The following is a 72089-nucleotide window of genomic DNA, read 5'->3' as shown; positions in this document are numbered from 1 at the left end:
GCTTCCTCCTCCTCATCAACGACGCCCTCACCGACACCCCCTATCGCTGGAAGTATGTGGACGACTGCACCGTGGGCGTCCCAGTTTCCAACAAGAACCCGGACTACTCGCCACTGCAAGCAATTCTGGAGCGACTGCAGACGTGGACAGAGGAGAGCAGGATGACCATCAACCACAGCAAAACTGTGGTGATGCATTTCTGTACCTCCTCTGTACCAGTGCCCCCTCCCCGGCTCACAGTGGGCCCTCACCCCCTCCAGGTGGTCCAATGTGCCAAGCTTCTCGGAGTCACGGTGGACGACCAGCTGACCTGGAAGCAGCATGTCGCCAGCACCGTGAGATCAGCTACCTACAGGCTGTACATGCTGCGCAGACTCAGGTCGCTGGGGACACCGACAGATGAGTTAAGGGGGGTGTACCTCACCTTCATCCTCCCCAAACTCATGTACGCCTCCCCAGCGTGGTCCTCCTCCCTCACACACACTCAACAGCTACAGCTAGAGAGTGTGCAGAAAAGGGCGTGCAGGGTCATCCTTGGCCCTGCATACACCACCTATGAAGAAGCCCTGACCACCCTGAGTCTGTCCAGAATATCCACCAGGCACCGAGAGGCTCTGGAGAAGTTTGGGAAGGGACTACTGCATCATCCGCGTCTCAGAGACATGCTGCCGCCCGACGCGCCTCGCCCTGTCCGTGCCACCAGACACCACAACAAAATAACGCCCCTGAAGGCGCCGCGCACGGACCGGTACAGACTCAGTGCGATTCCCACCATGGTGCGAGCCATCAATCAATAGTATTTCCCTCCTAGATTAGTCTTACCGTTAGGATTAATGTTAAGTTTTTCCCCATCCCCTATGTACATTTTCAGTTTGTCAACTGCCTAAATAATAAACCGTTTATTATTATTATTATTATTATTATTATTATTACACACACACACACACACACACACACACACACACACACACACACACACACACACACACACACACACACACACACACATACACACACAGATACACACATACATACACACTTTGTTAAACATATCTTTTTTTCCTCGAATTTAATTTCTAGTCTTTCTGTGTCGTATTTTTCTTCCACAAGATGACACAGCGCGCATCTTGCAACACTCGACAGTCTCTTTTCACACTGCTAATATTGCGTGTCCCTCACGACCTTTTCCCAGACATTTCTGCGCTTTTTTTTTTTTTCGATCATTTTAATCAGACCGTAGTAAGCTACTGGTGTATTCAAGTGTGTGCATGATTCTGGTGATAATTCAAGAAACATTCTACGCAATCAATATATAAAAGAAAATATCCATGAAAACACAATCTTTGTGGAAGTAATTGGTGTTTTCAAGCGTGTATATGTACATGATTCTAGTAATAAAGAAGGCAACATTCTACACCATCAATAGGTAAAAGAAAACATCCGTAGCAAGAAATCATCTCCGTGGCCTTTGAAAACAGACCTAAAGGCTATAACAGACCAAGCCTAAATCTCACGTTCTTTCCTGCTGAGGTGACGCACGGACAGTCGGTAGCTGAGGCGCACCTGGTGTGAAGGTATGTGTGGCGATTAGCTCTTCCTTTGTGCCTATCGACGAGTGGCCAGAACAAAAGAGGGAACTCGAAATACGATGGCCCACTTTTTTCATCGCGGCGTAACTGTTCCTCCACGATGAATCGCTCTCCCTCCGTGCTGCCGATGGCGTCAATTGTCTTTTATAATTGACCTTGCCATTTTTCATGCTTATCTCTCTTTGGAATGAAGACCACTTTAAATTCACGTAGAAAAGTTATTGCTGCGACACTGGTTCACCTTCAGTGGAGTAGGACTGTTGCTACACGCGGTGAGTCTGCAGCGGCCTGGGATTAGGTCAAGTGACGCGGATGGTGGTTACAGTAATACAGGCAATTTTTGTGTATGTGTTGGTGATAGTTGTGTGATGTCTCGGTTTTAATTATAATGCTTAACTTATTCAGTGTTATTCAACACACTTTCTTAATTCGCTGACCACTGTGAAACATTTTTTTCTACAGCTTCCTCTGAAGACTACACTAGCTAGAGATAGGAATATCTACTCTTTTAATCGCCTTCTTTTCATGTGAGTGTTTTTAAGTGTTTTGTAAAGCGATTCGGATGTGAGCTGTTGCATATCACAGTGAAATGGTTAATGAATGTTTGTGTTACTGATTCAATTAAATCTATCCGAGGTTCGAATGATCGTATCACTAATGATCATAGCTTGGAATATTTGTATCATTAAACTCAATATATCTCGTGCTGTTTGTATCGTGAGAGCATCATAAGTAACAAAAAAAAATGATAAACAAGGGGTTGATCAAACAAGGGGTTTATCAAGACGGTGCAGCGCTGCGAAGTCTTGGAGGCAGTGGCGGCTTTCCTGTCTCGTGGTCTGAGAGTTCATCGCATCGCCATTTTTTTTTTTTCAGGCTCATAACGCGAAGGACACGACTGAACAAAAACATATTTAGCTTCTTATCTCACACACAGGGCCTCATGTCAGTGAAAGGCTCCTAGAAGAATACAATTATACAAGCATTCATTATACATGCTGCTCTTGGTTCCTCCTTTGCGTTCCTCTGCGGGGTCATGCAGGCGATGGTGGTGGGTGATGGACCGTGTCAATCTTACTGAAAGGCTTGCGTGGGCCGCCCGGCGCCTCCCATCTGCCTCACTTGTATGTACCTCACCGTGTACAGCGCTCACTATTTTGTGTTAGAGTCCGGTATGATTACCTGGGGCACATGTTCACCACTTTGCCTTATCAAGTTAGTATTGCCCACAATGGCCGGGCCTGGGTCTGTCACTGCGGCTTTGTTACGCGTCCCTCTGCCTCAGTGCACGTTCTCGCCGTGGTGTTAGTACAGCAGATGTCACCATGTATATAATAATCGTGCAAATTTATAGCACTAGAAATTTCTTATTGTATGTGTTGGAGTCTTCGTCAAACTCTTTGTCAGACATTATCTTGTATTATGTGGTAGATTTAAAGTATGCTTATAATTGCTTATGTATACAAGTTAATAGCTCTAACTTTCTTGGCAAAATATTTGCTTTGGCTAACATTTTTCCAATATCATCTGATAGATCTTAAGGCATTTTCCCCTTTAATGCGTCCTCTTTGAACACCGAATAATTGCTCGAGAAATGTCTCTGCTAAAGAAAAAAAACATTGTGGTCTGTGTTAAACATTTTTCTTATATCATCATTAAAATTTAAAGGAGGGTTGCCGGTGAACTCAGAGCGTAAGGGAGGGAACGTTCAGATCCCGTTACTCAGCGGCAGTGACCGCCGCCTCACACCCCACGTTGTGATTACTTTCCTCCACGCCTGCAAGGAAAGGGAATACTCATTTTTGCCGTGTTTACTTAATACGCGATGAAAATTACTCTTTACCCACACAGGGGAAGGAAATCTTTATCTGTACACATACGTATATACACACTACAAGCCTCGTGACCCCCATGATCTCGCAGAGGAACACAAATGAAGAACAAAGAGAAACATGTCTATTGAATGCTTGTATATATTGTAGCAGGAACATTTCAGTGAAATTTGAGGCACCGAGTATGACAGGATGATAATTTACGTTTGTTTTTTTTTCTGCTTTGTTCCTCGCATTATGAACTTAAAAAAAGAAAATCGCAGTATGATAAACTCTCAGACAAGAATTACGCCGCGTGGCCCTGGGTGTATTCTGTCTGGCGCTCTGCAGCCAACACAAAGGTGGCGTCAGTATTTTTGCGAGATAAAGAGGTGAAGAAGTGCACAGAGGCGATAAGGCGGTGGCTTGCTGAGTGCACTCACGTCTTGCTCTGAAACACCTGAAGCTGTGTCGAGCGAAGAGTGGCCTGCCTCAGTGTGGAGATCCCCTTGCTCACACCTCTTCCACCACTCCACCACCACCACCACCACCACTCCATACCACACCACACCATCTCCCTACCACTACGTCACCACCACTACCACCACACCACTCTATCACTACTACTTCACCTGCACCTCCACCGCGATGCCTTAAAGGGCATGCAAGAAGGACGAGAGAAACAAGGGAAGGATACGTACATGTATATGCATTCTGGATTATGATGCATGACTTCGTGTTGACAAGAAATGAGGTCACTTTCTTCACACCGCAAGCTAACGAACGCTCGTGGCCTGAGGGCTGCCCTCATGCATAAATATTGTATACCCAAAAATACGTAAGAATTGAAGCAGTGGATTTTAAGCTTAACCCTTTCACTCCTATGGTTTTCCTTTGTCAACTTTCCAAACATTAAATGAAAAAAAAATTGTGGGTTAATTTTACGTTTTCTAAGCCACGGAATCATTTAAGAGACTCGCCCATAAGTAAGTCTCTAACAAGTCGTAGGTATATACTCGTATATGGAAATATTTGTCCAAAAGTGAAAGAATTCAGATCGAACTCTATCATGACCTTGCGTATTTTGAAAGGTTTAAAGAGTGGTAAATAAATTAACAAATGAGTAAATAAACGAATGAATAGAAAAAAAAATATTAGTAAATATTCTTTCACTAAAGCTATATATTAGTATGGAAATGAGATCAAACTGGCAACAAGTTTATGGGAAGGAGGTGCACATCAGGTAATGTGAAAAGTGTGACACTGTAGTAGTCAGACAGACAAGCGCCACCAGTGACCGAGACAAGCTGGCAGCAGGAACTAAAGCTGACAACTGACAGGAAAAATTAAATTTGTCGCGTGATATATGTTTATCTATTTTTTTTTTATTTCATTATGTTATTTTTGTTTATTTTCTTGTTTATTTTTTAATTTGTTCATCTATTGTTTTGATTTTCAAGGAAAGATAGAGAGATAGAAGATTGGTAGACAGATAGGTAGAAGATAGTTAAACATAGATAGGTAAACAGAGATAAAGATTAAAATATAGATGGGTGGATAGGTATACTGTGTATATATATATATATATATATATATATATATATATATATATATATATATATATATATATATATATATATATATATATATATATATATATACAGACAAGCAGACAGACGGACAGACAGACAGACAGACAGACAGACAGACAGACAGACAGACAAACAAAGACAAATAAAGTAAAATTTCCCTAACTGTACAAAAGACAGTCATATTCCACATTAAAAAAACCTCTACCAACTTACAACTTTTTTAAGCAGCCCGAGTACTCGTGGTCGTGTATCGGTGGGATCCAGAAACAGCAAGTGTACCGATCAGTGACCCCCGGTGCTGCCAGACCCCGCGACACTACTGTAATGATTCCCACGCTTTGTTTTCCCTGTGCCGCGAAATACAAAGCAACTTTTACTAACAAGGAAACTCTCCAGGTAAGAATCCAGTAGCGACAACCGCGGCGTGAATGATTCTTCTTTGCGTTTTTTTTTTTTTTTTTCGTTCAGTCATGTTGGGATGAGATGATTAGGGGGTATTTATATAGAGTGTTGATAGTTGGTATAGGTATATGTGTTTTTTTTATACAGGGACTTGTGTAAACGTACTGGTTCTTAAATTCTTCTCCCTCGCTTTGTTTACGTTCAGTCATGTCGCAAGTAGACGATTAGTGGTATCTGAGGGCAGGGTGTGTAGGTGAGCATAGGCATTAGGCAAGTGTGTTTTTATAGAGGGACTGTCACGTGTAGGTCTACTGATTCTTGTAACTTCACTTTTGACCTTACTAGGTGGTATGTTCCTCTGCAACTTTACGTGACTGCCATTAATTAAAATAAAGATAACTTTTCCCCGCAGTGACAATACGCCACGTTTCCTCTCCCTCCCTCTTCCTTGCTTTTTCCTTTTCCCGCCCTCTGTTTCACCCTTTTCCATCCCCCAGTCCTTTCCCCCCAAGGCACCGTCCCACCAAAAGTTTAATTCATCACACAAAGCTTGGAAGAGAACAGATTTTTCCCTTTTTCGTCCCTTTTTTCCCTCCCTCTCGCTCACTCCCTTTACGCCGTGTGAAACAATTTGCTGGTCTGTTGCCGGAGAGAGGAAGCGGGCTGGGGAGGTGCAGAGCGAGGTGAGGTGGGGCGTGGTGTGGTGGGGCGCCTCTTCGTCTGCTCTCAGCGGGAGGCCAAGCTGAGTGATGGCATGACTCGCGGGTCGCATCACCAGGCTTACGATGAGTAGTGGTAATTATTCTGGCCAGTTTGATGCTGTTCTTTTTCTCTCGATGTGTGTCTTTCTTGGGGCATTTGTACTCTTCATGTTTTGCTCTTGTTTACGAGTCTGTTTTTCGTGTGTGTATGTTTGCGTGTCTGTGTAAATGGATGGATGGATAATTATTAATGGGAAGTTCGTATGTTTTCCGTGTGGGATTCGTGCTCTTGATGTTTTGCTGTTGTTTGCGTATTTATTTCTCGTGTGTATATGTTTGCAGGCGTGTATAGATGGATGGATGGATGGATGGACTGATAATTAAATAGAAAGGTAGACTGATAGATGGATAAGTTGACAGACGGAAGAATAGATGGAGGGAATATATTGATGCATGGATAGATGGATAAATTGATAGATGGGTGGGCAGATGGATTCATGGATAGACAAATGAGAGAGAGAGAGAGAGAGAGAGAGAGAGAGAGAGAGAGAGAGAGAGAGAGAGAGAGAGAGAGAGAGAGAGAGAGAGAATAAATAAATATGCAAACCATCGATGAAGGAATCCATGAATACAGATTCGTATCCTGTATTATAAAACAATGCGCCGCTCATCACACTAATTAGAGATGTATCGATACTTCAGCTGTAGCTCCCCGACACTCTTTGCTGCCGGATGGGACCCCGAGGAAAAGGCAATGCCAATATTGTTAACCATTGCTGATTACGATTTCATCAAACGTAAAGTCATTCCAACTGTCTTTTGCTCCCAACAGTCGAATCTATCTTCAGTTTTGACTGTTGTTAAGCTGCCTTGCTAAATTGATCATTAACATATTCACTACTAGACAATATCATTAATCACTATGACTTTAAAGACAGTTTTGCTATGATTAGGATGCCGTCAAACACAGCATCTTCCCAACACTCTCTGCTACCAACACTGATTAATCTTTTTTTTTTTTTTATGTAGGAGGGATATTGGCCAAGGGCAACAAAAATCCAATAAAAAAAAAATGCCCACTGAGATGCCAGTCCCAGAAAAGGGTCCAAAGCGGTAGTCAAAAATTGAAGGATGAGTGTCTTAAACCTCCCTCTTGAAAGAATTCATGTCATAGGAAGGTGGAAGTACAGAAGCAGGTAGGGTGTTTCAAAGTTTACCAGAGAAAGGGATGAATGATTGAGAATACTAGTTAACTCTTGCATTAGAGAGGTGGACAGAAAAAGGGTGAGAGAAAGAAGAAAGTCTTGTGCAGCGAGGCCGAGGGAGGAAGGGAGGCATGCAGTTAGCAAGATCAGAAGAGCAGTTAGCATGACAATAGCGGTAGAAGACAGCTAGAGATGCAACATTGCGGCGATGAGAGAGAGGTTGAAGACAGTCAGTTAGAGGAGAGGAGTTGATGAGACGAAAAGCTTTTCATTCCATTCCTGTCTAGAAGAGCAGTATGAGTGGAAACCCTTTAGACTTGTGAAGCGTACTCCATACATGGACGGATAAGGCCCTTGTACAGAGTTAGCAGCTGGGGGGGGTGAGAAAAAGTGGCAGAGACGTCTCAGAACACTTAACTTCATAGAAGCTGTTTTAGCTAGAGATGAGATGTGAAGTTTCCATTTCAGATTATAAGTAAAGGACAGACCGAGGATGTTCAGTGTAGAAGAGGGGGACAGTTGAGTGTCATTGAAGAAGAGAGGATAGTTGTCTAGAAGGTCGTGTCGAATTGATAGATGGAGGAATTGAGTTTTTGAGGCATTGGGGCAGAGCAAACCAAGTTTGCTCTGCCCCAATCAGAAATTTTAGAAAGATCAGAAGTCAGGCGTTCTGTGGCTTCCCTGCGTGAAATGTTTTCTTCCTGAAGGGTTGGACTTCTATGAAAAGACGTGGAAGAGTGCAGGGTGGTATCATCAGCGTAGGAGTAGATAGGATAAGAAGTTTGGTTTAGAAGGTCATTCATGAATGATAAAAAGAGAGTGGGTGACAGGACATAAACCTGAGGAACACCACTGTTAATAGATCTAGGAAAAGAACAGTGACCGTCTACCACAGCAGCAATAGAACGGTCAGAAAGGAAACTTGAGATGAAGTTACAGAGAGAAGGAGAGAAGCCGTAGGAGGGTAGTTTGGAAATGAAAGCTTTGTGCCAGACTCTATCAAAAGCTTTTGATATGTGCAAGGCAACATCAAAAGTTTCACCAAAATCTCTAAAAGAGGATGACCAAGACTCAGTAAGGAAAGCCAGAAGATCACCAGTAGAGCGGCCTTGACGGAACCCATACTGGCGATCAGATAGAAGGTTGTGAAGTGATAGATGTTTAAGAATCTTCCTGTTGAGGATAGATTAAAAATCTTTAGATAGGCAGGAAATTAAAGCAATAGGACGGTAGTTTGAGGGATTGGAACTGTCACCCTTTTTAGGAACAGGTTGAATGTAGGCAAACTTCCAGCAAGAAGGAAAGGTAGATGTTGACAGACAGAGCTGAAAGAGTTTGACTAAGCAAGGTGCAAGCACGGAAACACAGTTTCGAAGAACAATAGGGACCCCATCAGGTCCATAAGCCTTCCGAGGGTTTAGGCCAGCGAGGGCATGGAAAACATCATTGCGAAGTAATTTAACAGGTAGCCTGAAGTTGTCAGAGGGTGGAGGAGAGAGAGGAACAAGCCCTGAATCGTCCAAAGTAGAGTTATTAGCAAAGGTTTGAGCGAAGAGTTCAGCTTTAGAAATAGATGTGATAGCAGTGGTGCCATCTGCTTGAAATAAAGGAAGAAAAGAAGAAGAAGCAAAATTATTGGAGATATTTTTGGCTAGATGCCAGAAGTCACGAGGGGAGTTAGATCTTGAAAGGTTTTGACACTTTCTGTTAATGAAGGTGTTTTTGGCTAGTTGGTGAACAGACTTGGCATGGTTCCGGGCAGAAATATAAAGTGCATGAGATTCTGGTGATGGAAGGCTTAAGTACCTTTTGTGGGCCACCTCTCTATCATGTATAGCACGAGAACAAGCTTTGTTAAACAAAGGTTTGGAAGGTTTAGTTCGAGAAAAAGAGTGAGGAATGTACGCCTCCATGCCAGACACTATCACCTCTGTTATGCGCTCAGCACACAAAGACGGGTCTCTGACACGGAAGCAGTAGTCATTCCAAGGAAAATCAGCAAAATACCTCCTCAGGTCCCCCCAACTAGCAGAGGCAAAACGCCAGAGGCACCTTCGTTTAGGGGGATCCTGAGGAGGGATTGGAGCGATAGAACAAAATAAAGATATGAGATTGTGATCGGAGGAGCCCAACAGAGAAGAAAGGGTGACAGCATAAGCAGAAGGATTAGAGGTCAGGAAAAGGTCAAGAATGTTGGGTGTATCTCCAAGACGGTCAGGAATACGAGTAGGGTGTTGCACCAATTGCTCTAGGTCGTGGAGGATAGCAAAGTTGAAGGCTAGTTCACCAGGATGGTCAGTGAAGGGAGAGGAAAGCCAAAGCTGGTGGTGAACATTGAAGTCTCCAAGAATGGAGATCTCTGCAAAAGTGAAGAGGGTCAGAATGTGCTCCACTTTGGAAGTTAGGTAGTCAAAGAATTTCTTATAGTCAGAGGAGTTAGGTGAGAGGTATACAGCACAGATAAATTTAGTTTGAGAATGACTCTGTAGTCGTAGCCAGATGGTGGAAAATTCGGAAGATTCAAGAGCGTGGGCACGAGAGCAGGTTAAGTCATTGCGCACATAAACGCAGCATCCAGCTTTGGATCGAAAATGAGGATAGAGAAAGTAGGAAGGAACAGAAAAGGGGCTACTGTCAGTTGCCTCAGACACCTGAGTTTCAGTGAGGAGAAGAAGATGAGGTTCAGAAGAGGAGAGGTGGTGTTCTACAGATTGAAAATTAGATCTTAGACCGCGAATGTTGCAGAAGGTAATGAAGAAAAAGTTGAGGGTGGTGTCAATGGTTGTTGACTATTGTTGGGTTGTCTTGTTAACTCGATCAGTAACCTCTTAATTTCTAGATAATAATAATAATAATAATAATAATAATAATAATAATAATGATAATAATAATAATAATAATAATAATAACAACAACCTTTTAGACACTTATGGTTTTTATCGGTTTTTACGTCCGAGTTCCTTAATAATTTACGGACTTCAGTCTCATGCATAGTTCATAACCTATAAAAGATGTTGACCTCCTACTCTCACAGGGATTTGAACGTCAGCACGAGCAGCACGGACACCACCATCACCACCATATACACATCGAACATTGTAGCAGTCTTCGTGTTCTTAAACGTCTTTGCGCTACACTTCAGTACTTTTTCGCTGGCTATAGTGAAGGTTATTGAGATTTTCAGTAGTGTTTGTATGAATCTGCATCATTTATTGGAAAACATCATAAGAACCCGATCGCTTATCTACGTAGCCTTTGATAATAGTTCCAAGCAGAGACCCAGGATTCGTGATCAGAGAGAGAGAGAGAGAGAGAGAGAGAGAGAGAGAGAGAGAGAGAGAGAGAGAGAGAGAGAGAGAGAGAGAGAGAAGGGAGGAAGACGCCTCCAAGTTGTGTGTGTCCATGATACTGGAATAATGATATATAAATAAAGAAAAAAAAATGACCCAAGAAAATCTGTAAAAGAGTAGGCCTATACCAGAGAGAGAAAGAGAGAGAGAGAGAGAGAGAGAGAGAGAGAGAGAGAGAGAGAGAGAGAGAGAGAGAGAGAGAGAGAGAGAGAGAGAGAGAGAGAAATCTTAAGCACGCACGCACGCACGCACGTACGTACGTACACACACACACACACACACACACAAACACACACACACACACACACACACACACACACACACACACACACACACACACACACACACACACACACACACACATATACATACACACACACACGGCCAGGCATCACCATCCGGTCTGTACATGCACCACCACGGCCATCAAGACGCGTCATTAATCTCTGTCTCGCTGGCTTGGGAGTCCCGCGCATCAGACAACCCTCCACGCCCGTGACTCGGGGATTCAGGCCGCGTTATGAAATTTCGATGAAAGAAAAAACAAAAAACTCAGTGTGGTTGGCTTGGAGGAAAAAATGTTGTTTAAAAGATCCAAAAAAATCAGATATAATTTTTATTGTTCCCACACCACACGCCTTGAGCAGCAATCGAGGCGGCGGGTTTCACAATGATTCATAATGGCAACATTAGCGAGCCTCGCAGGATTGGGCAAAGAACGTGATTGAGATGTTTAGCTTTGTTACTTCGCAGCTAATGAGGATAAGAAGTGCTGGGATGCTGTTACCTCATAGGTAATGAGAACACGTATTTTGAAAGACTTTCTTATCTCGTCATGGTTATTTTTAAAACTATAGAAGTGGATATCTTATTTTCCACTAAAGATGCATAATACTTGTCAAACTATCTCTAGAGACCATTAAAACTCCCTAAGAACATCCACTAGAGGCTGTTAAAAGTAGTCAAGAGAAACTTTTGAGAATAAGGTTTATGAATATCAAAATTCTGAATACTTTAATTTTAGAAGCTGTGTCTTTGCTGTTGTTTTCATGGCAGAGGCAGAACGTTTGATGCACATGGACATTAGCTGAAAGATGCTGCACACTCTTCGTCTATTATATTTCCTCGTTTGTGATAGAGTTTTTTTTTTTTTTAAGTGAAGATCACTAAACCCACGCATCAGGGTAACATTATTGCAAAGAACATAATACTCTATAAGCGCAACGCCTTTCAGTGCGGTTTCAGAGTTTTATAACAAAGGATCTGAAGATGTTATGTAAAAGAACGTACGATTCCATATAAGCCTTCCTGTTGTAGAGGCAAACTGCTATAGAGGCATGTACATGTTAACAAAGATAATAATATTCATTGGCTACACTATAATGTAACACTGACCAACCGTGACGAGGCAACGTAATACAAACATTTTACAGAAGGCAATGACAATTACGGTAATAATATTGAACACACTAAAATATCACATATATCACTGAGGAAAAAAGTATCCAAAATAAATGATAAAATAAAGAAAAGAGCATTGCCTGATATGGTTGCTAATTAGATATTTTTTATTTCGGCACGTCTAGAACATGATAACACAAGGCAAGATACAAGAAGCCAGGAGGCAGACACATGACAGATCTTGTAGAAAACATACATGCCTCTATCCACCTGTTATCCCTGTCCATGAACTTGTCTTTTCTTTGTTCAGCGCTTCTTACATCCTCAGCACCAACAAAGTGATACTGAATATTGTCCTGTCATCTTTCATTCAGTTTGGGAACCAGTCTTGTTTTGTTTTTATCCAGCTTTCTTAAGCTTCAACACATTATTTCTAAGCTCGCATTCTCAAACATTTCAGCGTCTTCTCTCGACTTATTGTAACAGGTTGTAGTGGAAGTTATTGAAGTTACAAAGGATATTTTCATCATTCTAGTAATGTGAATTATGATTTAGAAAATGGTCCGCGGTAATCGACTGATCCTCTCTGTGGGCTTTTAGGATCTGGCTCTGATGAGAGAACAAAGCGTTTGAGAGTGCGGGTGGTAGTTGTATCCTGATTACTAAGCCTGAGGATCTTGTCTGTGATGATCCACGGGCACCCATAAGCCCAGTACCCTCGTGTGCGGTGCTTGTGTCTTTAGGGATCTGAGGGCCTCGGGTGGAGTCTTCATTTTCATTACGTTTGTTCGTAACCCCGTGTGATTGCATTACTCCAAACAAGGCACACAAATGGCAGTGTGGCGTTCACGCTCGCTCGCTCCTGTGTGTGTGTGTGTGTGTCCTCTTTGTCTGTGTGTGTGTGAGAGAGAGAGAGAGAGAGAGAGAGAGAGAGAGAGAGAGAGAGAGAGAGAGAGAGAGAGAGAGAGAGAGAGAGAGAGAGAGAGAGAGAGAGCCTGCGCGCGCGCGAGCACACACACACACACACACACACACACACACACACACACACACACACACACACACACACAGAGAGAGAGAGAGAGAGAGAGAGAGAGAGAGAGAGAGAGAGAGAGAGAGAGAGAGAGAGAGAGAGAGAGAGAAATGAAGCGCAGCTGCCACCTGGAATAGAATAAAGGCAGGAATACACAGGTGGCGCTGCCCTCTGCACTGTGTTTACTGTTTACGAGGTGAGAGGTGGAGGCGAGGGAGGTCGTCAGAGTCATGTTTGCCCAGCACTGGGGAAGGGAGGATTGGCAGCCCTCGGTTTGCACCACGCAGCAGCCTCCTGCCACTCTGGGGAGGTTGGCAGGACTGGGAAAATATGAGAAGTTTTCTTGTGTACAGGCCTAACCATTAACCCTTTCACTACTGTTTGGCTCATCCTTCCTCAGTCACAAGCCGCTCTGAGGCACTTCTTGTTCCACAGTCACCTCCATTATATGGACTACAAACTGAAAAATCCACTCCTCTTTATCGCCTTCTTTCTTGCAGGGTTTTTTTTTTTTTTTTTTCATTTCATGAATTGTTTGTAGTGCTGAGACCTATTACTTATCGCACTGAAAGGGTTTTATATATATATATATATATATATATATATATATATATATATATATATATATATATATATATATATATATATATATATATATATATATATATATATATATATAAAATTCCTGAAAAAGTCTTGCCACGTAAAAAAAGTTAGCTCTTATTCACCAACTGGTAGTGGGAATTGTTGGTTGCATACTGACTGAAATACAAAAAGGTTGACATTAGAATATTACAACATAAAAATATGAGGAAAGCTGCACGAAGCCAGAGGGTCTACACGTGACAGTCCCTGTGTAAAACATGCATTCCTGTATTCACCTACCATCCTATCTATCTATCTATCTATCTATTTATCTATCTTTCTATCTATCTATCTATCTATCTATCTATCTATCTATCTATCTATCTATCTATCTATCTATATATATATATATATATATATATATATATATATATATATATATATATATATATATATATATATATATATATATATATATATATATATATATATATATATATATATATATATATATATATATATATATTCTTCTTATCTCCGTATAGATTTATCAACAATAGCCTGATTATTAAATATTTTATTAATCTTTTTGACAATTTGACTCTTATGGGAAAGAGAGAAATCTCCAGTTGTGAAGTAGTGGAGAATAAATACATATAATTTAAATGGTAACAGCAGTGCTTATGAAAGCCGGTCTTTTATGATTGTTGAAGTTTACATTCTCTGAAGCAGTATCCATGCGTGACTTTAACTCCATCAGTGTCCCCGCGTCTCCTCTCCTTTAACTCATTAAGCCTATTAGCATTGTTTTTAATTGGACACGATGACATTTAAATGAAACCTAAGGGTGATTCACAGTCCGGCATTGTAAAGGACCTTCTTACCTGACGATGGTTTGCTGTGGGGATTTCAGACAAGATTTAGTGGCGCACGTGAGCCAAGTGATGCAGTGCACACGTTTTGGCCTCGTGTAGATCGGGCCGTGTGCAAAGTATGGCCCGTATTCTGAGAGATTGCTTCTCTGTATCTCGACTACATTCATCAAGCCTTAGTGGAAGTGACAGGAGCTTTTATTTGTGTTTTTATGATATTACTTGAACAAGGAGTCTGTATCATTAATATGAGAAAATGTCGTGGGAACCCGATCAACCATTGTTGTGTCGAAGAATGCGAGCACTAATTTCCTGTATTGTCTGGAATTTGTACGCACGTGCTTTGCATTCCAGATTAGATGCAAGACAATCACAAAACACATTAACGGAGATAGATAGGTATGTAGGTAGGATGGTGTTTATATAGGTAGGCGGGTATATAGCTCTAAGGTAGGTAAGATGAGAGAGAGAGAGAGAGAGAGAGAGAGAGAGAGAGAGAGAGAGAGAGAGAGAGAGAGAGAGAGAGAGAGAGACTGGGCACCCCGTTACCTCGGTATAAAAATAAGCACTCGTTAACCTCTTCCCTTAGTTGGCGTTCACATACAGCACGCCAAGGCCATTAAACCGCAAAGGTGGCCGCGGCACAAACAAGCTTCACAACACACAAAAATGATGCGCACAAAAGCCAGTCGGCGGGGAGACAAAAGCAGAAGTATGTGAGGCCTCCATACATTGCAAAAGAAATATACTGCAGATTGGTTTATTCTGTCTGCGTTCACGTGACCTTCCATACCTCTCCTCTTTGTCTTTTTTCTCTGTGTCTCTGTTTATCTGTCTGTCTGTCTGTATCTGTCTGTTTGGTTGCTTGTCTGTGTCTGTTTGTTTCTCTCTGTCTTCTTGTTTGTCTTTATCTTTGTTTCTCTCTCTCTCTCTCTCTCTCTCTCTCTCTCTCTCTCTCTCTCTCTCTCTCTCTCTCTCTCTCTCTCTCTCTCTCTCTCTCTCTCTCTCTCTCTCTCTCTCTCTCTCTCTCTCTCTCTCACACACACACACACACACACACACACACACACACACACACACACACACATATTTAGTATACTACTGCATGTGTATCTACATGTGTGTGTGTGCGTGTGTCTGTGTGTGTGTGTGTGTGTGTGTGTGTGTGTGTGTGTGTGTGTGTGTGTGTGTGTGGAGGCCAGTATCATCAGCACACATCGGTCTTGGTTATCGGTGACAATGGCAATTTTTCAAGCAATGTTTCTCTACGTTTTGCTTTATCACTTTATTCCGCACTGTGTTTGCATGGCCAACCGTTTCTGCATTTTTTTTATTTTTTATTTATTTATTTTTTTTATGTGCAGTATTTGTCTTTTTTCTACATATATTTGTCATTTGTATTAGTATTTGTGATAGTTATGAGTGTGGGTGTCCTGCAGGGTGACATTGAAGGTTTGCTGAAAATGCATTAAATCATCATGTTGCAAGCTGTGTCATGCATTTCTTTTGTCACCCTTTATAATGTGTGTCGCGTCCGTTTTGACATTCAAATGTAACAAAAAAGGAAATACCAACAACAACAATTCCTTTAGTAACAACAACAACAACAACAACAGCAGCTACTACTACCACTACTACTACTACTACTACTACTACTACTACTACTACTACTACTACTACTACTACTACTACTACTACTACTACTCCTGCCACCAACAACAGCAGCTACTACTACTACTACTACTACTACTACTACTACTACTACTACTACTACTACTACTACTACTACTACTACTACTACTACTACTCCTGCCACCACCACTATATCATAAACAACAACAACACACACGCAGAGATGGCCGTGCAGCCTCCACCGCTAGCCAAACAAGTCCTCGGGAACAGCCCATGACTTATGGCTTATGGTGGTGGCTGGCAGTGAAGAGACGCTGGCTGGCCGGGGCTCGCCGTCCTTCCATTACCTAATCGCCGCCGCAAAGGAGCAGAAAGCCAGTCATCTTCACTAAAGTTTATGAAAATCACTCGCCTGTGTATTCCTGCATAGGTATTCCAATAACTTAAGGGGCAGTGCGAAGTGAGTCTGGTCTTACGTTGTTCCACGTATTTCTGTTGACCATTCTGACCAATAGGTAATGAGTGTTTTTATTAGAGACAACGACCAAGGCCAAACAAAATGGGTAAAAGAAAGGCTACCTAACAGAGGTAGCCAAATTTCTGATTGGGGCAGAGCAAACTTGGTATTGTTCAATGCCTCAAAAACTCAATTCCTCCATCTATCAACTCGACACAACCTTCCAGACAACTATCCCCTCTTCTTCAATGACACTCAACTGTCCCCCTCTTCTACACTGAACATCCTCGGTCTGTCCTTTACTTATAATCTGAACTGGAAACTTCACATCTCATCTCTAGCTAAGACAGCTTCTATGAAGTTAGGTGTTCTGAGACGTCTCCGCCAGTTTTTCTCACCCCCTCAGCTGCTAACTCTGTACAAGGGCCTTATCCGTCCATGTATGGAGTATGCTTCACATGTCTGGGAGGGTTCCACTCATACTGCTCTTCTAGACAGGGTGGAATCAAAAGCTTTTCGTCTCATCAACTCCTCTCCTCTAACTGACTGTCTTCAGCCTCTCTCTCACCGCCGCAATGTTGCATATCTAGCTGTCTTTTACCGCTATTTTCATGCTAACTGCTCTTCTGATCTTGCTAACTGCATGCCTCCCCTCCTTCCGCGGCCTCGCTGCACAAGACTTTCTTCTTTCTCTCACCCCTATTCTGTCCACCTCTCTAACGCAAGAGTTAACCAGTATTCTCAATCATTCATCCCTTTCTCTGGTAAACTCTGGAACTCCCTGCCTGCTTCTGTATTTCCACCTTCCTATGACTTGAATTCCTTCAAGAGGGAGGTTTCAAGACACTTATCCACCAATTTTTGACCACTGCTTTGACCCTTTTATGGGACTGGCATTTCAGTGGGCATTTTTTTTTATTAGATTTTTGTTGCCCTTGGCCAGTGTTCTTCCTACATAAAAAAAAAAAAAAAAAAAAAAAAAAAAAAAAAAAAAAAAGAGAGAGAGAGAGAGACAAACGCTCAATGCCGTAATCATGAAGTATCAGGAATAGAAAAATCGAAAAAAAGACCACTTTAATTAGCTAATTTCTTTATTCCAGTAATCTCATGTTATTTTATTGGTCTAAAAACTGAAACTATAAGCGCTGAAAAGTTTAAACTCCTTGGGCCCACTTTTTTTTTTACTCATGTTCAGTAATTACACTTGAAGCCTGCGCTACAAAACTGTATTAAGGTTGAGGAAAAGCCACAGCAGCCTGAGAGTTAATCAGCGTGGAAGTAATTTATAGCATCCGTGGTGGGAATGACGTGAGTGACGTTAGATGTTGCTGCACCACTGATTGGGACACTGAGTCACTTCATTATAAGGTCAATCATTCTCCTACATATTTACAAGCCGCGATCCAGTGAGTGTGAACTCTTTTGACGTGTTGTTGTCAGTCGTGAGTACAAGTAGAGGAGTGTTACACTCACTGCTTACCCATACTAATAACAAATATCACGGTCTACATTAATAAAAATAAATAAAAACTTCATAAAGGGGAAAGAAAAATTCGACTTAAGACTAAAAGTAAAATAAAAAAAAAACAAGATAATAATGATGTGTGTATATATAAAATAAAGAAAAATGAAAAAATTGAAAATTGTAAGTCTGATGTCACGAATTCTTGTATTTGTATGCGTTGTGTTCTATAAGGACTATTGTAAATGCCATAGACATGATTTCCCGATTTCTAATGTTTTATCATATTGATGATGCAGAATTCTTATTAAGCTTTCACTAAAATTAGGAAAAAAAAAAAAAATCCACCACTGCTCATTACAAGTCTGTGAGAAAAGACACCGAGGCACTTCAGAATATTATCTTATAATTTCAGAAGTGAACGGAAAATCGCAGGTATAGTGAGCTTTGTTCCACGAGAGCCGATCGCTCAGCAAAAATGATGTACTTGTTTATATAAATGTCTATTAAAATTGCGTGAATTATTGAACACACCGAGGTCACAAATATGAGCCGATGTGTTTAATTATCCTCATCACCATCCGTGTGGACGTTATATAGATGTTGATTATGTTGATGTGCATCGAGAAGCGTAAGACTAAACTATGCACCAAAACCCATCGACAGGTACCCAGCACGCCCCGGCAGCAGGTCACTGATGACGTCATTGCCTGTTGTGTTGCCATTGTGACGTTCTCTCAAGTCCAAGATAATTATTCAGATTCTTATGCGCAGTCTCTATATTGATGATGCAGAAACCTTGTTAAACTATCACTGGAAACATGAGGACGCCATTGAAAACCCTAATAACTCTCGTTAAAAGTATTAAAATTAGTCGAGATCTGACGCGCGCGCAGACGTTTGAGAAAAGAGTATCTGGTGTTCTGCGGGAGACAAGGAGATCAAATACAGGACGTCTTGAGACAAAGTAACCAGAGGACAATGAAGGGAATACAGTGGCAGCATTCCCTCTTCTGAAGCTTTCCGGTGCCTTGTCTGTGGCTGATCCTCGCAAGTCTTCTCTGCAAGGCTGCCCACTCTCAAACTTCTACCTCAAGTATTTCCTGTGCAGTCTTTGCATCCAGGCTCATCGCTCTGAACATGAAGTAAGAAAGGAAAACGGAATGAGAGAGAAAGAGAGAGAGAGAGAGAGAGAGAGAGAGAGAGAGAGAGAGAGAGAGAGAGGTGAGGATGGAGGAGAAAGTGAAGAATGATGGAGAGAAAGAGTAAGGATGAAGGAGAAAGAGAAAGAAGGAAAGAGGTGAGAATGAAGGAGAAGAGAAAGAGAAAGAGACGGGATTAGAGAGAAAGGGAGGGAGAGGCAGCGAAAAAACATAAATGAGTAGTGAGCTGTGGTAGCCTCGGATGAAGACACACAATGGTTGGTCCTCCACTCTATGATATAATCCGGCAATACATATCGCTCCCCCTTACGTCCCATATCTTGCTTCCCTCTTAATCTATGGCACACTTTTCCGCCTGAGTTTAGGGCGGGAGTGTGTCTGGAACTGGAAGGTAGGAGGTATTTGGTGAATCTTGGATAGAAGGAGAGAGAGAGAGAGAGAGAGAGAGAGAGAGAGAGAGAGAGAGAGAGAGAGAGAGAGAGAGAGAGAGAGAGAGAGAGAGAGAGGGGGGGGGGAATAATCTAATTTTACTACACGCAACATTTTTTTTCATTTATTTATTTATTTATTTTTTTTTTTTTTTTTGTTTTTCTAGTTTTCCCTAGTCTGTCAGGGAAAACTAGACGAAAAAAAAAAAAAACTATACGCAGCATTTATATTACCAACTTAAGTGGTCATCCATTTTCAGTAATCCAAATGAGAAAGTGAGACGTTTGCTTTATGAAAACTCTGAAGTGAGGAGTCATTCTGTGCTTGCCTTCATAGACTCGTCATCCTTTATGCAGCTTCTGTATAACGCAGTGTTGTGTTATAAAGATGCGTGATTTGGGAAATGAACAAGAACTAATATAATTATGGTATACATTCCAAAACTGAAATACATGAAATCTGAAAGGCCTGTGCATCGTAATAACATTATTTCTGAACTCCTTCCGAGACTGTAATGATGACAGAAAAGAAAAAGTGTACGTTGCTTGAAAAATTCTGGTAAGCCTTGGAACTCCCTGTCTGTTTGTGTATTTCCGCCTCCCTATGACTTGAACTCTTTCTAGAGGGAGGTTCAAATTACTTATCCTCTGGTTTTTACTTTTATTTATTTATTTATTTTTTTCACTGAGGACTTTCGCCTTAGCGGCCTTTTTTGTTTCCTAATTTTTGTTACCCTCTTGCATAAATAAAAATAAAATAAAACATCGTGTGTTTATCTCAATTAGAGATTTATAAATATTAAATATAAAGAAGAATCGTGCAGTCTTGTGATCATTTCAGTACGCTATATTTTCCCCCACCGAGTATTCCCTGAGATGTTTGAACGCAGCATCTTCCCACACAGAGGAAATGTAATGAAAAAGCCTCTCTCAAGAAAACATCTTGTTCCTTTTGCATAAATATGAATGAAAATCAAACACACCAGATGAGAGAGAGAGAGAGAGAGAGAGAGAGAGAGAGAGAGAGAGAGAGAGAGAGAGAGAGAGAGAACCGTATCAAACAGCACTCGATCCAGAAGTCATTGGCAGTTAATTAGCTGAACCATCGGAGTGTGTAAAGATTCGAGCAAATATTAAACTAACAATCTTTTACCAATGGACGATATCAGCGGAATAAACTAATAAATCTCAAACGTTCTATACATACCAATAAACTATAAAAACTTCCCCATTGTTATCCTTGTTCCCTGTAGTAGGACACACACACAGACACACACACACACACACACACAGACACACACACACACACACACACACACACACACACACACACACACACAGCTTCTCAGGTTATTATTTTTAAGGCATCTCTCATCCGCGTATTTTTTCCACGGCCGCATTGTTCCCGGGCAGTCAGTGAGTTCCGCGCGCTATCTTGATTGACGGGAAGAGCAACGACATTTTGATGGGAGTGTGTGTGTGTGTGTGTGTGTGTGTGTGTGTGGTGTGGTTTGTTGGGGTGTGTTTTTCTTGATCTCTTCGTATTTCTTTTTTTTCTTTTTTTTTTTTTTTTTTTTGTAAAAAGACTGCTTGGTATGGTGACAAGGGAGACAATATTTTTGGAAGCTTCTATTTTTATGTACAGTATATGCAGAATGTTCAGAGATGTATACCTGCATATATCTTTGTTGATTTTTTCTCCATGTTCTGTGATGAGGAGAATGATAACATTCTTCCCACTTAAGGGTTAATATATATGTATGTGATTATATTAGAGAAAATGTAAATAAATTAGAACGTAATTTTTTTTTTTTTAAATAAGTGAATAAATGATATACAGGAAGCAAAAAAGTCAGATACTTTGATAGTTGCAGTGTATGAGAAGAGAGACACTTGCAATTATGACATTACATTATAGTCAACAATCATTATTATCATTATATTTTAATGAATACTTCATTGTGCACATTATACAATGTTTGTTCTTATTTTGGGGAATAAAGTTTGGTAATTTTTACTTCATTCCATGAAACTCTCTCTCTCTCTCTCTCTCTCTCTCTCTCTCTCTCTCTCTCTCTCTCTCTCTCTCTCTCTCTCTCTCTCTCTCTCTCTCTCTCTCTCTCTCTCTTCATTTTTCTTCTTTCCATAAAAGAAAGAAAAGTCCTCCATATATTATGTTACCATTTAACTGCAGAGTATATATATATATATATATATATATATATATATATATATATATATATATATATATATATATATATATATATATATATATATATATATATATATATATATATATTGGTGAACATTTTTTGGTAGTTTTTCTTTGACTATGCCATTTTTCTTATATTAATATTGATTTTTTTTTTGGTTACTATTTTCAATGTGCATTTTTTATTTTGAATTTTTTTTTTTTTTTTTTAGTATTTTGAGCCTTTTTTGTGTTATGTTTCTTTTTCACTGATTGTTTGACTTTCCTTTATCATTGAGTCTGACTTTCTTTTCATTTTTCTTTTTCTTTACATTTTTTCTTTTTTCTTTCAGTGTTTTGAACTTTTTTGTTTGTTTCGTGTTTTCACTTTTTTTTCTTTTAATGTTTTAACTTTTTTTTTCTTTTTTAGTGTCTTGAGTAGTTTTATCTTTTTAGTGTTTTATTATTTTTTTCTTTATTGTTTGAATTCCTTTCTTCTTTTAATGTTTTCAAATGTCTTTCTTCTTTTTGTGTTTTGATTTTTTTTCCCTGTTTTTTTTAGTGTTCATTATTTCTTCGTTGTTTTTTTTTTTTTTTTAATGTTTTGACTTCATTTTTCCTTTTTTTTATATTTTTCATATTTTGTATTTTAGTGTTTTGAATGTTTGTGAATGTTTTTTTTTTATTATTTTTGAGCGTTTTTATTTATTTATTTTTTTCTTTTACTGATTGAACTCCATTTTTTGTTTTATTATTTTGCTCCATTTCGTGTTCTGGGTATATTTCATATTTTTTTTAGTATTTTGATTTTTTTAATGTTTTGACTCCATTTTTCCTTTCTTACTTTTTTTTTAGTGTTTCAACTTTTTGTTTGTTTACTCCTGCCTCTTTGTTTTGACTTTTTTATTATTATTATTTTTTTTAGTGTTTTCACTACTTTTACAGTGTTTTGAATTTTTGTAGTTTATTTTTCCTTTTTTTTTCCTTTTAGTGTTTTGATGTTTTGTAGTGTTTTTGACTCCATTTATTATTTTTTTTTATTTTTTGTGTTTTGCCTTTTATCCTTTTTTAGTATCTTCATTATTTTCTTAATATTTTTAGTTTTTGTCATTTTATTGTTTTGACTTCTATTTCATTTATTTATTTTTTTCATGTTTTGACTCATTTTCTTTTTTATTGTTTTGCTTCAATGATTTTTTTTTTCTTGATGTTTTGACTCCATGTTTTTTTTTTTTTTTCTATTCTAGTTTAATTTTTAGTGTTGCGACTCCTTTATTAGTGTTTTGATTCTAATTTTAGACTTTTGATAATCTTTTTATTGTTTTGGTTTCTTTATTGTTTTGGCTCCTACTTTAGTGTGTTGAGCTTTAGTAGTGTTTTAACTGTTTTTTTATTTCTTAGTTTTTAAACTTCTTTTTTTTCATTTTGTTTGTTTTTGTCTTTTTTTATTATTTTAACATTTTTCTCTTAATATGTATTTTTTTTTAATATGTTAATATATTTTTTTCTTTTTTGTATTTTCACTTCATTTTTTTTTTTAATTTTGGCTCACTGTAATGTTTTGACTTGTTTGAGTTTTTAGTATTTTCATTAATTTTTTACTAATTTTTCTTTAGTATTTTGACGTTTGTTGTTATTTTAGTTATTTGGCTCATTCTTTTTGTATTTGAGGTGTTGGGAGTGATTTATTTATTTATTTTTATTTTTCTTTCGTTTTTAGTGTTTTGATCTTTTTTCAATGTTTTGACTTTAGCGTTTTTGTTGTTTCGTCTGTTTTAAATTGTTTTAACTATTATTTTTGTCAAGTTTTGGACTCAATTTTTTTTTTTTTTTTTAGTGCTTTGACATTCCTTTGATGCCTCTTTCTCTTTTTTTTTTATTGTTTGAGTCCTTTTTCGTGTTTTGTCTCCTTTTTATTGTTTTGACTCATTTTTTTGGTGTTTTGTCACTTATTACTGTTTTCCGTCCTTTTAGTGTTTTTAACAGAATTTTTACTGTTTTCAATCTTTTTTTCTGTTTTGGATACATTTTTTTGTGTTTTCACTCATTTTTTAATGTTTTCACTTTCTTAGTGTTTTGACATTATTTTGTTTAGACTTTTTATTGTTATGACTTTTTTTTTTAGTTGTTCTGAGTCCTTTTTAGTGTTTTCACTCAGTTTTTCTTTTTTTAGTATTTTGAATATTTTCTGTGTTTTGACGCCTTTTTTAGTGTATTGACTTTTTTAGTGATTTTTATTCATTTTTAGTGTTTGGCTATCTTTTTTTTACTCCCTTTTAGTATTTTGATTTTTTTTCTTTGCTGGTGTTTGACTCCATTTTTTTTCTTTTTTTTATGTTTTTACTGCATTTTTTAGTGTTTTGATTCCTTTTTAATGTTTTCTTTTTTTTTTCTTTTCTAGTGTTTTGACTCCATTTTTTTCTGCATTTTTTAGTGTTTTGAATCTTTTTAGTGTCTTTTTTTCTTTTTTAGTGCTATTTGGTTTTATCGTGTTTTGACAGATTTTTTCTTACATTTGTTTATTTTTTATTATTTTAACTCCATTTTTTTAGGGTTTTGTTTCCATTTTTTTTTTTTCCTTTTTTAGTGTTCTGACTCCATTTCCTTATTTTGCTGCTGTTTTCATTCCATTTTTTGTTCTATTTAGTGTTTTAACTTTTTTTTACTGTTTTGATTCCATTTTTTTTTCTTTTCTAATGGTTTGAATACATTTTTTAGTGTTTTAATTATTTTTTTTTCTTTTTTAGTGTTTTGCATCCATTTGTTTAGTTTTTAACATTTTTTTTGTTATTACAGTTTTTTTTTTCTTTTTAAGTGTTTTACTCCATTTGTCTTTTTTTTTATTGTTTTGCCAACATTTTCTCTTGTGACTCCTTTGTAGTGTTTGTAGTTTTTATTTTCTTTTTGTGTTTTTTTTTGTGCTTAACTACTTTTCTAGTGTTTAGATTTCTTGTTTTAGAGTTGATTTCTTTTTTTTTTAGTTGTTTTGACACTTTTTGTAGTATTTTTGTCTTCTTTTTAGTGTTTTGACATTTTTTCAGTATTTTCACCACTTTTTAAGGTTTTAATGTTTTTTTTTTTTAGCTTTTACTCGTTTGTGTTTTTTTATGTCTTTTTATTGTTTTGCCTATTTTTATTTTTTTTTTACTTTTTTTTGACTGCATTTTTAGTGCTTGAAGTCTTCTATTAATGTTTTAAGTGACTTGTTTTTATTGTTTGACTCCTTTTTTTTTATGTGTTTTAGCTCCAATTTTTACTGTTATGACTGTTTTTTAGTGTTTTTACGTTTTTTTTTGTTTTGTCTTGTTTAGTATTTTGATTTCCTTGTTTTACAATTGAATCCTTTTTTTTTTCATTGTTTTGCCGCCCTCTCTTCACTATTTTGAATGGTTATTTTACTGTGGAATCTGTTTTTTAATGTTTTAACACATTTTTTTTTTAGGATTTTGTTCCTTCTTTTAGTAGTGTGACATGCTTGACTTCTGTTTTCGTTGTAGTGTTTTTGCATAAGTTTTAGTGCTTTCTGTATTTTTGACTGCCGATCCTTTTTTTTTCAGTCTGTTTTCTTAAATCTTATCAAAATTAGCCAAAACTATTTTTCTTATTATTCTCGTGATTTTGGTCGTTATTTCCAGGATGCCTTATTTTGTTGTTGCTGTTCTCATTATTTATTTATTTTTTCCTTTTTTCGGGGGCGATGAGGTAAGATCGGGAATTTCAAAATTCTAGCTTTGTGCAATCATGAATTTTCCACTATTGAAGTTCTTTTTCTTTTGTTCCTCCTTCTCCATCAAGTTTTTTTTTTTTTTTTTTCATGTAAAATTCTTGATTTCTTTTTAAGGCCTATTTTTTTTTAATTTGATTTCTTTCCAATCAACAAAACGTTATTCTTATTGTTTTTTTTCTAGTATCTCTCTATTTTCCATCAAATCATATATTTTCTCTTGTTTATTGTCATTCTTTCTTCTCTTATCCTTATTTGTTTTTGTTATTTCTTAATAATTATTTTTAATAATTTTTTTTACTTTTATGTTTTTTTTACTTTTGTCTTTATAGTTTACACATGCTTATTCTCTTCAACTTTCTACATCCTCACTGCTCTCAAAGTTTTTCACTTCAAAATTCGTGACTCTCTTCTCGCCAAACCCTCTTTTTCTTATTTTGAACTTCTTTGAGGTTGTCTTTTGGGTGTTCCATTACATCCCATTCTTCCTGAAATCGCCTTTTCACTGACTTTTTTTGTTCTTCGTCTTCTGCTGAGGTGCACTTCGTATTAATAGTTTTGTCATATCCGCCATTCTTGATTTTTTTATTAATTTGCATAATTTGTTCACTCTCCTCGATTTTCCTTTTGATTTTTTTTCCAGTATCCATTTCCATTGTTTCGTGTTCATCGTGATCCAGTTTAATTTTCTTTGACTCTGCAGTTAGAAATTGATGAGTAATGTCTTCATTTACCTGGAATTTCCTTTTCATTGAAATGATTTTCTCTTTTTCTTTCGTAGTCTCTCCTTCGCACTCCGAGGACACTTTGAATTCATGGTGCTTTAGGTGCTCGTGGTCTTCGTCAGCCTTCGTGACCGTCCATGCTCGTAACGTCTTCTTGTGCTCCTTGTTGTAAGTTTTGCTGAGGTTCTCGTAGCATCGAATGGTCTTTATGAACCCTTTAGGTTTGTAGTGCCAGAGTCGACGTATTTCTTTCCGAAAGTCGATCTTCAACGCCCTGCCAGTCTGGGATTTGTTGTTGCTAAGATACGTTACGAATTTATCCAGGATCGCGTGGTGGACTGGAGTCTCCCAGGGTTTTTGTTCGAAGGGGAAGGAAGTTGGATAGGATTCCTGGACATCCTGCTGATTTTTAAGTATGTAATTTCCTGCAGGATAATACTGTACATGCAGCTCACGGAATATTTTCTGTATAGTCAGCGGTTCGTTTTCAGTATAGTCAGCCTTTCGTTCCATCTCCTCTTCCTTCCTCATCTCCTCTTCACCTTCCTCTGAGCCTTCATCCATCCAGCCCGAATCACTGTCCTGCTCATCGTCACTCCAGATGTCCCAGGTGAGGCCTGTGAGGGAGTCCTTGGTGGACTCCTTGTACTCCTGCGGCGACACCTCCAAGTAGCTTATTGCCTCATCTTCCAGCACCATGCTCCTCTGTGCCCACTCACTCTCCTGCGTCTGAATGTCATAAACTTTCAAAATTATGTCTTGAGCCGAACTCCGCGACAAGAACCTGTTCATTTTGGCCAGAACTGTCTTGGTGTGGCGTGCCTTTTCCTTGACCATGTTAATGTAATCACGCCGGAGCTTGAGTTGTTTGTTGTTATGTTGGGTGAGCAGTAGCAGCCTCTGGTGTTTAGGGAGGTGCATCAGACCTATGTCATCTTTGGGGCACAAGGGAAACAGACTGTTAAGCTCGTGCTCCGATAAGCGTCTCTTAAGGTACTTGTGCTTCTGCTGCAGAAACTTGTGCGTCAAGCTCTGATAAGTTTCTTTCGCGACAGACAAGTACTTTTCCAACTTATTTCTGCTCATGTTATTCAGTTTTACTTTGACCTCCTCGCGGCGGGCCTGATTTCCCTTTTCCTTACAAAAAAACTTATATTCGTCGTCGATATCGTGAACGAGGCTCTCCACGTAGCCTTGAAGCTTCTCGCAGACAGGGCCGTGGCAGGGAAAGGGCGACTCCTGTCCTTGCATTGTAGCCACAGTCTGTAAAAACAGCAACACGGAAGTCATGTCTGAGTGACTTTGCGGCTCCCCTCCATTTTCCCGCTGTGCCTTTGCGAGGACGCGTTCATTCAGGTACTGGAGGCGGCGGATGGGGAGCTGGTCCAGGAACTTGACAATCTTGACTGCGAGTCGCCGTTTCTTACGGAGCATTTCTACCGTCCCCTGTGCTTGGAAAATTTCTTCACACGACACTTTGTGCTTCCGCGACAAACTGTAAAGAAGGGCTTCTTTCTCCGTCATGAGAAAGTCGTTAAGGTAGGCCTTCTGCCGCTTGAAAGACTGCCACGCTGCAGTGTCCTGTGTGCCCAGGCGCAGTCCTGGGAACCGCTTGAGGCCCTTGGCACGCCGCCACACCTTTTTGAATATCGCGAAATTCCTTCGGCAAACTGTTTTCATGACGTAGCGGCGAATGTTTCTGCTGACATTCTTTTCCATAAACTGTTCAAGAATTTCTTCCTTCTCTTGAATGGAATGTGTTGAAAGATTGACCTTGGGGAACAACGGAGCTCGGCAGCAGTGGAATTCTTGACTGTAAGTCTTGTCTTTGAGTGGGCAGTCAGAGACCATTTCCTGCATCCACAGAGTGCGGCTTACATCCTGACTCCGCCTCCACGCCGCCTTCTCGTGCCCCTCCTCTTCACTACCGTCACTGAATTCGCCGGCAAGTCTGTTAAGCAGCTTGAAGTCCACCTCCTTCTCTGGTGATGTCTGGCTTTTCTTTGTTATATTATCATCACTGGCACCACCGCACTCGCCGTCTTCAACCGAGCTGTACTCCTCGCCATCTGAGGGATACTCAGTGGGACTCAAGCGGGCCTCACTCTCAGCGTCACTGTCGTCCTCCTCATCCCAAGAAGCGTCATTCGTTTCACACTCATCATCCTCCACGTCTGCGAGGTGGCAGTGCATTCTCTCGTCGTCGGAGAACTCAAGGCTGGCGTGTGACTTGTCGTCAGGGATGTAATACTCGTCCTCGTCGTCTTCTTCGTTGCTTGAGTTACCGTCTTGTCCCTTCATCCCAGGCACGCATCCTTCCACGCGGTCATTCTGGTGGGTGAGAGTTTGGGGGTGTTTGAGCACGTGCTCCACCGTCACCTTTCCGTTGTAAATCGCTTCCATGGTGTTCAGCAGAGTCTCTGGGGCCTGTGCGTGAAGCGTGACAGCGCTACTCACAAACTTCTTCGCCATCTTTATCTCTTCATTTGCTATCTTACATTTTTGGATTTCGTCTTCATTATTTGACCGGTTCTCTTCGTTTTCCTGAACTTCGTCACATTCTTCGTCTTTGGATTCATTGACGCTTCCTTCTTCCATCTGGTCGTCATCGCCTCGACCTTCCTCGTCATCTTCATCATCACTCCAGTTTTCAAACTCGTCCTTCTCCGCTGCTTTGTGTAAATAGACTTTCTTATCCATGCCCCGCTTGAAGTAGCGATGCACGATGCCCTGCATGGCGTAGTGCATCTTGCGCATGACGGCCTCCTGTTTCTTGTGGCTCTTGCCCTTCATTCTAAAGTACATGCGTCTCAGGAAGGCCTTGACGATGTATGTCACATGTTGCACCACCATTTTGTTGGGGAAGGTCAGCTGTGCCAGGATATCATCGTGTGACTTTTGCAAGTGATTAAGGCGCGTGAGGGCGGCGAGAAATTTCTTGGGGCAGGTGTTGTCTAGTGAAGTGTATTCGCTACTATCCAATTTAAAGTTACCGACAGGAGGGTTGGGTTTGTCCTGGAGTTCGTTTTCCATCTCCTCTGGCGTGGCCTCAACACCGGCCATGACGGCGCCCCAGGCCTGCTCATCAAAGAAGCAATGTTTGTCCAGCCACTCCGTTACCCAGTCAATCTTAGAAATTTCAATGTGTTCTTCATCCTCGTTCTCAGAGTCACATGTCTGAGGTGCGCTGTATTTGAAGGACTGATTTTGTTCCGGCCCCTTCAAGGACTCAGTGTTCCGTCCCTCTGTCACTACTTTCTGTAGGGCAGCCAGACAACAGCAAATGTTAAGAAAGAGTGAGACATGTATTCATATAAACTTGCATGTGGTGATGAACCATCTATCTCAATATGTCACTGAATTTGTCTGTTAGTCTATCAGTCAGTCAGCTGTCCAGTCAGTCACTCTGTTAATCTACTCCTTCATTAACTTATTCGTATATTCATTCATTAAGACAGCAAATCAATTACTTTATCTATTTGTTTTCTTTCTATCCGTTTGTGTATCTGTCTATCTATGTATCTGTTTTTTTTTATCTATCTATCTATCTCTATCTATTTACCTTTCTATTAATCAATCAATATATCAATCTATCTCTCTACGTATTTGTCTGTGTATCTATCTGTCAGTATCTTCTTACATTCTTATTCTATCTTAAGCTTATCTATCTATCTTTCTATCTATCTATCTATCTATCTATTTATCTACCTATCTATTTATCTATTTATCTATCTATCTATTAATCAATCAACCAATTAATCCATGTTTATCTACTTATCTATTTAATTATCTCTCGGTCTATCAATCTACCTATCTATTTATCTGTCTGTCTATCTACCCATCTACCAACCATTTAACTCATCAATCTGGGTGTATCTTTCTATTTATCTATATGTTCATCTATCAATCAACCTATACATTTGTCAGTCTATCTATCAAGCAATCCAACAATCACGCAGTGTATGCATCTCAACACTCTCTCTCTCAAGAAGAAACCTGCAAGACGGTCATCTGAGGCAACACAGTCTGTGGTGTATACTCGTACTTACTCGTGCCTGTGTTTTCTTGCCACTCAGGCGACGCAGTGCGGCCAGACGCCTCTCTTTGGCTCGCGCGGCTCTTACTTCCTTCACGGATTCTTCTCTCTTGTACTCCATGTCTGTGTATTCCTCAGGACAAATCTCGGTGCTGTTCTCACACATCAGTGGAGTGTTTCTCTTGAAATCCTTGTGCCCAATGGATCACTGGGGGTGGGTAAACCTGAAGGCTGGAGTTTTTGCCAGTAGGTATATCAACTTTGTATTTGGGATCGTCTGTCGCGGCCGAAAATCAGCTTGGAGTTAGGTGGCAAGCAGACTCACGAAGACGGTTGCTGATTGGTGCTAGCGCCCGAGACCCCAGGAAAACGTCCGCTGATTGGTGAAGTGCTTGAACTGGACTGAGTTATTGTGCTTTTGGTTCTTCTTCTTCTTTTACTTCTTCTTCTTCTTCCTCTTCTTCTTCTTATATATATATATATATATATATATATATATATATATATATATATATATATATATATATATATATATATATATATATATATATATATATATATATATATATATATATATATATATACACATATATATACACACACACACACACACACACACATACACACACACACACACACACACACACACACACTCCCTCTTGGAAAAGTTCGTTACAGGAAGCAGGCAGGGAGTGCCAGACTTTACCATAGAAAGGGATGAATGATTGAGAGTACTGGTTAACTCTGGCATTGCAGACGTTAACACAACAGAAATGAGAGCACGAAGAGAGTGTTATGCAGGAAGGTCGCGGGAGGATGGGAGGCAAGCATCTAGCAAGATCAGAAGACCAGTTAGTTTTAAAAGAGGGGTAAAACACAGCAAGAGATGCAACGCTGTGGTGATAAGAGAGGCTAAAGAGAGTCACTTAGAGGAGAAGAGTTCATAAGACGAAATGATTTCCGTTCCACCCTGTCTAATTGTCTGTCTGTCTGTGTGTGTCTGTTGTTGCTCCTGCTGCATTTGATGTGTTTTGTTTTTGTTAATGTTGTTGTTGTTGTTGTTGTTTTTGTTGTTGTTGTTGTTGTTAATGTTGTTTGTTGTTGTTGTTGTTGTTGTTGTTGTTGTTGTTGTTGTTGTTGTTGTTGTTGCTGTTATTATTGTTGTTATTGTAACGTGGAATGAGGACATGATACTAAAGAAAACGTGACGTAATAACTAGCTGAAGAAATGTGCTTAGCTGATTTAATTATGCATGTATATTCGGTCAGTTATTCACCAACACAGACACACACACACACACACACACACACACACACACACACACACACACACACACACACACACACACACACACACACACACACACACACACACACACACACACACACACACACACACACACACAGGAAAAAAAATCTGTTATAATGTCATTTAATTAGTCATTTTCCGTTATTGGTGTGTGACGCTTTGTTCTTATTTGTATGCTTAGTGTTTCATGTCGATCATTTAACAGAAGGAAAACAATCACCAACATCTACGTATCTCTTGTTGATTTTTCTCCATGTTCGGCGATGAGGAGACTGGCCAGCGAATGATATAAAAATGATAACATTCTTCCCACTTAAGGATTAATATATATGTATGTAATTATATTAGAAAAAAGGAAAATATGTTGGAACGTAAATAAGTTTTTAAATAAGTGAATAAATGATATACAGGAGGCAAATATAAGTCAAAGATACTTTGACACTTGTAGTGTGTGAGAAGAGAGACACATTAAGGCATTACATTATAACTGACAATCATCATTATCCTTATATCTTAATGAACATTTCATTATGCACATTATACAACGTTTGCTCCTTTTTTGGCCATAATGTTTGATAATGTTTGTTTCATTACTCTCTCTCTCTCTCTCTCTCTCTCTCTCTCTCTCTCTCTCTCTCTCTCTCTCTCTCTCTCTCTCTCTCTCTCTCTCTCTCTCTCTCTCTCTCTCTCTCTCTCTCTTTTATTTATACTTGATACTGTTTAGTTTGAGAGTCTGCTGTCATGCACATTTATATGCAATCCACAACACTTTTACAGGCTAAAGGCAACATATCTAGTGTTTCCTATCTAAAAGCCTAACTCTGTTGGCATTCTCCTTTTCTTATGTCGGCAGCCAGGCTTTGTTCACGAGCTCCTTGAACTGCTAGACAGTTATGCCTGCCAGACGTGGCTGCGAGGCAAGTAGCGCATTCCACCAGGTGACATAGGTTTGCACAAACTGCCTCTGGTGGTGCCACGTCCTGCAACGAGGCTGCAGGAGCTCTGTGGGGACTTGGGAGACGGCCCTGGTGGCCACCTGAGCCCGCCGGGAGGCCTGCCAGAGTGCTTGTAGGTGAGGCACTCGTTGCTGATGCACCTTAAACATCACAGTGAGGCTTCTACGCCACGACGGTGCTGGAAGCTGCCGAGTCGTGGTTCCTGCTGGGCGCCGCTGTCCTTGATCAGCCTCACCGCACGGCTCTGCACCTTGTCGAAGAGGGCAAGGTGCTTATTGGCAGCGCCGCCCCAGGCAAGGCTGGAGTACTCAAGGGACGAGCGGACCTGTCTCTCTCTCTCTCTCTCTCTCTCTCTCTCTCTCTCTCTCTCTCTCTCTCTCTCTCTCTCTCTCTCTCTCTCTCTCTCTCTCTTTCTCTCTCTTCTTTGTTTATAAGAAAGGAAAGACCTCCATACATTATGTTAACATTTTACTGTATAATTTATCTTTATATATATATATATATATATATATATATATATATATATATATATATATATATATATATATATATATATATATATATATATATATATATATATATATATATATATATATATATATATATATATATATATATATATATATAGGGTGCGTACAGTATTTTTTTTCATTTTTTAGGGTCACAAAAAAGTCACAATTTTGTTGCAAATGCAATTATTGCAAAAACGAAAACCGGCTCTGTATGAGCACACTTCTGGTGTCCCGTTACTCGATGAATTCTTCCTTGGCATCAATGACGTCCTCAACACGCCCTGGAAACCTGGCACAGGCCTTCTTCACGACCTACTTTGAGAGACTGGCGAAGACGACCTTGATTCGACTGATCAGATCATCCTTACTCTTGCATGGGGTGCGGTTAGTACCTCGTTCAACTGCGCCCCATACAAAATAGTCCATAGGGTTGAGGTCAGGTGAGTTAGGGGGCCACACATCAGGGGCAACGAAGTCAAAGAAATTGTCAGAGAGCCATTTCTGAGATTTTCAAGAGGTGTGACATGGTGTCGAGCCCTGTTGCCACACGTAAGGTCTACCAGCAGCTACTTCCTCAATCCATGGCTTCACATGGGTCTGTACGACTTCGATGTACACTTCGGTGCTCCTGAGCCCCTGGGGAAAGAAGAACGGGGGCATGACGTGGCCCTCGCGGCAGACTACCCCAAACACCATGATAGTTGCAGGAAACTTGCATGCCTTTCATGCCTCTTGGCACATCCTTGGGACAGACAGCCAACCACCTGTTGTTCTGAGAGTTGTGGGTCTGGTCCTGGCAGAAGTTCTTTTCTTCTGAAAAAAAAACAGAGCATGTCGTTCTCCAGAGGGAACTTCAGTTTGTTGAGCATCTTGCTCTTCTTGAAGCGGTCCTCCTGCATCTTTGCGGAGAGGAGTTGACCCTTACGCATCTTGTATGACTTGTATCTGATATATTCATGCAAACACTTCCTTACGGTGCCCTCAGACACTTGCAGCTCTCTGGCAATGGACCTCATGGACCGGCTGGGGTCTTCATCAACCATGGCTCGCAATTGTGTGACAAATTCGGCGTCCCTGGCGGTGTCCGATCGTCGAGAATGATGTTTCCTCTCGGCAGCACCTTCACAATCGTAGTCAGAAGAAATCAACTCCCTCGTGACGGTTCTGACGAGCTGTTCAGTCACTTTTAGCAGTTCTGAAATCTTGCTTCTGCTGTGTCCGCGTTGGGGCCTGGGTGTAGGTGTGATGGGGGAGGGGTGGGGGTTAGTGTAGGTGTGTGTGTATGTGTGTGTGTGTGTGTGTATGTGCATGCGTGGATGTACGTAGATGTGTGTGTGTGTGTGTGTGTGTGTGTGTGTGTGTAGCGTGTCGTTTGTGTGCATAGGGAAAAACAAAAAGAGAAAAAAATTCCGCCGTAGGATTGTATAAGAGAACGAGGAACATTATATGATTTTCGTGTTTTAATCTTTCCATTTACAGTTATTCCTTCTCTTCTTTCTTTTCCTTCGTCATAAGCTTCATCATTATCATTCATCATAATTGTTCCTTCCATATATAATAAAGATTTATGTATATCGAATTTTAAGGTAGTTAGACGTGTTGAGGTATATATGATTCTATACACATATTATATATATATATATATATATATATATATATATATATATATATATATATATATATATATATATATATATATATATATATATATATATATATATATATATATATATATATATATATATATATATATATATATATATATATATATATATATATATATATATATATATATATATATATATATATATATATATATATATATATATATATATATATATATATATATATATATATATATATATTATTATTATTATTATCATTATTATTATTATTTCAGTGTATCTCAATTTGAGTTGCCTTTAACAATTTGAGTTAGTTTTAACATTTTAGTGAAGCACAGTTGTCATGCCTCTTCATCATTTTGTAGCGGCGCCTTGAAACAGAGGAAGAGAGAGTAAGAGGCTAATTTTGTCCTCTTTAGGCTACATTATACAAGTGACTGCAGTACAAACGCATCTAAATAATATATAGACAAAACCATCCAGCATTCAGTGGCCCCATCGCGCTGGTCAGTAGAGGACCCGTGGCCACCAGACGCAGCGGAACCTTTCTGGGTCGTAACGTGATAACCCGTGGGACGTAAATAGGTGAGCATCGGATGTGAGTGTCAGAATAATCCAATACTTGCTCAAAGGTCAGGGAAATTGAGCACACCAGACACGCTCCACAGGACACAAGCTCTCGGCGAGACGACGTGAGGAGGAAAGTGCGGGAGACTGGAACGAAGCGACTGCAGTGTTATGAAGGATGAGCATGAAGATTCTTTGTCTTTTTATTTATTTATTTATTTGTTTATTTATTTATTTGTTCATTTATTTTATTTATTTATTTATTTGTTTATTATTATTATTATTATTTTCTTTTTTATTTGTGGTGTGGGTTTGTGCTTCTAAAGTGAAGGGTCTGCTTGTCTTCTTTCTGAGATTTACACTATAATCTTTGAAGCAATACTCACATAAATGGGCACTGAATATTTAGTAAAGCTTTCAAAAGGTTTACACTGTCATTGTTCAAGCAATGCTCACCAGAGTGGGGACAACGTTTAGTAAAGCTTCTCAAGTGTAGGTAGTTTGATGTTTACTTAGTAAAACCACCGCGGGTTACTGAAATAAAATGGTTCTCTCATAAGAGCGCAATGATGATTAATTTTGGCTCTTTCTCTATTTTCTTTTTTTTCTTTTTTTTTTAATGGTAATGCATGGCGTTAGCTACAGCATCATTATGGACACACTCTTCAAGACCCCCATTATTGTCGTAGGGAAAGTACTTATACAACACCAAATCCGAACTGTGGCCTCGGTATTTCGTGTTACTGGCCAGTGTTCAGTTATATGGTGCTGCAAAGGGTCTTCGGGTCCTCCAGGCTCAATTCCCTAACCTTGCTTTATACTCTCGCTCTTCCTTCTTACAAGCAGAAAGTGAGTCCATTGCAATATGAAAAAGGATATAAAAAAGGTGCCAGATTATGAAAAAATGCAGTTGTAGATTGTTACTAATATTATACCGAAATTAATTGTTCATACATATTTTGTAACTTTTAAAGCATTCTGTACATTTTACCGTGTTCTTTTATATTTGACAGTGCCGCCGAAGTCCCGAGTGGCTTCGAGACAAGGAAGAGAAGCCATGCGACTCACTTCAGCCAGTCAGTCAGTGATCAGTGGCGTCAGCTTCGTTGTGGTGTACGTGTGAGTCTTCTGTGTTTTCTTGGACGCTTATTTGGGCTTTAGGTGAACCAAAACTCTCCCAAAGCTTATCCACAGTGGTCAGCAGGTATGTTAACTTGGTAATAAGTGTATTTGGACATATACTGCTAGTGAAACTGATGTGTCATGCCTCGCTAGGCTGGTAGGAAGCAAGCGGTTGAGGAATCACAGTTGTCAGACCATTAATAACTAACATTTTCTTAATTTTGCATATTTGTCAGTTTTTTTGTATTTCATATGACTATCTAGGATGTAAGTGTTTCCAGTGCGATGAATCTAAAGGAATGGTGCTTGAAATGGGAGGTTGTAAGGCTGAGGGACACGAAAATAGACTTGAGTGTTGGCAGGAGGGTGCGGTACGTCTACTGTCTAGGCGTCTCTGCTCCCTCACCACGCACCCCGCCGCTGTCACAACATTCCCCGGTATATTACACTTGTTTCTTGAATGTTTACCGTAAAGTCTGCAATCAGGAATCATCGCAAACATTAACCATTGTTGTCTTTTCTGATCACCACCACATCCTCTGCCGTTCCACCTTCTACCACTCCGATATTATCTTCCACTTCCTTGTCGCTGTTTGTTCCTGCATCACTTTCATAACCGTCATCAACTGCCTTTCCCTCATCAGCACATCCTTCACCTCCACCACATCAACTCACTCCACTTCATCATCAACTCATCCACTCGAGGAATCATGTGAGGAGTCAAGAGTGAGAGAGCTGAGGTGAATAAACACTCGTTACTAGAATCACTGTTCATCTCATTAAATTGAGAGTGACTTGCCTTGTTGCCATGGGTTTATCTTTACCCCCACCAGCCCCATCCCAACCCAGCCTCCCCAGCCTTACCTCCCCTAGTCTCACCTCCCCAGCGCCATCTTTCCAGCTTCCTGTTCCTAGTTTCGCCTCTCCAGCCTCACCTTCCCAGCTTTCCCTAGCCTCACGTTCTCAGTCTAACCTCCACAACCCTGTCTTTCTAGCCTCGCCTCCTCTTCCTTGCTTACCATGCCACCTATCCCCCAGCTTCTCCACTCCCCAGCTTTAGTAGTAACGACCCCCGCAGGCCACGTAATTGCACGAGTCATTACCTTGTGTGTGTGTGTGTGTATGTGTGTGTGTGTCCACGAGGAGGCCAGGAAGCAGCAGCAGAATTGGCCTTTAGGTATTTTCATTAACTTATTTGGATAACGTGAATATCAAGCATATCAGTTATCCTTGAGGTGGGATTAGGTTAGCGGATGTTAGCTGGTTGTCTGTCTGTCTGTTTGTCTACCTGGTGATTTGTCTTTGTGCCGACACATCAATGTATTTTTTTTTCTATTTACCTCAGTTTTGTTCTGTATCTATCTATGTGTTTTTTTTTTCTCTGCATCTATGTATCTATCTATCTATCTATCTGCATCTGCTTGTCTAATTTCATCCATTTATTTATATATGTCTGTTATCTACCTATATAACTTCTCATTTCTCTCTCTCTCTCTCTCTCTCTCTCTCTCTCTCTCTCTCTCTCTCTCTCTCTCTCTCTCTCTCTCTCATTCTGGTAGGCTCTGTGGTACGTCGTTCGTGTTGTAGTCTGAAGGTTACGTGTTCCATCATGGAAACCTTTTTCGTCACCTTCACGTGGATGTTGCTGCATCATAATTCACTTAGAATCATTGATGCAGTGAGGCGCTGGTCACTGCACCGCGGGGGCGCTTCGATCATGAATACTATCGTGCGGGAAAATTAGTAACTTCCAATAAAGTGTCCACCTAGTGTTAAGAAAGTGAGAGGAAGAAATGTTTGCCAACGCCCTTCATAAGGAGACGAAACGAACTGGAATAGACCAGAGAACCTCATGAAAATAAAACCTTTTGCTTCACATTTGGATTAAATTGTTGGACTTGCCTATGGACTCCCACACTCTGGCGTCTTGAGAGTTTTTTTTTTTTTTCCCCACGAGATTTCATTGCATGAATACAAAAATAAAGTGAACCTCTTCCCTCTCACTCACAGTCTTCAAGGAACATTGTAGTTTTTGTTGTCCTTGGCACGAACTTTTAAATGATAATAATAATAAAAAAAGAACAATAAAAAAAATATATAATCCAGTAAAGATTTCCCTCCCACTTACAGTCCTCGTTTTCTAAGCTCTCCACGGCAGGACTCCACGCAGGTCGCAGGAAACTGAGGGCAGAGTCTTCTTTTTCTAGCCTTTGTTCTACTGTTAATATTCATTCTGCTTCGTGGGTTGGGAAGTGTTACTGAAAAGTGAGGAAATATGAGTCATTTCATTACCTTCAGTTTTTGTTCCATTAATACGAATGCCTGTGCTATGTAAATATAGTAATGTTTAATAGATATTTATTTTCACTTTTTATATTGTTCAGCACATAATCTTAGCCACGTTCCTTAACAGTGAGGAGGGATGCATAGTGTGTATCCCTAACCTTTGTTGTACTGATACCATTCCTTCTGCCGTAACTTTAGTGCTTTCCACGAAATATTTTTCTCACTTTGAAAGTTCTTTACAAAATAAATCTCAAACATGTTCTTGGAAAGTGAGAAAGCAGGATTATTTTTTTCTGTCCTTTGTTCTACTCCTACGATTCCTCAAGTTTCCTAGGTTCGATAATCTCAAACTGACATTTTCTCGTTTTTGTAGTTCTTCAAGGGAGAAATTTCAAACACGTTCTTCAGAGTGGGGAGGCCTGTGTCTTCTTTACCTCTAAACTTTGTTCTGGTGATGTGATTTGTTCTGTGATGTAACGTTAATAGTCTTCAGTACATATTTTCTACCTTGGTTAAGTAATATGATTCCATCTGGTATGTGTGTCTTAAGCTGATATTTTCTTGTGTTCTGAGTTTTTAGGAGAGCTTTTAATTACGTTCACAAAAGTGAGGAAAGAGGAGCCTTCATAATCTTTAGCCTTTTTCTACTAATGTGATTCCTTCTCTTACGTCCACTAGTAAGTCTTAAGTTAAATTTTCTCGTTTATATATATATATATATATATATATATATATATATATATATATATATATATATATATATATATATATATATATATATATATATATATATATATATATATATAATTTTTTTTTATTTATTTATTTATTTATTTATTCTACTTTTCTACTTTTTCTACATTTTCTTTTCTCCTTCAGTTCCTGTGGATAGAAATCTGAGCCACATTCCTGGCAAAGTGAGAAGAAGTTTGTGTTTTCTTTATTTATAGCGTTAGTTTTGTTTCCAGGGCTCATTTTTGGCACGTAAGTATATGTTTTATTTTTATTTATTACTTTTTTGATGAGGGAGGTGGACGTGACCAGAGTTTGAACTGAGCAGATTGAAAAGACTAGCGTTAACTGACTGAACCACAAGGCACTTGTTTTGTGCGTGTAAGCAAGCTACTCTTAAGTACATATTTTGTTTTATACATTTACCACGACGGAAATTTCTCAAGTATGGCAAAAAGAGGCTCCTTTCCTTCCAACAGATTTATTAGAGTCGTGTTTGTCACTTCCAGCATTACATTTTAGGTTAGATGGTCGTAACAATAAACTCCACATGCAAGCCTTAAAGAATAACATTTCCTTCCACAAGTCACTGTAATTAAGTTCCTCATCTACAACATCCATTCCATTCCAGCGATTTCTTGTGGTGTGTAGGTTTAGGCAGAACAACACTGGGTCTACAAGCTGCTCATGTTTGTCTGTCTGTCCACGCGTCGCCTGGAACTCGTGTACTGAAAGCCTGCATGGAAATCTGCGGCCGGAAGGGAATTATATCTTGGAACGAGTGAGGAGAGCGGCAGGCAGACCTTGGCAATCCCTCGCGGAGTCCTGGTGTATGTAATCCTGCGTGTAAGGTCTCCTCGAGCTGCAGGGCTGGGAGGTGGTGCAGTTTTGAGTACTGGCAGGTGTATTGTATTGGCAGCGGTGTGCGTCCCTCCCCTGTCGTGCAATTCAGGTACTGCCCTAGCTTTTTGAGTGACGCAGCTTCTGAGTCTTTATGAAACGTGTTGGTGTGAAGTGTGGGTTTGAGAGGCACCACTGGCAGGCCGCTAAGAACAGTGTGGCCCGAGTACTTCAGGTTTTTTAGTGTTTATTTTATCGATGTTCAGTGAAATTCGGTACTGTTCGGAACGGAACGGAAAGAAAAGAGTGGGGGAAGTAAAGAAGAACAATAGAGAGAGAGAGGGAAATATGGGTGAATACGGGGTGAAAGAATGGGTTGAAAGGCAGCTGGTACTGTTCGAACCCCTTGACTTACGTGGCTTTTCATCAGCCTTTGTAGAATGGTATAAAGTGTGGCTGTCAAAGACACTGCTGGCAGCGTAAAGGATGGCAGGACACTTCACACCTTTTGTGCTTGTTTCATTGTTGGTCACTAAACAAAAAAATGTGTGTGTGTGTGTGTGTGTGTGTGTGTGTGTGTGTGTGTGTGTGTGTGTGTTTTATTCATTCAGCACTAGGAAGCAGACAAGTGTGAAAACAGTTTTTCTATTTACCAGTGATAAGAGATAGAAAACACACACACACACACACACACACACACACACACACACACACACACACACACACACACACACACACTTAAGGTAGAGTTGGTGTTAATCCATTAACTGAGGATTACATAGGCGGGGCGCGAGGCAGTTTGATATAATGGATGTGTCACATAAACAGCTGCGGTGCTCCTTGGTGTATGCAGTTTAATTACATTTGCTTGGTGTCAACACAGTTACGTAGTTAATAACTTGCTGCTTCTTTCTCCGACATGGTCTGTATTTCCTGCTGTCTGTGACTGGAGCTGTCTCCACACACAAGTGTCCTCAGTAAAAACTACATTGCCTTGCTTTCGGATCTGTCTTTTTTTTTTTTTTCTTTGCAGGGAAGGATGGCTTTATGAACCATTATCTTGCCCTCATTCCTTCACCGCTCTTCCAAATTCATATATATATATATATATATATATATATATATATATATATATATATATATATATATATATATATATATATATATATATATATATATATATATATATATATATATATATATATATATATATATATATATATATATATATATATATATATATATATATATATATATATATAGTCCTTCACCTCGGAGTCCCCATCTGGGGAGGGGACCAGAAATGTCCCCAGGTAGGACTGCTCTTCAGATATCGACTCTTTTTTTTTTTTTTTTCATAAATTTCTGCAACGTTCGCGGTCATAGATCTAATTTTCAATCTGTAGAACACCACCTCTCCTCTTCTAAACCTCATCTTCTTTTCGTCACTGAAACACCGGTGTCTGAGGCAACAAACATGAAACACTGGTGTCTGAGGCAACAAACATTTTCAAATTACTTCCAAAACTAAAGTGTAAACTGAGTTATGGTTATATTTCTGCGTCACATGTGCAGAGAGAGAGAGAGAGAGAGAGAGAGAGAGAGAGAGAGAGAGAGAGAGAGAGAGAGATTGGCAGTGCGTGTATTAACCCTTAGTTCCTCAATCTCATCTTTCTTCTCTACTTCACGCTTTCTTCCATCCTCTCTTCTTCCTCTTCCTTTTTCATCTCCTAAGGCTTATATATAAATTTCTTTTCATCTTCTCCCTCTCCTTCTTATCGTCCTCCTCCTCCTCCTTGTCTTCGTTCTCCTCCGTCTTCTCTTCCTCTTTGTCTTCTTCTTCCCTTTTTGCTCGCGCGCGCGCGCGCACACACACACACACACACACACACACACACACACACACACACACACACACACACACACACACACACACACACACAGAAAGGTTCATGTTGAAAGAGAACAGAGGGAAAGATTGAGTGTATTGAGCGACTCTCTCTCTCTCTCTCTCTCTCTCTCTCTCTCTCTCTCTCTCTCTCTCTCTCTCTCTCTCTCTCTCTCTGTGTGTGTGTGTGTGTGTGTGTGTGTGTGTGTGTGTGAGTGAATCTTCTTTCCATTTTAACATACAGTATTTTTTCCATCAGAATCAGCATTTTTTAAGATTTAATGGCTCAAGGCGAATTGCTTTCAAATAATTAATTGGATTCAGTGCCTTAAGTCTTAATGCATTATTCATTGAGTACTGTGCATTAGATCTTAAAAGCTACGTGGGAAATTATTCATAGATCCTTACAGGATACTTTGTGTTCAGGAATATAGAAAAAAAAATCTTTATTAGATTACATGTTGAGTAATGGAGGATGAATGGAATGAACTTTGTAATCAGGTGTCGAGTCATGAGGGAGCTTTAGAGGATTACGGAGATTTATATATAGGATGATTTAGAGAAAAATATATACATGTTTTATACAGGGACTGCCGCGCATAGGCCTGATGGCTCCTTGTTGTAATTTTAACGATGTGGAAGATGCCAAGCACAGAATGAGACTTAATATTAGGAATTCGTTGTCAAATAGGTTGACCTTTTATAAACAAATTAACCCGAATCTAATAGTACATGATATATACACAAGAAGTACTAGAGTGAACGAGATAGAGCGTGTGTCATGGACAAGACTTCGTCTCAGTGCTCATTCCCTGGCGGTAGAAACAGGTCGCTGGAACCGTCGGGGACGTGGTCGCCTTCCCATGGAGGAGAGGCTGTGTCCCTGCGGCCTCGTGCAGACCGAGACACATGTCATCGAGACTTGTCCCTTGTCTTTGACCCTTAGATTAACATATAATGTCACAACTGTTCATCAATTGTTGGTAGACAGAACTGATTATGATAATGTGTGTTTTATAGTGCATAAATTATTAGCGTTGTTTAAGTGATAAAGTTATGTATGCATCTCCAAGTCTTAAGATGTTACCCCCGTAGTGTGATGTGTGCTGGATTCCTGCCCCATCTTTAACGATTATTTTAGGTGTTTTACTTATTTTTACTATTGCATTTGTGTTTTAAATGTGTTATAAAAGTTTTAATGTATATCATTCGCATAGTGCTATTAAGAGAAGTTACTGTATTTTGGACCAGAACTGTATGTATTTTAAATTGTATAATTTATTATTTTTTTTCCTGTGGTCAATAAACTATCTGAATCTGAATCTGTACCTTCCCTAATTTTCTTAAGTTCTGTATGTTACTCTCATTGCTTTGCATGTTGTCATTATCTTAAGCAGTAAGTGTTGTGTGCAGCAACGTGCAAGAAAAAAAAAACCGATAATTTGATATAAGAAATCGGTACATTACGAACTTACACACACACAAACACACACACACACACACACACACACACACACACACACACACACACACACACACACACACACACACAGACACTGCACGCCACACACACACACACACACACACACACACACACACACACACACACACACACACACACACACACACTGCACGCCACACACACACACACACACACACACACACACACACACACACACACACACACACACACACACACACACACACACACACACACACACACACACTGCACGCCACACACACACACACACACACACACACACACACACACACACACACACACACACACACTGCACGCCACACACACACACACACACACACACACACACACACACACACACACACACACACACACACACACACACACACACACACACACTGCACGCCACACACACACACATACACACGCGCACACACACACACACACACACACACACACACACACACACACACACACACACACACACACACACACACACACACACACACACACAAGAGAGAGAGAGAGAGAGAGAGAGAGAGAGAGAGAGAGAGAGAGAGAGAGAGAGAGAGAGAGAGAGAGAGCATATAATTCCTTTTTGTTATATATATTGGCCTTGTAGACAGCTACATAAAAAGTGTTGCTTTAAGCCTGCTGTAAATTTTGTTTGAGTAAAATAAAAATATGCTACCTGGCCAATAATAGCCTCGTGACCACCACCACCACCACCACCACCACCACCACCGCCACCACCAAGACCCAACAAGTCCCAAACTGTCCCCTGTCCTCCCCACTCTCATCGATGCTTCCAGTCACTCTACCCACACACACACACACACACACACACACACACACACACACACACACACACACACACACACCACTGAGGCATCCTGTAGTGTTTCCTCATCTCGTCCTCTCCTCCCGGCCCTTGTGCTTCCCGCCGCCTCCCGGTGTTGTCTAGACCAAAACTCCCGGCAGGTTTTTTTTTTTTTTTTTTTTTAATCCACTTTGTAGGCTTGTGGGGTTTTACGAGTGATTGTTTCAGGGATGCGCACTTAATTTATTTTTGTTTGTCCCGCCGGGTTTGGTTTTTGCTGAAGTGGTAAGTCTGTTTTGAGGTTATTAGTGGAACTGCGGGTAATTGCACTGAAGTGACAGGAAAAGTGGGAGTATTAGCTGTTTTTTATATTAATGTTGTAGGTGAAAGTATGATTTTTGTCGGGTTTAATAGGTGAAAATTTGTGTTTATATCAGGCCAGTGGTGGTACTGCGGGTAATTGCATTGAGGTGAGAGGAAAGTGTAGGGTAATAGTTGTGTTTTGTATTAGTATTGTAGATTTGTATGTATGGTTTCAATTTTGGTGAGTGAAGATTTTTGGATGGTTTGAGATTGACTGGGAGGGTTTATGGATGCTTTGGGTTTACAGGGAAGGTTCATGGATGGCTTGATGGTTGGAGCCGGAAGATTTTTGTCTGATCAGGTTTTTTATTATGATAGGTTTGGGAATGGTTTAGAATTTGATGAGGGGAAGCTAATGGATGGTTTGGGACGAGGGTTTAAGTGAGGGAAGGCCTTGAAGTTCATGAAGGAAGGTTTTTGGACCGTTTGCAATTTGGTGAGGCAAATTAGGGGAGAGCGGGGCTAGTTGCATCGCGGGTAAGTTGCATCAGTGAGCATAACTGGCAACTCAGCGGCTGCATTAGGGTGACAGGCGGTTCAAATGTGTGTTGGTCAATGCGGACATCGCTGCGGCAGAGGGAGGTGGATTGCGCAAGTGCTCTTGAATTTATGAGAAATTTACTGATTTCGGCCTTGGTAAGTAATTTTTTTCGATTTCACAATTTTTCTTGTACCTCATATATATATATATATATATATATATATATATATATATATATATATATATATATATATATATATATATATATATATATATATATATATATATATATATATATATATATTAGTAACAGTGTTTTGAAAATAGCTATATAATTCTGTACTATATGCAATTATTTCTCTTACAAATTTGCATTAGAATGACCGTTAGTATATATTTAGCTGGCGATCAAATTTTGGTTGCTGTGAGGGGGCAAGTTGAATCATTCGTGACGGGGCAAGTTGAATCATGATTCAACTTGCCCCATTAGTAAATTTATTTCATTATTATAGTTAGACTATTCTTATGCATTCAACTCGTTTTATTTATTTCAGAAATGGTTCGGAACTACAAAAGAAAGACTGAACGTGGGTCAGCAACACCCCAACTAATGCAGGAGGCTGCTGATTTTGTTCGAAATAAGAATAAATCAGTGAGAGAGTCCACACAACTGTTTGGTGTCCACTACTCAACCTTACAACGATTTATTCACAAAACCTCTGGCAACACTGCTAAAAACAATACACATGTAGGATATGCCAAACCAAGACAAGTATTTACATGTGAGCAGGAAGAAGAATTAGTATCCTATCTGAAAACAGCAGCAGCAATTTATTTTGGTCTTTCTCCGAGAGAAGTCAAGGAACTGGCTTTCAAATGCGCCAATGAAGCAAAGATAGAAATGCCTGATAATTGGCGCAATGATAAATATGCTGGAAAAGACTGGTTTTCAGGTTTCATGAAGCGACATGGACAAGAACTCTCAATTAGACAACCTGAAGCGACAAGTTTGTCCAGAGCTACAAGTTTCAACAAGCATAATGTAGAGTTATTTTTCTCCAAGCTTTCTTCTCTCATGGATAAGTATAAATTTGAACCTCAAGACATATGGAATGCTGATGAAAGTGGACAACTGTTCAGAAACCTCGTGCAGTGGTAGCAGTTAAGGGCACAAAGCAAGTTGGCTCTCTTACCTCACCTGAGAGAGGACAACTTGTTACATTTTGTGTTGCTGTCAGTGCCATTGGAGGGTCTGTTCCTCCCATGTTGATATTTCCACGGAAAAACTACCATGATCATTTCATAAGGGATGGCCCAGAAGGATCAATTGGAGCCTGTCACCCTTCTGGATGGATGACACAGGATAACTTCTTACTGTTTATGAAGCATTTCATTAAGCATACAAAAGCAACTGTCGAGAAACCTATCTTGCTGTTGCTAGATAATCACCAATCTCATGTTAACTATGATGTTATCACATTATGCAAGGAAAATGGAGTGGTTTTGCTGTCATTTCCTCCACACTGCTCCCACAAGTTGCAGCCCTTAGATAGGTCAGTTTATGGACCTTTCAAGCGTTACCTGAGTTCAGCTCAGAATGACTGGTTACGGAGTAATCCTGGAAAAAGAATGACCATTTACGACATTCCTTCTCAAGTAAAAAAAGCTTTTCTGAGAGCTTCAACTCCCATTAACATCACGAGTGGCTTTAAAGTCAGCGGCATCAGTCCTTTGAATACAAATATCTTTGATGACTGGGAGTTTGCTCCCTCTTCAGTAACGGATCGCCCAGTGAGGCAGCAATGTGAACAGGATGCGGCCAGAGCAATGCAAGATGTCTCAGAGGTTTCAAAATCGGTAGATGAACATTGGTTTTCTTCCACTTCTGCATCAATGGAACCCCATCCTTCCTCTTCTACAGCCAGTGAACCCCTTCCTTCCACTTCAACTGCAGTAGGACCACAACCAGCAGTAGCTTCTTTCATTACTGATCAAGTTGAAACAGCAAATGTTGGTGAGTCTTCCCTTTGCCCAGAAAAAATCATGCCACATCCAAAAGCAACACCTCGGAAAAAGAAATGTAATACAGGCAGAAAAGCACGTAAAAGTGCCATATTAACAGACACACCTGAAAGAAATGCTCTGTTTGCTGAAGCCATTAAGAAAAAAAACAAAAAGAATGATGTCAAAGAAAAGAAAGCCACCAAGAAAAGGAAGCAGGAGTTTTTACACAAAGTTCGATCCAAAAAACCTGTTGAAAAGTACGACATATCCAGCTCAGACGACGAAGACTGGTATTGTCTGATTTGTGTAGAACCATATTCCAATAGCAGGCCCCGGGAGAAATGGATTCAATGTAGTACATGCAGAGGATGGTCTCATGAGGAATGTTTGGGAACAGATGGAGGTATAATTTTATATTATATTTGTCATAACTGTGAATCTGATGATGAATAAATTTAAGGTTCATCGGTTCAGTTTATATTGGATTTCTATTTTCTTATCATTTAAAGAAACTCTCAAAAGTTATAGTTTGTTTATGATGCAACTTGCCCCTCATATTGATGCAACTTGCCCCGCAGATGGGGTAAGTTGCATCAAATATTTTTTTAGATATATATCAAAATTAAGTATATAAGAAATGATTTTCATTAATATCTACGCATGTGAACTTGATGATGAGGTCTAGCATATTTATATACGACAACTGAATTTCACTTGAATGAATTATACACAATTCTGTAGAAGGAAATGTAAAATTTGATGCAACTATCCCCGCTCTCCCCTAGTCGATATTTTTTGGTTTGGGATTAGATGAGAAACATTTTTGGGATGGTTTAAGATGTTTCAGGACAAAGGGTTAGAAGAGGGTGACGGAAGGTTTGTGTGTGTTTTGGAGTTTGGTTAGGGTTTGGTGAGTGCAGTCAGGAACCTTCCAGCCATCCATCACTCACGGGACACTGGCACTGTGGATGGATGGGCACCAATGAGAGTTTGGTCCACTTGTGTTAAGGCGATTTGTGGCAGCGGACCTGAAACGAGAGAGAGAGAGAGAGAGAGAGAGAGAGAGAGAGAGAGAGAGAGAGAGAGAGAGAGAGAGAGAGAGAGAGAAAGTTTACGTTATAACTGATCCGTGGAGGCGTGTCAGACTCTCTCTCTCTCTCTCTCTCTCTCTCTCTCTCTCTCTCTCTCTCTCTCTCTCTCTCTCTCTCTCTCTCTCTCTCTCTCTCTCTCTCTCTCTCTCTCTCTCTCTCTCTCTCTCTCTCTCATGTACACTTACAACTGACGACACAACAACTAACAACACACACACACACACACACACACACACACACACACACACTTCACACACCGTCTTGACCTCATACGGGCAGGACGTGTGACCTTGGCGCTCTCGAGCAGCCTCGGCCAACTTGTTGGCCTTCCCCGCCCCCTAGTGATAGTGACCTCAGTTTGTTTTGTTTTTTTACTTTTCTGTTTTCAACTTTTAGCGTTTAGTTTGAGGCTCGATCTGGTGGGATTGTTGTTTTTGTGAACACTTGTAGCGAATGCGTGTGATACATAAAGAAAAATGAGTGCTTCAGTGCAAACATACGAACGCAATTACCTCCTGCGTCGTAGACGAGGATCTGGGTACCCGCCACCCAACGTGATACAGTGCCTTAAGTCCTTAAAACTATTTCGAAACCGTGGATCGAGAGGAGGCAAAAGTGTGGTGCGTCCCATCAAGGTAGTGACCTCCAGTGCCAGAGACGACCGCAGGGTGGAGAAGAGGGAATACAAACACTTTGAGGTGCCGAGAACGTGGTATAGTCTTCCCTCACTCCTCTTATTTAATGCAACGTCTCTGGCCAACAAGATGGACGAAGTGATTGTGACGGTGAGATCTACTTGTGCGGACATTGTGGCGGTTACTGAGGCGTGGCAGATTGTTCCTGAGGTGTGCACGATGCAGGACTACCAGCTCTTCCATCACCTCAGGTCAGGGCGCAGGGGGGGGGGGAGTGGCCGTCTTCTGCCGCTCTGCCCTCAGCCCCTCACACCTCCCTGTCGATATTCCTGCCGGTGTGGAGGCCCTGTGGGTGAGAGTCACGCCCCCCTCCCATCCCAACAACACGGCCTCCATCATAGTCTGCGTCGTGTACCACCCCCCCACGAGCCGCCACTGCACAGTTGCTCACCGCTCACATCATCAACACTGCTGATGCCCTGAGGGTGAGGTATCCTGCTGGCAAGCTGGTCATCTGTGGGGACTTTAACAGATTAGATATCAACGATATCCTACACCAGCTACACCTCACCCAGGTCGTGGACTTCCCCACCCACCAGCAAGCCATCCTCGACCTTATCCTCACAGACCTGGGCCAGCAGTACTCGCCACCCAAGCCGCTGCCTCCCATGGGACGGAGCACCCACCTCTCCATACTGTGGTCACCCACACCCACCACCTCGACCCCCCGGTCAGCTGTCACCAGGACCCACCGCCCCATGCCTGACTCAGCCATGAGGGAGTTTGGGCAGTGGGTGACACAACACCCGTGGACCGAGGTGCTGGATGAGGAGGACGTCCACTTAAAAATGGCAAAACTACGTCGCCACTACTACAGCAGCCTTCCACCACTACTTCCCAGCCAAGAGCGTCACAACGCACCCGTCTGATGCTCCCTGGATGACGCCCCGCATTAAAAGACTCATGCGTCAGCGGACCTGGGCGTTCCACTCCTGCCCGGTCCTTTACAGGAAACTAAGAAACAGAGTAATCAGGGAGATTAAGAATGCAAAGGCAAGCTATTACCCAGACAAGATACACCACCTCAAGCTGACCAACAACAGACAGTGGTACGCTAAGATCAAAGCTTTGTGTGGCTTACAAAAGCACACTTCATCCCTTCCTTGCACCTCACACCTTCCTGCTAATCTCGCGGCTCAGGAGATGAACGATCACTTTGCTGCTATCTGTCAAACCTTTCCTCCCCTCCACACCACTCCGCTTCCTGCCTATCTGCCCGCTCCCTCCCCTCCACACACTGTCCAGGCGATGGATGTTTTTAAGAGAATACTTAAATTTAAACCAAGATCCACCACACCCACTGACCTTCCTATAAAAATTTACAAGGAATTTGCTGTAGAGCTAGCAACACCGCTATGCTCCATAATAAACGCCTCACTCTCCCAACACTCTTGCCCCGCGGACTGGAAGACATCTTATGTCACTCCCATCCCCAAAACTTCCAGTCCTCAGTCACTCAATGACCTCAGGCCAGTCTCTATCACCCCCATCCCTAGCCTTATTTGTGAAGATTTTGTATATGACTGGGCATACACCAAAATTTGTAACACCGTGGATATCAGACAATTCGGAAATATTAAAGCCACCTCCACCTCACATTACCTGACCAGCTTCCTTGAATTCATCCACAGCCACCTGGACCTGGACAAGCGAAACACCTCTCTAGCTGTTGCTTTTGTCGACTTCAAAAAAGCCTTTGATCTAGTTGATCACACTGTTGTCATCAGCAAGGCAGTAAGTCTGGGTCTCCCTCCTAATCTGATAGCGTGGCTAGCCGACTTCCTCACAGGGAGACGTCAGGCCGTTCGCTATCAGGGCTCTGTCTCTAATTTCCAACAGCTGACATGTGGAGTCCCCCCAGGGGACCAAGATGGGTCCTCTATGCTTCCTCCTCCTCATCAACGACGCCCTCACCGACACCCCCCATCGCTGGAAGTATGTGGACGACTGCACCGCGGGCGTCCCAGTTTCCAACAAGAACCCGGACTACTCGCCACTGCAAGCAATTCTGGAGCGACTGCAGACGTTGACAGAGGAGAGCAGGATGACCATCAACCACAGCAAAACTGTGGTGATGCATTTCTGTACCTCCTCTGTACCAGTGCCCCCTCCCCGGCTCACAGTGGGCCCTCACCCCCTCCAGGTGGTCCAATGTGCCAAGCTTCTCGGAGTCACGGTGGACGACCAGCTGACCTGGAAGCAGCATGTCGCCAGCACCGTGAGATCAGCTACCTACAGGCTGTACATGCTGCGCAGACTCAGGTCGCTGGGGACGCCGACAGATGAGTTAAGGGGGGTGTACCTCACCTTCATCCTCCCCAAACTCATGTACGCCTCCCCAGCGTGGTCCTCCTCCCTCACACACACTCAACAGCTACAGCTAGAGAGTGTGCAGAAAAGGGCGTGCAGGGTCATCCTTGGCCCTGCATACACCACCTATGAAGAAGCCCTGACCACCCTGAGTCTGTCCAGAATATCCACCAGGCACCGAGAGGCTCTGGAGAAGTTTGGGAAGGGACTACTGCATCATCCGCGTCTCAGAGACATGCTGCCGCCCGACGCGCCTCGCCCTGTCCGTGCCACCAGACACCACAACAAAATAACGCCCCTGAAGGCGCCGCGCACGGACCGGTACAGACTCAGTGCGATTCCCACCATGGAGCGAGCCATCAATCAATAGTATTTCCCTCCTAGATTAGTCTTACCGTTAGGATTAATGTTAAGTTTTTCCCCATCCCCTATGTACATTTTCAGTTTGTCAACTGCCTAAATAATAAACCGTTTATTATTATTATTATTATTACACACACACACACACACACGTTCCATAACTCATCAAAAGTGTGTGGTTAACTTAGCGTGCCTCGCCTTTCACGGCTTGGTTTGCTTGGCCTGGCTTGCTTGGCCTGGCCTGCTTGGCCTGGCTTGCTTGGCCTGGCTTGGCTTGCTTGGCTTGGCTTGCTTAGCATGGCTTGGCAGTTATAAATCCACTCTTCAGTCATTCATGCTCATGTTCTCCACGTTCTACTCATGCAAAATTCAGTCATATATTTAAACTCATGTCATTCACGCTTCGGTATTTCACATTGCAGCCATAGATAGACAGATAGATAGATAGTCACAATCCTGCCAGTCATTCCAGTACCCCTTCTTTCACCACCCTCCAGCCTCCCCCATCCTCGCCACTCTCGGACCTTGTTTATCTCTCTCTCTCTCTCTCTCTCTCTCTCTCTCTCTCTCTCTCTCTCTCTCTCTCTCTCTCTCTCGTTTTTTTTTTCTCTTTTTCTCTCTCTCGTCTATTCAATTCTTCGTCAATCAATCATTCATCCCTTTCTCTGGTAAACTCTGGAACTCCCTGCCTGCTTCTGTATTTCCACCTTCCTATGACTTGAATTCCTTCAAGAGGGAGGTTTCAAGACACTTATCCACCACTTTTTGACCACTGCTTTGACCCTTTTATGGGACTGGCATTTCAGTGGGAATTTTTTTTCATTAGATTTTTGTTGCCCTTGGCCAGTATCCTTCCTACCTAAAAAAAAAAAAAAATAAAAAAAAATTCAAGTCTTGTCTGTTCTTTCTTTTCGTTTAACCCTCTCATTACTTATGGCATCGTTTTCCTTCCTCTTTCTTCCTTCCTTCCTTTTTGTATATATTTGATTTCCTTTCTTCGTTTTCTACCTTTCCGTTATTTCGTTTTTTTTTTTTCATCCTTCCTGCCTTCCTTTCTTTCATTTGATTTCTCCCGTTTTCTTTTCCTTCTCTTCCTTTCCCTCTCCTTTTGTTCATACCTTCCTTTCTTGTTTTATTCTCCGTTTTCCTTTTATTTATTTATATATTTATTCATTTATTTTTGGTGGGGGAGGCTTTGTTTTTATTTATTCCTTTCTTTTCTCCCACGTTCCTTTCTTCCCTCCTTTCTGCCTCCCTCCCTCCCTCCCTCTCTCACCGGGCCTGCATCCTTGCATTTTACAGCCTACATCCACTTTACAGGATTGCTCAGTGTGCCTTGTCACAAACAGCCTCGGAAGAACCAAAATACAAGTTAGATATGTTGTTTGTTCTTCATTTGTATTTCTTTGTGAGTGATCTAACCCCTTGCTCTTATCTAGTACTGTTTGTTCTTCATTTTATGATCGATTTCAACCTCTTGTCGTTATCTTTTACTTCTTGTGTTTCCTTTGTATCCCTCCGAGTGGCCATGTCTATTGGTGTTCGTTCTTCCTTCGTGTTCCTGCAGGAGTGACCTAACCCTCACCTCTCTCTTCCTCAGCTGTGACACAAGGAGCAGCTGTCTCAGCGGAGAGACGGTGGACGGCGTATGAATACTTCGGCTCCCGCGCCTTCTTCCGCATCATGTCCGACTTGCCGATCCTGGTGGTGGGCGGCGTGCGTCAGAGGAGTTGAAAAATGTATGGGACACGCTGCTGTGCTCTGCGTGTAGCTGTGAGGTGAAGTACAGACGGCTGCATTGTCTCAGCCTCGGAGGTGCCACTTGCTCAAATTACGAATGGTTTAATCTTATTTTTTGAAGGCTTTGGAATATTACAGTATCTTATAATAAGACAAATGGTATTAAAAGGCATGTCATTTACCGATAAGCATTACACGACAACATTATTGCGGTGATTAAAAGTACACCTGTAAAATGCTGCGTAGCATCATCACTCAGCTGTTTTCAAGGTCACTTGGACTCGGTCCCCCTGCTCCTTTGCTTTGATGATGCCACGTAGCATTTTACAGGAGTACTTTTAATCATCGCAATAATGTTGTCATGTAATGCTTATCGGTAAATTACATGTTTTTTGATACCATTTGTCTTGTTATAAGATACTGCAACATTTCACAGCCTGCAAAAAAATAAGATTAAACCACTCGTAATTTGAGCAAGTGGCACCTCCCAGGCTGCGACAACGCAACCGTGTGTCCGTCATGTCACAGAGCACACCCGAGAGTCCCGTACATTTTCAACTCCTCTGAAGGGTAAACAAAGCCTTAAAATGCATATGTGTATACAACATTCTCTACTTACAATTACACGTTCTTTCACCTTTTTAAGTATTTGCTGAAACTCACGTTACACCCTGTATAAGAAATTGCAAGGTGGCGGACAAGCTGTCTCAATATATCAACCACGGGAACAATAGACACCTGTAATCGCTTCACTCAGGGCGTCCAATCCCTTATGCTTTCGGATACAATACTTTACATTCTTCACTTGTAAAATCCATTACCTTTTAAGCCTCACACACACACACACACACACACACACACACACACACACACACACACACACACACACCTTCCCTCAAACTCACTTCATATTTCACCTTTTTTTTTCCCACAATGCATTTTAATCTTTCCTGTTCACTAATTAAGCTCCTTTGTGCACCTTATTAATTAATTCGAGCGTTTCATTATAAGTTACAGGAGAGAAGCAAGTGATATTTCTTATTGATTCGGTTTCATATGGAAGGGAAGGGATAGGAGGTAAAAAAGGGTTATTGTGATAGGTAAGGTAAAAAGGGTTATTTTTTTTATTAAAGTTGTTAACTTGCCTGTGAAAAGTGTGTGTGTGTGTGTGTAATATGTTTTCCTCTCTCTCTCTCTCTCTCTCTCTCTCTCTCTCTCTCTCTCTCTCTCTCTCAACGAAAGATAAGAGCGATAGTAAGCAGAAAGAGAAAACTGTTGTAAGGAGAGAGAGAGAGAGAGAGAGAGAGAGAGAGAGAGAGAGAGAGAGAGAGAGAGAGAGAGAGAGAAAGAAAATGGCGTCAACCACTAACACAAAATTAAATTCCTGACCAGATCTCTCTCTCTCTCTCTCTCTCTCTCTCTCTCTCTCTCTCTCTCTCTCTCTCTCTCTCTCTCTCTCTCTCTAATCCTCATGATCCATCCCTGCTGCACCTAATCACAATGTAATGCCCTATTGTTTGGTTTGTTTTCCCTAAGTGTTCCCCTCCTCACTCCATTTTCCCCTTTTTTCCCTCTTCTTCATTTTTCCTTTTGTCTTTATTCGTATTTTTCCTTTATTTTTCCCATTTTCCTCTTGTTTCGCCATTTTTTCTCTTATTCTCTCCCTCATCCCTTTTTCCATTATTTTTTCCTTTTCCTTTTTCACTATTTCCCCTTTCTCCCAATCCTCTGTGTGTATGTATGTGTTTGTGTGTGTGTGTGTGTGTGTGTGTGCTGCTGACTCGTGATTGGCTGGATAGGGATGGCTTGGTGTGGCTTGGTGTGGATGCACTGGATTGGTTTGTGGATGGCTATTATTATTATTTGTTTGTATTTTGTTTGTTTACTTATTTATTTATTTTTTTATTATTTGTTTGTGTATGAGAGAGAGAGAGAGAGAGAGAGAGAGAGAGAGATTGATTTAAAAAGACCACATAAAATTTCTCTCTCTCTCTCTTTCAATATTTAAGCTTCATTATCTTTCACCATAGTATTTAAAAATATACGACTATGTTGGTTTGTGTATTGGCGTTCAGATTAATTTGCTTTACTTAGTCTTCATTTATTTATTTATTTTGTGTTGGTGTATATAATTTTTTTCAGTGTTTATTGATGAGATTATATTTTTTCATAGTGTGTTTATTTAGTCACTTTTTGTTGTAGGTTAATTCAAAGTTGAGCATTTTGACTCACATTTGACACTCACACTTGACTCACCATACTCATCAAGTTGTGTCCTGTATTTTTGTGTAAGCCTCATATTTTGAATCTAATATACTCTTCACTTGTACACACACATTGTGAGCCTCACTACATTCACGCAGGCCGCAAGAAAATTAGGCTTGTCGATTTTGGTTTCATTCTTTATTGTAGACACTGTACAAGATTGCAACACTTGTGTATGTAATGGTGTGTGTGTGTGTGTGTGTGTGTGTGTGTGTGTGTGTGTGTGTGTGTGTGTGTGTGTGTGTGTGTGTGTGTGTGTACAAGATTGCAACATTTGTGTATGTAATGGTGTGTGTGTGTGTGTGTGTGTGTGTGTGTGTGTGTACAAGATTGCAACATTTGTGTATGTAATGGTGTGTGTGTGTGTGTGTGTGTGTGTGTGTGTGTGTGTGTGTGTGTGTGTGTGTGTGTGTGTGTGTGTGTGTGTGTACAAGATTGCAACATTTGTGTATGTAATGGTGTGTGTGTGTGTGTGTGTGTGTGTGTGTGTGGAGACAATTGTTGGTGAGGGTGTTGGTGAGGGACTGTGGGGAGTCACTGTGGGTTTGTAAACATACTGTGGGGGACATACTGTAGGACTGTGGAGAGAGAGAGAGAGAGAGAGAGAGAGAGAGAGAGAGAGAGAGAGAGAGAGAGAGAGAGAGAGAGAGAGAGAGAGACTTGCAACCATATGGGGAGAGGTGTTATTCACTGTTCTTCATCGCAAAAGTATTGTTCATAGTTGTTCATTGCAGGTGAGAGAAGACACAGTATGTTGAGGGAAGGCAGCTGCACTAGTGACAGCAGCAGCAGAGCCCCACCACTGCTGCTGCTCCTCTCCTCTTCCCAGCACAGCAGCACACAGGACACATTTCCATCATCTTTAAATCCCGGACACTTGTGCCTTGGTGATAATCTCACAGCAGCAAACCCTACATTGCTCAGGTCAACTTCCAGCTAGAATCATAATATCTGGAGTTATTTTTCCACAAAGAAGGATTCAAAATATCCCCCCCAAAAAATAAGATATTTTTAGAAATGAAAATCCACTCGAATTTTCTGCCTGAAGCTCTCGTTAAAATGACTCCCTCTTGAATCTTGTGTCCGACTCCAACTGTGTCCAAGAGAATGGATCTCCAGTTTGTAGTGAGACTTCCGAGCCGCCCAGACCTGTGAAGGCGAGCAGTCTGTCAGATAATGAGAGTAGACAACATAAGCAACATAATGAGAGACAAAGTCACAATAATAGAGATTAAATGAAGGCACTCAAGTATTAATGAGAAAACAAAACAGAATAATAAGCAAAGTAAAATAATGAGACAATAAGGCCAGTCAACAAATAATAGTGAATTTACTGTAGGAAGGGTCTGCTGTACTACTTAATGACCATTCAAGTCTACTTGTTAAAGATGTGTTTACACTTTGAAGTGTCATTTTCTTGTACTATGATACATTTTTTACTATTTTCTTCCACCTGCCTTAATTAACATTGAGTAGAGTCTCACTAATACAACTTGAATATTACTCAGCCGGCAGTCTTTGCCATGGTGGAGTGTGACACTGAATCAGTACTGACATTTTATCATTTACATTTCATTACTTTGATTACTCAACAAAATACTGCATTGTTTTTTGTAACCTGCTGACTGGTGAAGGGACAACGTGTGCTCCTCAACACTTGGTTCTTGCCACGTGCCGCAGCAGACTGACAGCTTCCAGTGGGCCTGTCTGAGGTAATGCACCACACAACATTAGGAATAGGAACAATTATTTCACTAAAACTTTAATTACCTGCACTAAAAACTTTCAATGAGTTTATGTACTTTGTGAATTTAGGAATCTGGAACAATGATTGCACTTATTTAACTACCTGCACTAAAGTGTTTGCTTTAGTTATGGTGTTGACAGTAAGTATAAATACTTTAAGGGGCGTGACCTCCGCCGCATTGCTTCAGCAGCCTTCAAGTCCCGGCAATGAAACGGTTCGTGTGAGGAAGACTGCTTCTGGTGCTACTGGTGGAAATTGTTACTAGTGTGTAAGTATGTGGTAAATATCTGTGGAAACCAAAGGATGTTTTCACTCGTACCAAACGTTATGGTCATGGAGATACCTCTCTTCCTGCACACAAAACAACTACAACCACCTAATTATTACACACACACTCCTATACCAGCCTCGGAGTCCCCATCTGGTAACGACCCTAAATGTCTTGACACCCCTCTCAGTTTTTCTTCTTAAACTTCTACAGATTGAACGCGAATGTTGCAGAACACTGCCTCTCCTCTATTAAGCTTCATCATCCTTTCCTCAATGAAACCCTGGTGTCTGAGGCAACTGACAGTAGCCCCTTTTCAGTTTCCTCTTACTTTCTCTATCCAAAGCTGGATGTTGTGTTTATGTGCGCAATGAAATTAACCTGCTTTCGTGCCCACGCTCTTGAATCTTTTGGGTTTTCCACCACCTGGCTACGACAACAGAGTCCCTTTCATACTAAATTTATCTGTGTTGTATACCTTTCACCTAACTCCTCTGACTGTAAGAAATTCTTTGACTATTTAACTTCCAAAGTGGAGCACATTCTAACTCTCTTCCCTTTTGCAGGGATCTCCATTCTTGGAGACTTCAATGTTCACCACCAGCTTTGGCTTTCCTCTCCCTTCACTGACCATCCTGGTGAACTAACCTTTAAATTTGCTATCCTCCATGACCTAGAGCAATTGGTGCAACACTCTAATCGTATTCCTGACCGTCTTAGAGATATGCCCAACATTCTTGACCTTTTCCTGACCTCTAATCCTTCTGCTTATTCTGTTACCCTCTCTTCTCTGTTGGGCTCTCCGATCACATCTAGTATCTGTATCTTGTCCTATCACTCCAATCCCTCCTCAGGATCCCCTAAGCGAAGGTGCCTCTGGCGTGTTGGCTATGCTAGTTGGGGGAACCTGAGGAGGTATTTTGCTGATTTTCCTTGGAATGACTACTGCGTCCGTGACGGAGACCGCCCTGTGTGCCGAGTGCATAAGAGGTGATAGTGTCTGGCATGGAGGCGTACATTCCTCACTCTTTTTCTCGACCTAAACCTCCAAAACTTGGTTTAACATAGCTTGTTCTCGTGCTATACATGAGAGAGATGTGTCCCACCAAAGGTGCTTAAGCCTTCCATCACCAGAATCTCATGCACTTTACATTTCTGCCCGGAACCATGCCAAGTCTGTTCTCCAACTAGCCAAAAACTCCTTCATTAATAGTGTCAAAACCTTTCAAGATCTAAGTCCCCCCGTGACTTCTGCCACTTAACCCAAAAACATCTATAATAACTTTGATTCTTCTTTCCCTCCTTTATTTCAACCAGATGGCACCACTGCTATCACATCTATCTCTAAAGCTGAACTCTTTGCTCAATCCTTTGCTACAAACTCTACCTTGGACGATTCAAGGTTTGTTCCTCTCTCTCCTCCACTAGCGTAGACAAGACTGTCAGTATACAATGGACATGACACACTGAGGCAGCTGGTACTGCTTTGGCTCTAAATGTTATAATAATACTCTGCCACTTTGTTGACGAGTGACAATACAACCTCTCGTTCCTCAGACTGTTCTTTTCACGTAACAGCTTCAAACCAAATCCTGAAATACTGAACCAACATGAACCACCTCTGCTATCAAGTAGTCAGCACTGTGAAGGGCTGTACAGTTCCTTACCTCACTAAATAATAATACTTTCTGATCCAATCTGTCTCTGTCTGTCTGTCTGCTGCCATGGCTTGACCTGCTCTTCTTTCATCTTTAGCTTCCATTCTGTCTGCCGTCTCCCTGCATCCTCTTGTCCACCACACCATCCTCCCTTGTGTGTTTGCTGCCACTGTCTATCTAGAAAAAAATGTTTTCTGCCAAACCTTGAACTAGTACAACATGAACCACCTGTGGTCTAATCTTTCTCCAGCATTTCTTCTGTCCACTGTCACTGTCTGAACCAGTCACCTAACACACCATCCTTCCTGCCACGGTCATCCCTCTCTGATGCTCTTCTCTTTCTCCCTCTCTCAGCGTGGTGGCAGCACGGGCCTCGGCACTCCCTGGCACCACGGCAGGTGTCAGTGAGGCAGGCAGGTGTTGGTTCAAATCCTGGCAGTGTCACTTCGCTGCTGTATTGTTTGGTGCAGCGGATGATGCTACGTTTTTCATCACTTAGTGTAGAGTCTATTTTTGCTTGACGTTATTTGTGTTGGTAAGGCATTTCCACTATATAGTGGTAGATATTCTGGGAAATAAGGAATTAGCAATACTAAGACATGCTTGAACAACACTCACCAGTGTGGAAGACTTGTCAGGCAGTGGCTGTAGTGGCTTCACTTGAACCACGACCATGTTCTCCTCAACCCTTGGAAAGAGAACAATTCATCTGAAATGGAGATACAAAGATATTGGGGAAAATTTAAGAGAGAGACGCTGCAAAGTGTAGCTGACAGTGTGCGTGTCGTTATCAAGAGGAGGGGCTCTAAAATGAAACAGTAGGACACTCGTGAAGACATTCATACTATCTTTTCTCAAGGGAAGAGTGTGTCGTGTGTGTTAACAACGTCAGGCGCGGACATTTTTTGCATCAAGGGTGATGTACGATCCGGACATGAAAAAAGTTTTTTCTTTTATAATTTTCTAATTTTTTTCCGCTTCTTTTGATATATGTAACGTTTTGATAAGAACTAAAAAAATCCCCTTATGTAAAGAGGTCTTCTGTTATGAAATTCCCACGGTTTCGCCCGCTGCGAGACATGTCACACGTTTTTTTTACATTTTTTTTTCTCTTTTCATATATTTTTCTGACATACCCGTTCTTCTTCACTCTCCCATGAATATCTACGGTTCTCTTGCTGCATACAATATTAGAAAGCACGAAATTCTAGGTCTAACTATTTTCTCAAATTGATATACGAAAAAAAAATCATATAATTATTTTTTTTTTCGTAAATCTAGCAAATAGTTAATGTATCTGCATTAGATATCTTTTGCATTAATATTTTATTTATTTTCAAACAATTAAACACTGGTTTTTACTTAGAAATATGGCGAAATATAACAAAAATTGTTTTCACCCGCCTTCTCCCCTCCCACCCGGTAATTAAGGGTGAAATCATGAATAGCTTTAGGCCTTATACACAAAACCAATCGGAGTAACTAAAACTATGTCTGCTTTTTCAACATATTCTGATGTATATATCGCGTGAATTTCAAGTCCCTGGCTGCAATAGGTGAATTAGTCACCCCTTAAACTTTATGACATAATATCTCAAAATGGCGGATTTTAGCATATAAAAATGATCTGCTCCGTTTTTATTGGTGTTACACACAGATGGGCTATTGCGGCTTATCAAACTGTGATAGGCGAATAAAGTCTGCTGTCGTCATTTTTGTTTGGAGTTAATTTTGATTTTTGACAAATATTTCAAAGTTTTTTTTTTTTACTTTTCATCGAAAAAAAATCGTACAATAAAAGAAAAAAGATAGCAGACTTTGTTCTCCTATCCTTCCTGATCAAAATACTTTTTAAATAAATGAGGGAGGAGATACGAGTTGAACACAGGCAATTTAACAAGGGATTAGCGATCCTTCAACCACCCTCAAGTGTATGAATAAAGGTGATTAGTTACTTTGATGTGGAAAGACTGTAATTTGTAAAGATGAGAATAAATGAGAATAAATTATTTCTGTGACCTTGTGTCCAGCCAATGTTTGTAGGTGTTAAGGTGAAACCACGAGGTGAGGTGACATTAGTATTGTCAAGTGTCTTCGTAAGGTACTCACACCAAAGTTTTCATTTGCTTCAATCAATCAAGGTCTGGTGATAAAAAAGGCACTGCATCCTGTGCACTCTACCCTGTCCCCTGTGCACTCTAGCCTGTGCACGCCTTCCTTTCACTCTGGAATGCACACCTTTATATATTGTGCTGCATTCACACTCATTTTTCAATAAAAATAAATAAATAAATAGTAATCAACAAAAAGCAAAAAGTGACTTATAAGAAAATAAATAAAAACACAGGTGTAAAGTACTCTTCTCCGTTAACCTCCAAGATAACCACATCAACTGGTCTTCAGGAAAAAAAATAAAAGATGAACAATGTTTATCACTCACGTGGAGCACAGCGTTACACCAAAAAAAAAAAAAAAAAAGAAGACCGAGGAGGGTTCCTATCTACAGCAAGTGACCCCTAACTAAACTAGCTAGCTAATCAAAACCAAGGACCCCGGAAGTGCTTATCTGGGTTCTTGCGGCTGGATGATGTCCGGGGCAGGTGGGTGTCCAGGTGAGGTGGATGGCTGAGTGTAGGTGACCACGTGGCCTTCGCCAGCTAGCAGAAGGAGTCAAGGTGGTGTTGATATGAATTTCTGGAGTCTGCAGGACTATGCCTGGCGTCCTCCACGACCTTGTGGAGTTGTATGGGGTCACCTCGCCACTTCCGCCATGACCTGGAGTAGTTATCTCGTCACCTACAGCCCACTTCTGGTTCTTCATCACAATTGTTAGGGGTAGTTCATGGGTTACCTGTAATAGTAGTAGTAGTAGTAGTAGAAGTAGTAGTAGTAATAGTAGTAGTAGTAGTAGTAGTGGTAATAGTGGTAGTAGTAGCAGTACTGGTGGTGGTGGTGGTGGTGGTGGTGGTGGTAGTGGTGGTGGTGATGGTAGTAGTGGCGGTGGCGGTAGTGGTGGTGGTAGTATTAGTGGTGGTGGTGGTGGTGGTGGTGGTAGTATTAGTGGTGGTGGTGGTGGTGGTGGTGGTGGTATTAGTGGTGGTGGTGGTGGTGGTGGTAGTAGTAGTAGTAGTAGTAGTAGTAGTAATAGTAGTGGTGGTGCTGGTAGTAGTAGTAGTAGTAGTAGTAGTAGTAGTAGTAGTAGTAGTAGTCGTAGTAGTAGTAGTAGTAGTGGTGGTGGTGGTGGTGGTGGTTGTAGTAGTAGTAATAGTGGTAGTGGTAGTGGTAGTGGTGGTGGTGGTGGTGGTGATGGTGGTGGTGATGGTAGTGGTGATGGGGGTAGTGGTGGTGGTGGTAGTGCTATTGGTGGTAGTGGTGGTGGTGGTGGCGGTGGTGGTGGTGGCTGTGTTAGTAGTAGTACTAGTGGTAGTAGTAGTAGATCAAACAAAATATTCTGAAAAAAAAAAGACAGACCGACAGACAAATCCAAAATATCCTCTCTCTCTCTCTCTCTCTCTCTCTCTCTCTCTCTCTCTCTCTCTCTCTGGGAGATAAGAGATCACCTCATTTTCTTGTTGGATTGCAGGGTCACTCTAGAAGAGAGGGAAAAAGGTGCAGAGGGCGCTGTCAAATCTTTAGTGTGAATGAAGGGCGGGGAAGTGCAGCTTGAGAAGGTAGGAGAGTGAAGAGTGTATGTGATCAGTGTGATGGGAAGGTACATGGATGCCTCCATGTTTTGAAAAAAAAGCACTCTCTCCATCATTAGTGACCTTCACACATTTGCTGCAATCATTTCTTGAGTCACTGTTTTCACTACACAAGGAATGAAGAAGCTGTTTATATGAATGTTCAAGGATAAGCCTTTTCTTTGTGCAGCTGCAAACAGGACACAGGCTTTCATTTGTTACAGGAAAAGTTCTCCTTTGTACAAGATATGGTGAGTAATGATTTCAATAAGAGTAGGTAAAAATGTTATGTTGTTTTGCAATCACAGATTTGCTCTATAATAAAAGAATATATAGAGGACAGTTGTTAAGGATGCTACATCTGTATGTTGAGCCGTGACTGAGACAAGTTTTATTATTACCATTTAGAGTTCCACCTTTGTATTTTGACCAGTTACAATGTCACTTCACAAAAGATACTCTTTCATTATTTTACCATTATTATTTTTGCTTCACATAAAAAAATAGTGAGGATTAATAATTAACATTTGTTTAAAAGATCTGCGTTTCATTTTTGCCCATCTAATGGAATTTATTGTAAAAAAAAAAAAAAGGAAGGAAAGTGATAAATGTTGGGCCAGTGGTACACACGGCAACTTTGAATAGTCTGAAATGTAACGGCGGTGGTGCGTGTGGCGCCTAGCGTGTTAAATATTTACTGATTTTACTCAATACAACACCATTTATATATATATATATATATATATATATATATATATATATATATATATATATATATATATATATATATATATATATATATATATATATATATATATATATATATATATATATATATAATTCTCTCCAACGTGGTCTTTGCAACTTCCAAATCCATCACCTACCCACTCCCCTCTCACTCCATCCCAATGTCCCTAGAAGTTACAACCTTCAATTCTCTCCACTCTAATCTTTCTCCCGTTGAAATCCGTCACCTACCCACTCCCCTCTCACTCCCACTCTTTCACCTTGGTCTCGTACAGGTCCTCCACTTCGGGCCTGTTGTTCTTAAGTTGTTTTTCACAGTCCTCTCAAAGTTCTCTCAGTGAAACTGAGTTTTGCTTCATATTCTACTTCTAACTTCCTATCAACCTCAAATATCTCCAAGTGTTAGCGCTTCTTCGTTTCTGTCGCCTCCTGCTCCAACACTTGCAGTAGTAGTAGTAGTAGTAGTAGGGGTAGCGGTAAGGGGGTTCAGCATAATTGCTGGCTCACAAACACACAATTATCACATCGTTTCATTACACTTTCTCATTCATTTTTGTTTCAGCGGGGCATTTTTACCGCAGATTTTCTTTTCATCTGTATTTTTCTTTTGTTTGTTTACCTTGCTTTCTCTTTCGTCTTACTCTGGCCACCATTCTCTCTCTTTCTCTCTCTCTCTCTCTCTCTCTCTCTCTCTCTCTCTCTCTCTCTCTCTCTCTCTCTCTCTCTCTCAGTAGCGAAAGGTAGTTTTTTTTTCTTTTTTTTCTTTTTTGTTAATGTGTCAGGGTACATGGTCTCAGTCTGGCAATGAACGGAATGAATGGAGCAAGTTTTGAAGTCGACTTGCCGTGGAGGAAAATTGTTTACTTATTTTATTATATATATATATATATATATATATATATATATATATATAAATATATAAATATTATATAAATGGTATATATATATATATATATATATATATATATATATATATATATATATATATATATATATATATATATATATATATATATATATATATTCGTGATTCGTTTTTCTTTTTTCAAACAATTTTTCTTTTGAACTGAATTTTTTTTTTTATTTCTTATACAATATATATATATATATATATATATATATATATATATATATATATATATATATATATATATATATATATATATATATATATATATATATATATATATATATATATATATATATATATATATATATATATATATAATAAAAACAATTTTCCTGCACGTGAAAATATAATAAATGATAAACGACTCATTACAAAAGCACACTACTTCAACTGTCAGAAAGCACAATGGGCAGAAATGGTCATTACGACGCCAGTACTTCACTCAGGTACTAAACACCACCACCGCATTACTTTCCTCTCGCTTTCTTTTCTACACTACCAGCGTGACGCCCTCCACGCCCCTGCCACCCACGCCAACCACCTCACACACATTAGAAAAACTGACTGAACGACACAACTCCACTCGTCTGCAGAGAGAGAGAGAGAGAGAGAGAGAGAGGAGAGAGAGAGAGAGAGAGAGAGAGAGAGAGAGAGAGAGAGAGAGAGAGAGAGAGAGAGAGAGAGAGAACATTTGAACATTTATTTATAGCCATTACATACATTGTATATTTATATTCCATAAATTTTTCATTATGGCTAGCCTTTTTTTAAGCGTAAGCTTTTCAGGCAAAGAGAGAGAGAGAGAGAGAGAGAGAGAGAGAGAGAGAGAGAGAGAGAGAGAGAGAGAGAGAGAGAGAGAGAGAGAGAGAGAGAGAGAGCCCCTGCCACCACCACCACCACCACCACCACCTTTCATCACCAGTTGTTACCTTCAAGCTGCCATCGCATACGTATTGCCTTCATTCCCTATTATTACGTTACAGATATGACACCTGAATACTACTGATGCCGCCGCCGCCGCCACCACCACCACCACACCAGTCCATTAATAAATAAAACCAGTATTTCCTGTTCATGTATTTTGTCTACGTAATGAAACAGCGGAGGGAAGCATCACGTAGACAGACAAACACACATTAGTCTCGCCATCAGTCCTCCATCAACAGACAGACTGACTGACTGACTGACTGACTGAATGATTGAAAGACGGACAGACAGACACAGATTGCTCTCCACCAGTCCTCCATCAACAGACTGACTGACTGACTGACAAAGACGGACAGACAGACAGTTGGTGTACTTGTACTTATCTGCTCAGCTTCTCAACTTACTTAACTGCAACCTCAATCATGTAACTTTCATCATCACAGAGTCAGGAAAGTTAAAATATAGCCTCATTTGCTGTCAATCTCTCTCTCTCTCTCTCTCTCTCTCTCTCTCTCTCTCTCTCTCTCTCTCTCTCTCTCTCTCTCTCTCTCTCTCTCTCTCTAACGTCACATCACACAGGTCATTATATAGATGAAATTTCTGAAATATACACACATTTCCCAATAAATAGTTTTCTATGGCAAGTTTACATAAATAGTCCAATAACAGCATTCAAAACCACAAATTACTACTTTTCATTACGTGTGGAGCTTCAATCTCAAATAAAAACCATTATATATATTGACTCAAATAAGGTAACACTCACCTAGGACACGAGGAGCAGGGGAGAGCAGGCGAGGAAGAGAGGGGAGAGGGTGGCAGGCAGGCGAGGGAGCGGGGAAGGAGAGGAGGGGAGAGAAGGAAGGCCTGAAGCAGGGAGGTGAAACAAGCGAACGAGTGACTGCAGTTTGCTGATTACAGGAGTACACACACACACACACACACACACACACACACACGACCATCTCTATAAACCCTGACAACTGTAGCGTCACCATCACCACTACCACCACCGCCACCGCCCCCACTACCACACCACCACTCCCAACTACCACCACCACCCCAACCCTCAACCACACCCAACAACCACAACACCGTTACGTCCGCTACCCCCACCACTATTACTCAACCACCACCATCCTCAAGAACCACAACCACCTTTACCACAAGCCAGTCACGTTCACCATCACTACCAACACTCCCTACAACCATTCCAATCCCCCCCCTGCAACACCACCACCATCACCAGCCAGTCACGCCATCATCCTAGTCATCCAAACCACTTCCATCCTCAACAACCACACACACACACACACACACACACCAAACACCACCACAACCATCACCTCAACCCAGTCACGTCCGCCATACCCACCTCCACCTCCCTCTCCACCTTCCTACTCTCCACATCTCTCTTCGGATCACCTGAAGATCCGCCACCCCATCCGCACTCGGGGTGGCAGATCTTCAGGTGAGACAATCTGGGGTGGCGGATCTTCAGGTGATCCCATACTTTTAATGAAGTAAACTTTTTTCTGCATTTTTTATATCCACTCAGTTTTTTAATGCGTTCATGTTGTTAGGTTAGGTTAGGTTAGGTTAGGTTAGGTAATGTTAGGCTAACCTAACCTAACCTAACCTAACCAAGTGAGAGAGTCTGGGGTGGCGGATCTTCAGGTGAGACAATCTGGGGTGGCGGATCTTCAGGTGATCCCTGTGGGGTGGCGGATCTTCAGGTGATCCCTCTCTTCCACTATCCACTCCTCCCTATCCACCAACAGGCCAGCCATATTCACATCCACCTCTCCCTCCACACCGTAGTCCACCACAACATGCCCGCCGAGGACAGACGCAACACCACTTCACCGCCGTAACACAACCGGAGCTCCACCCGTCACGTCAGCGGGCGCAGGGCGAATGGCTGAGGAGACGGCGAGGAGAGAGGTCAGAGAGTATCACGTGACTTGAATACTTGGCGCTGATTGGTGGAGGGTGTGCTGAGGTAATTGTCACTAAGAACAGAGCCACTCTCGCAATACTACTTGTAATGATACAAAATAATAGAATCACGGTTATATTAGCAGTAGAAGACACCAATACACTGTGAGGCAAGAAGTAAGGACAGATGAAGGATACGTGAGCTTTACGAAAAGTAAGAAAGAAAACGGAAAAATAGAACGCTCTGATTGGCAATCGGGAAGCAGGCCACCACCACAGCTCTCGTATTTATTGAGGCTTATGTAGACTTGAAATAGCGACTTGAGTCTAATGAAATAACGTAATACATGTAGTGCGAGTGTTTTCACCAATGAGAGACAGGCTAATGGGAGAAATGCAACAAGGCATTCTCAGGTATCACAAATGCACTTGTTTTTCATGAAGCATGAAGCAAGGTTATGTGCCTGTGTTCTGAAAAGCTTTGCTCTCTCACCAGACTATTTTCAAAGGCCACAGAGATAATTACACGGGTTTTCAAGATTGTTTCTCCGATGATGCTGTAGAGACCTTACCAGTCTGTCACTAGAACCGTACAAACAGCCTGAAAATCTGTGTAATTTCAACTACAGCCTCAGGAAAGTAGTCGGGGTGCGGGCAGAAATGTTTCCGGATACTGTCTAGAGTCTCTATACACATCTGTTGTGTTTTGCTTTACTCTGCGAGAAATGAACGTGTAAGTTGTGTGATGCGGGAACGGCTCGTCTGGGTGGACCTCCGCCTTCTTTCTTCTTCCTCGGCTCGCTACGTACTTAAGTGGCGACGCGTGGCAGTAAGGGATCAAAGCCTTACAGGAAACAGCAAATGACTGATTAAATTTTTTGTATGTGTCAGTGAAGGAAATGTACAGGCACGAGTAACACACCAATACATCATTATACAATTAACATTTCTCATCATCTTTATTATCTTCATTATGCACATCACTGTCATCATTATTATCACCCTCCTCATCCTCCTCCTCCTCCTCCTCATCATCATCATTCTCATCTCCATCATCACCACCACCATCATCATTATCATCATCATCACCACCATCACTCTCGTCACCATCTTCACGAGGTCATCGCCATTCTTTCTCGTCCTTCAGGCAGTGATGACCCTTATCAACATTAATACCATCACCATCATTATCATCACCTACGACCATCATCGTCATCATTGTCATCACCATCATTCATTCTTATCATCCTGATTTTTTTGTATTGTTCCTAAACCCACCAAAACCACCACCACTACCACCACCACTATCATGATCATCATCATCATCATCATCATCATTGTTCGTCATTATCATCCTTTAGTCTTATGTGAAATTTTTACAGCGCAATGTTGATTACGAAAGAAGCAAAGGAAAAAGAGAAGAGAAGGAAGAAGAATAAGAAGAAGAATGTTGGGTGATTAGGGCCATAAGAGAGAGAGAGAGAGAGAGAGAGAGAGAGAGAGAGAGAGAGAGAGAGAGAGAGAGAGAGAGAAAGAGAGAGAGATAGCTTCTTTACCTCTCTCCCCTTCCTTCTCCTTCCCTTTATTCCCTCTCCCTTAACTCTTTCCCTTCCTAATTTCTACCCATTTCTAATTACTCCACTCCTCTACCTTCGTACCCATCCCTGCCCTCCCCTTCCAAAACCCTGACTCCTTTCCCTTAATTCCTCCCCTTTGCTCCCCTCTCATTCCTCCCTTCTTAATCCACCAACTCTTACAACTTACCCTTGACCCCCCTTATCTTTCACTCCCTCCCCCTTAACTTCATCCCTTAACCCTTTCCCTCTTGACCGCCTTCCGCCGCGCCCCGTGACTCACGCCGCACGCACCGCCATGAACTATATTCTGAAACTTTTTCGTGCCGCACCTTCACTGCACTCAAAAGCCTCTACATACAATACAGGTTTTATTGACATACAATCAAGATTTTTACATTATTAAAGGATAAATACTCTTGAGAACCCGCTAAACGTCTGTGTGGCCTCGGGAAACAGTCTTCATGAGAGAGCAGAGCGTTTTCAAGGTAGTTTTTACGGTTCTAGTGACAGATTTAACAATATTTCTGCATTACTAGCAGGAGAAACACTCTTGAGAACCCGTCTAAGCGTCTCTGTGGCCTTGGTAAACAGTCGTGACGAGAGCCGGAGCGGTTCAGAACACGGGGACTGATATTCTCAAACGTTCCGCCGTCTCATCTCCACAATTTGCAGTCTGCTTTACTGGAAGTTTTTGAGCTTTCCTTCATTCACGATGCTAGTGGTAAAGGAAGGTGACCAAGGGATACCATAGATCGTACTTGTATGCTCTCTGTTACCTTTCTCGGTCCGTGGAATTTTGACAGGCTGTAGTGGAAGTTGTTGCGGTTTTCAAGGGTGTTTTCATAGTTCCAGTGATAGTTTAACAGGCTGTGATGGAAGCTGTTGGGGTTTTCAAGGGTGTTTTCATGACTCGAGTGATAGTTTAACAGGCTGTGGTGGAAGTTGTTCGGGTTTCCAAGGGTGTTTTCATGACTCGAGTGATTGTTTAACAGGCTGTAGTGGAAGTTAAATTAGCAGATGACACAAAGTTAGGTGGTAAGGCGACGTGCGATGAAGACTGCAATGAACTTGAGGAGGAGCTTAACAGACTGACGGAGTGGAGTGGTGAGTGGCAGATGTCTGCCTCTGTACTTGCAAAAATTTAGTTTGGCAATGGAGAGAAGAATCCAAACTTTAAGTACCACACACACGCTCTCTCTCTCTCTCTCTCTCTCTCTCTCTCTCTCTCTCTCTCTCTCTCTCTCTCTCTCTCTCTCTCTCTCTCTCTCTCTCTCTCTCTCTCTCTCTATATATATATATATATATATATATATATATATATATATATTGGAAACTCCGCCATCTTTATCGCGTGGTGGCGAGGAGGCATCCACTCCCTGCCCCGCCCCTCGCCTCGCCGCGCCGCTGGCTGGTGGAATCAGCCTATCCTTGCCTGAGTGCCACGTCTCCCATTGGTCGGCGCCGCGGAACTGAGCCATCTCTAACGCTCCGCTCCCTCCCTGTACTCTGTTCACGATCGCCTGAGGCACAAGCCCCTCCCTCACGGCGGAGCGTGGCGGGCCCTGGATTCTGTCCCCACTGGGTGGCGGTGTCCCGAGGTGTGGCGGAGGGTTTGACATTGTTTTGGTGACGTGATAAACACTGCCGGACGCCTCACTCTCCTACACACACTTTCAAGTTATATTATATTTATATTGCAATTACAACAAAAGAACAAACAAGTAAATAAATAAATAAATAAATAAATAAATAGATAAAATAAAATAATAAAATAAAAACATGCAGTCGTGTTGACAGGAACTGGAGTTTTTTTTTAATATACACAAATTTAAAACATTTTACTTCAAAACTGATGAAAGGCAAAAGGAGCCTGCTCTCAATAAACAGCATCATAAGCAAAGCAGGACGGTCTGCCCGTCATCTTTCATTCTAACACTATACTTCCTTCACCCAAACTTTGTCCCCCCTCCCCTCCACTCCCCTCCCTTCCATCCCACCCAACTAACACTCTCTTCCTTCACCCAAACTGTCTCTCTCCTCCCCCCCCTTACGTTACCTTACGTTACTCTCCTACACACTGGTCTGCCCTTCACGTGTTACTGCTAATCCCTCCAGTCCCTCACCCAGGCCGAATGCTTCCTTCCCCTCCCCTCTCTCTCTCTCTCTCTCTCTCTCTCTCTCTCTCTCTCTCTCTCTCTCTCTCTCTCTCTCTCTCTCATGTATATATATATATATATATATATATATATATATATATATATATATATATATATATATATATATATATATATATATATATATATATATATATATATATATATATATATATAAGAATTAGTGAGTAAAAAGCGTGTGAGCAATGCAAGGCGTGGTTGAGGTGGCATGAGCGACGCAGCCTGTTGGGCCAAGGCAAGCCACAGGCCTGGCCGGCTGAGGGTTATGGTCCCACTGGGAATTAACGCTGGCTCTGCCGCTCTCTTTACCACGTTTCAGGTGAGGGGTTGTATGTTTACAGTCCAGGTGTCCCTAAGCATCTCGAGATGACTCATATCATTCTCTCGGCCGCCCACAAATTTACAAGTGTATATACTCGTCACTCCGTGTCTTCTTGTCATCAAATGCTAACGATGTGATGATAAAAAAAAAAAAACTCTGACGATCTATTTCTTACTTTTTAAAGAGCATAATAGCAGCTATCAAAAAAAAAAAAAAAAAATGGGTCTACAGATGACAGTTCGTGTACAAGACATGCAAATCTACGTCCACTCATCCAGAAATGTATCTAATCTTGTTAAGTTTCCTATTAAATAGTCACTACCACTGGATTAC

The 72089-nt window shown here is 40.9% G+C and overlaps 2 protein-coding genes across 12 annotated transcripts; both read right to left on the bottom strand.

Annotated features, from left to right (window-relative positions):
- Window positions 1-22116: 22116 nt before the first annotated feature.
- On the bottom strand, window positions 22117-30720 carry LOC135097907 (uncharacterized). The gene is made up of 2 exons (XM_064000032.1): window positions 30373-30720; window positions 22117-29581 (listed from the first exon to the last, which is right to left on the bottom strand). Exons 1-2 carry the CDS (start codon window positions 30523-30525, stop codon window positions 25991-25993), a joined length of 3744 nt encoding a protein of 1247 aa, XP_063856102.1. The 5' UTR covers window positions 30526-30720; the 3' UTR covers window positions 22117-25990.
- A 25208-nt stretch (window positions 30721-55928) lies between these two features.
- On the bottom strand, window positions 55929-67207 carry LOC135097897 (uncharacterized). Of its 11 annotated transcripts, XM_064000002.1 has the most exons (7): window positions 66512-67203; window positions 61682-62329; window positions 61588-61646; window positions 60097-60187; window positions 59488-59651; window positions 57424-57512; window positions 55929-56971 (listed from the first exon to the last, which is right to left on the bottom strand). In XM_064000002.1, exons 4-7 carry the CDS (start codon window positions 60151-60153, stop codon window positions 56817-56819), a joined length of 465 nt encoding a protein of 154 aa, XP_063856072.1. In that variant the 5' UTR covers window positions 60154-60187; window positions 61588-61646; window positions 61682-62329; window positions 66512-67203; the 3' UTR covers window positions 55929-56816. The 11 variants fall into 11 exon arrangements, 4 of the variants coding, with proteins under 4 accessions (XP_063856072.1, XP_063856074.1, XP_063856073.1 ...); XM_064000004.1 differs by lacking the exons at window positions 61588-61646; window positions 61682-62329; XM_064000003.1 differs by lacking the exons at window positions 61682-62329; window positions 66512-67203 and having other exon boundaries at window positions 61588-61663.
- Between the last annotated feature and the right edge of the window lie 4882 nt (window positions 67208-72089).

Source organism: Scylla paramamosain, unplaced genomic scaffold (assembly GCF_035594125.1).
Source record: "Scylla paramamosain isolate STU-SP2022 unplaced genomic scaffold, ASM3559412v1 Contig36, whole genome shotgun sequence".
NCBI classification, from domain to species: Eukaryota; Metazoa; Arthropoda; class Malacostraca; order Decapoda; family Portunidae; genus Scylla; species Scylla paramamosain.
Note: the sequence above shows the minus strand (reverse complement) of the source record. Positions and strands in the feature narration are given on the sequence as shown.

What these genes read in the sequence shown, in the direction of transcription:
- LOC135097907 (XM_064000032.1), bottom strand. Translation starts at nt 30,525, where the DNA reads ATGTGTGAGAACAGCACCGAGATTTGTCCTGAGGAATACACAGACATG. An exon ending in GCAAGAAAACACAGGCACGA is followed by an intron (nt 29,582 to 30,372) that starts GTAAGTACGAGT and finishes GCTGCCCTACAG; the next exon opens with AAAGTAGTGACAGAGGGACG.
- LOC135097897 (XM_064000002.1), bottom strand. Translation starts at nt 60,153, where the DNA reads ATGGTCGTGGTTCAAGTGAAGCCACTACAGCCACTGCCTGACAAGTCT. An exon ending in CTGACAAGTCTTCCACACTG is followed by an intron (nt 59,652 to 60,096) that starts GTGAGTGTTGTT and finishes TTTTCTAGATAG; the next exon opens with ACAGTGGCAGCAAACACACA. An exon ending in AAGTATTATTATTTAGTGAG is followed by an intron (nt 57,513 to 59,487) that starts GTAAGGAACTGT and finishes GCATTACCTCAG; the next exon opens with ACAGGCCCACTGGAAGCTGT.